Raw genomic sequence first — 69536 nt, 5'->3', positions numbered from 1 at the left:
ATATTGAATTTCTTGCTATCGAGGCGAGAAATTACCCTATTTTATGTTGCGGTATTTTCCGAAATAAAAAGACATTTCAATAAAAAAAATCACTATAGATCGTTTCAGCACACTTCTAAAATTGACCGGATACTATCCTTTTCCCTCTACAATAAACAAACAGCCATAAAACGAAGCCTAAATAACATACGGAAAAACAAGCCGTTTTCGACTATCGAAAGGAGTGGAGAATGTTCCTTCCGCATATGAATTTCTTGCAAATCTTACCATACGGTCAATTTTACGAGTTTCACGAATACGTTAAACGTTATAGCACATGTACAGAGCGAATAATAAAGAAATTTAACGCAACGCAAAATAGGTTGTCAACGTGTCACAAGACAGAATTCTCCATTGGAGAGAGTGAGAGGAGAGAGTTCTTATTTCTGCCGCGACGGTACGGCGCCACCGTCAACGCAGAGTTCTCGGCTCAGGGACCAGGAGCCTTTATTATTGAAATATGCTGGAATTATCTCTGATATGAGCGAAGAATAGCATTCATTACATTAATGACCTGCACACTTCTTTGCATAATTTCGTATTGATATTTTAGATAATATCGCGAATGCACGATCGATCGAGAATAGCAATTCTACCCGATGACAGACATCGTAACGATGCACCTATACCGTAAAAGAGATGCACGTGTTCAATTTATTTGCTTGTTTCTCGCAGGAACGGACTGACAATGAGTGAGGGTTGCGTTGAAATCGTAACGATATTTGCGTGACCCTATGCTACACATCGGGATAATTAAACTTATGTGTTCTAACAACGTCACATAAACATATTAGTGTACCTGGGAATAAAAAAATACATATATAATAAAAATATATATCTGAAAATTTTATAATCAAAATATTAAAACAATTTATATCCATATTCAAGGGAAAGTGGCATAAGATAAGAATTAGAGACACGTAACAATAAACTGTGCAATGTTCGAATATAAAGACTCGGTTCGCCTTTACGTATTGATATAATAAATATGTATATCAAATAAATACCGATAATATAATTATAATCAATAAAAAGAATTATAAACAATCGTCACACACGGTCTTTTGTTACATTTCACCCCTGGCCATCGCAGAATGGCACTTGAGACGAATACTCAACTAGTTTGTCTCGCTTTCGCGATCCCGAGTCTCCCGTATATCGAGGCGGAACGAACTCGTAGGGTGCTCGTTGAACGTGCAGTTTGTGCGCACTTCCTTGGTCGCATTACCGTTCATACGTGCGTCCCATTTCCGTGCTTTTCAACAAGCCCCGGCCGGCCTGCTCGGCTCGGTTCGGCTCGTCGTCGCCGTCGCCGTCGTCGTCGTCGTCGCCCTGTCCATTGATCTTCCGCGCGAACGAACGCAACAAAACGATCTCGCGATGACGATGACGCCACTCGAACCCTCGGCACACGGTAAAACGCGCGCAGGGCTTGTAATAGAAGTAGTAATGCACGGCCATCGCGCGCGCATACACGGGGGAAATGGGTTTTTTATCGATCACTAACCTACGACAACCATCTGGCCCCTGTCCTGCCAGGGATAGCCTGCCTGCCGGCGTTAGTGGCGTTACCATTGGCTACGTACATATAACGGCTCACCTCGATATCAAAGTCAACAGCCGCTCTGACGCCGACACGGCCGCGGCGCGGGCGCGGGCGCGGCGTACGTAGTACGTACGCATGAGGAGACAAAGGCCGCGCGTATTCTCGGCGCATATTTAGCATGGCACTAAACGTGTCCGCCCGCCTCCGATTCACGTCCCGTGTTGACATTCGACGCGCTCGCGGTATTAGTCATATACTCGTATAGCTTGACCAAATCGACCGAATGCTAAGTGGAAATGAAAATTTTATCTAAAGTTGTTTATTCCCGCTAACATATACTCGACCGACTCGACGTTAAATATACCATCATGATTTGCACCTTGTGTTGACAGTCTCTCTCTCTCTCTCTCTCTCTCTCTCTCTCTCTCTCTCTCTCTCTCTCTCTCTCTCTCTCTCTCTCTCTCTCTCTCTCTCTCTCTCTCTCTCTCTTCACTTAACGGTATTAAATAAAAAGAATATATACGCGAGTCAAAGAGAATGAAATGTCTCGTACGTCGGAAAAACCACCCTTTTAATAGATTTAATTGTGTTCGAATCATGCGAATCAGACTTGCAAATTTTTCGTAGGATTCGTTATTCGAAATCTTAATTAACGGTCGACCGTCGCTGACCTCGTCACGGCATAGACGAAAGTCTTTCGTTGCATCGCGATAACACGCCCCGGTTATACTTTGGAACCTACCCCAATCAAAAGCAAAGCTAAACGAACTTGTGCTCCCTGCTAGGGCAAAGGCATCGGTAATCGTTTTGAGTCACGCGACGAGAGAAGAAGGCAAGTCTGAAAAGCGCAAGGGAGCCTGTCGCGTGCGTTCCACCATTCACTTGGTAGCGGTTTTGGTAGACATTAGACAATGATGCCGTAGCGAAATCTTTAGACAGCAAGAAAATCTTTCGGCACGGTAATTGCGATATCGAACTGATATTATTTAATTTTCTCACACACACACTCATTTACCAAACGTACAGGGACGAAAGTCACGATTATTGAAGCGTTATTATTCGCAGACTTACTATCTAACAATCTAACTTCTTAAAACGAATGTTTTAGAAGACATTTAGTCTTGAAAATTAAAGTATTTTACCGAAATATTATGCCTTAAAAAAATACGAGTAAGAAATCTTTTTGATAAATTTTAGAATGTAATTTTATTTTAATAGATATTTTATTTGAGAATTTATTACAGTTTAATCCACAAATAAACTTGTTTCACGGAATGCTCTATTAGCATGAGATATGATTTTATTTTTTTATATTACAATTATAAGAGGATAACGCAGCTGTGTAAGACCAGTCACTAAATCTTCTGATGAGTCACAAACACCGAGAGACCGTTGTTAGAACAAGATCATCCCCATTCCCGTCCACCTGACCCGTCTCGCTAACGGGATTAGAGCTCCTTTAATACGCGAGACCATTAAATCACTTCGATCCCGTCGAATCGAGTCACTGTTTTCATGCATTTCACGAGGCTTGCAAACGATCCGCCTCATCCGCCTAACATCTTGCGTCCTACCGAGCGGAACAAATCGACGTATTATATCTCATAGATATTTCCTAACCACGATTAAAGCCATATGTTGAGCAAAAACTTTTCTCAATGAGTAGAATTTATTTTTAGAATACATTCATTGATCGTGGAATTGGATACAAATTGCATGAATAATTTGTTTGGACTGTCAATCTTCCAACCAATTCAAACTTTTGAAAAATCCTGATTACGTATTAAATTTAAAATATTCCGGAGATTATTCTATACAGGTATTTGATGAACATTATTGGATATAATGTTCAAACTATGTACCGTGAATAATTAAGTGATTTCATATTAAGGAATAATGCATTATGCAAGCGACTCTGTTATACAAAAGATTATATGATATTTAACGAGCAGGATTAGTTGACTGCTTCGTTGTAGATATAAAGCTAAGTCTTTGAATTTTTAAGTTTATGCTTATTATCAAGTATATATAACTAGCATACTATTAAATTACAATACTAGTATGATACTAATGGAAATGTGACTATGCTCGTGTGAGTCTACATATGTGTATATAAGCAATTATTCTACATAAGTCTCTTCGAACTAAGTTCTTTCCCAGTAAGCACCATACAATCTGTCAGTTCGGTGCTCCGTACAATGCTCTAGACTACTCTAGAGAGAATCGCGGATGCACTTAGAGCAAGTGCGGGAAAGAAAGCGGGTTTCGGCATCTCCATTCCATCGATGGGTTTTCAGCGAATATAGTTCGCGCGAGCTGTTCGGTGCGGTGCATCTGGCCGCCCAGTATATAATATAACGCCGCCGTACCGCGGGAACTATAGTCGCTGGCTAGACTGCACCCCCGCACCCCCGCACGACCGAGGAGAGAAGGTCGGCGCGGAGAGAGAGATTGTGGGTACCGAAGGGGGACGGTGGGGGGACGGTGGCGACGGCGACGGGTTAGGCAAAGTGGGTGGGCGGGTGGTTGGTCGGGTTGGTTGGTTGGTCGGTTGGGTTTCATGGGGCCCCACGAGAGAGAGAGCGAGGGGAAACGCGGGTACGAACGTGCTCGACGAAGACAGCGGGAGACGGGAGGGCGGGCGGCGAGGGGGAGGACAGGGTGACCGAGTGAGAGAGAGGGCTCAGCGGGGGCGAGAGCTCAGCCGGTTCGAGGTAGGGGGCGCTGGCTAGACACCGCTCAGACGGTCCAGGGGGTCGCAGGGGATAATTTCTACAATGGCGTCGACGCGCACCGGGATACACGAGACGCGTTCGACATTATTTCGATGGAAATCGACGTCGAGAAGCGACCTCCCGGAATCGTCGTCGCGCTCACACCTGCACCGACCTTCGCCAACGCACGTGTTCCGATTAGATATGCGAGGCACAAATGCGAGGCACGACCGGTGTGCATCGGTCGCCTGTCCAGGTGACTGCTGCGATACGTCCGTGGATACTCGTTCAGAGTTCGAAGTCTCGAACGACATTTATAAAATCGCGCGAAGCCTTAGCTGCGAATATTTTTTTACAAATGCATTTTTCCTCAATGCTTCGATCTTTCTATCGATATCGTTCATCGATACATCTGATATCTATATGATTTTAATATATATTATAATTAAATAATATATAATATTTGCAGATATACTAATACGATATAGGCCTCTTTTTAATGAATATTTGATGACAAATGTTGAGAACATGATAGAAAAAGCACACTGTTAAAGCAGATTAACTTTTTCACATTTATACGATGATTTCGCGTTAACTTGTTTTGATGCAATCGAAGTCTGTGGAGCATTACGCCAATGCATCGGCATAAACCGGGGATGCGGCGAACTGTTTTTTATCAAGTGACGATAGAGAGTTCGCACTTGGACCGAGCCGAGCTGGGTCGGCCCAGGTCGAGACGAAGATATTCTAGATGAGGAGACATCTGTCATTTCCATAGTTTTCTCATAAGAATGTCGCGCTGAGAATTCGCGTTTTTCCGCCGGCGGTGCTTCCGTAGAGAAAAATGCATTTTTGCTTTAAAATTATTTCAAATTATATCCTCTCGAGATATCAAATTATCTTTCAGCTAAAATATCGCGTATTTAGCAAATAATATTATAAGATTTAGTATCATCTGAATGGAAATGTATTTTTAAAAACGAGAGAAATTTTTTTTTTATTTTTAAAAGGGACAAGCGGCAAATATCATATATGCATCTTAAGTTAATTTTTAAAATCTTATTTATGTGTTGTTGTACAAGAATCGTATAAAATCATTAAGTATTTGTTTTGGTAACGAAAACGTTCTAATATCTAACGATCATTTCAAGAGAAAAATTTTTCTTCTATCGGATATTTATACACAGATTGTATTTCAGATCCAATAAAAGATATTTGAGAAAACTGATTCTTCTAAAAAAGCAAGATTATTTGCCATGAAAACAAATAAAAATGACTTCGACATCTTTTACTACAACTTCGTTCGCTCATCGCAGACGGCTGTCGCAGTTAGATTAATGTGCGTTGAATTAATGTTTAATAACATGCAAATCATATAGCGACGACTCGGCTGCCGCCGTCGCCTCGCCGGCGTGCGTTACAAAGTCAAAAGGAAGATATTGCTATTAAGGTAGGCGTATCTCGCTACGTGCTAGTCATGTGACTGTTTGTAGGTTTTTACGTTCAGAAATATATTTCAGGCAATTTTTGCTAAGGGAAAAATAATTTTATGACGTATGGTGTAAAATTTCATACGTGACAAAGTATGTTACTTTTTCCAAATTATGTGATTTTTTCATTTGACTCCGTTTTCATCAGCTGATCATGCGAGTCGTCGAGAAAGGTTACAAATGAGAAAAATACTTTTCGATTGAATTTTGACAATTACTGAGAAAAGGTTTCAAAACGCATGACAGGGGTGTCAATCACTATCCACGTCGGCTAAGAAAGACGAGCCCCATAATCTGCAACTACAGTGATTAGTCAGGCGGCGTTGCTAAGTCTTCCCAACCTCACCTCGACCAAAAAATGTCTACTCGATTACCGCATTTTCACTAAAATAAACTAAAAAATTAGTAGCGAAATCTCCGGTAAACTATATATTTTATGGTTGCATCGGATTCTTCGAAATCTAATGTACAAAAAGCAATGTTTTTTTTTCTCACTTCATCTAATCGAAAAATGCGAAAATATGTGATTGAAACCGTGATAGAGCCTTCTTTTTCTGGCCGTCTGTATGAAGTAACGCAAAATTTGTGATTTTCAAGATCGATTTTCTAGAGTAAATAGTCGGTAAACACTTTTTTTTTAAATGTTTCGTACTTAAATTACCGACAGTGAATGGGGCGACTCGTGCGTTTCAGTGGCTCCCGAAGGGCATTCCTAGGTGACACACCTTAGTGGTAGCGAACGTCAAACTGCTGATTTTTAGTATTATGTAAGTATTAAAACGTCATAATGGTTATATGAACATGTTCAGTACGAATCACATTATCGATTAGATAAGTAATAGTTTATCTGTATGTTAGTTTTTCCCTTAAATTCCCGATGCCAAGAAGTGCGTCACGTAATGAAGGTTATGTTTCACTTTTTGGCACAGAGTTTGTAATATGTTGCATCATCAATTTTGCTTTATTATTCTAGAAATTGAGATAGATTTATTGATACTTGCAACTCAAAAATTTATAATAAAAAATATAATTTATGAAAAAAATAATTCTAATGAATTTTTATGAAATTTGTTTGAAATTTATTAATTATTCAACACATTTTGACACTTTACGCTACAGATAAAGTTTGTTTTCTGTGTTTTATTTTCACCTATCTTATTTTTTGTATTTTAATGTAATATATAAAAAATCTGTTGTAACATAGTCGGTAAGAAGCCACAGAAAAAATCGACTGCAAAGCTGATCATATAATTTGATATAAAATCCGAAATCGAAAACTTTATCTAATACATGCCCTGACGAGACGACTACCTTAAGATCGCGCGTGTAGAAGATAAAAGCGCGGGATTTCCTGACGTTGCAAGTATTACTCATTCTCTTTGATGTGTAATTCGACTTTGCTGCGTCGCTCGCACGCACGATTTGAAAGAACACAGGGCTATCATGGCGACGAAGATCTCGCTCGCCGCCTACGTCTCCGATATCAGTACGCATGAATTCGTCTCGTGAGTGTTTCTGCTCCGTTATTCTGTTCCTTCGTTGGACCTATTCGCATTTCACGGACAAATCTAAATTACAGTTATGACAATCGTATATTACTTCGTAACGCGAGACTGCTCGTGATAATTGCCGTAATATTTCAAGTATTCGGCTTTAAGAGCAACCTGTTGCAATCGATTATTGTATCGATTGCCGATTTATATGGCGGATGTTCAGAAAATATAATCCAAAAAACAATATTCTTTGAAAGCGGTTCGTCGTGCGAATGGGGGGGGGAAGGGTAAGTTTCCTCTACATATATTATCATACCCACACATTTTACAATTTTACATAAGATTTATTTAGGAGTCGACATTATCTCCATCCTTTGTGTCGGGTACCCAGAGAAGACTTAGATATATTCCTCGACATTCGTAGGATGATTTCCGTTTGTCAATTAATTTGCCACACATTTATCATGTAAGTGTCTTGCTGTAGAAATAACGGACAAATTGCTAATTTATGTTTGTGTATTTATATTGTGTATTTGTTAGATGCTGAAGATGGTCTAAACTAGGACCGAAACATTCGAACAAACTATTGACTGAATAAAGAAAAAATTTTTTCGCATCAATATCGGCGAATGGCTCTTAATTAGCCCTGTTTCCTACTTGATTGGATTTCCAACGGAGCCTCTACTCAACAATATTCTTTGAGCTATATTGAACTAGAATTCTTTCGTCTGTTTGTCGATTTTTCGTTGAAAATGTTGGAACATATATCTATAGTTTTAGTAATTAATTAAGAGATCATATGTTTCAGTTAATTTCAAGTAGATTCTATTCCAATAGATTCTTAAATCGAAATTTAGGTAAAATATAAAAATAAAACAATGCGTAAAAAATTGAAAAAGCAATAAATAACCGACTTCAACGACATATCCCTGTTAGAAAAAGCTCGATTCCAAATTGATCAAAAAAAGCATATTTGCGCAATTAAAAAGACATTTGCTGGTTTTGAAATATCCTGTGTGCGCGCAAGCGACAATCATCGTCGCGAAAATAAACGGAGTCGGAATGACCGTGTCTCCGTGTGTCTCGCCGATGTTCTCCCGGAAGCGTGATCGTCGGCCTCCCGGAAGCGTGAACACGAGGTGGCGAACGGTCGGTCGTTGGAGCAGGATATGGCGGGGACAGGTGGCTGACCGACGTCCGCAAGTGGGCAGGAAGGAGGACATCAGGATCTCCTGATGCCCCGGAGGGACGACGGGGAGGTGGACGGGGACAGGAGTTACGGTTTCGTGGTCGTTCCGTGCGTGCGACGTAATTTCCCGCAGCGCCGCCGTCCGTCTGTCTGTCCGCGGCGATGCGACACGATGCGACGCGACGCGACGCGTCGCGACGTCCCTCCCTCCCCCGCATCGCATCGCACCGGGGCATACGTGCACATACCGTTTACCCCATTGTTCTGGCTCACCCTCGCCCTCCTGCCCTTCCTTTTCGCATACGAAATCGAACATTCCCGCGTTACCTCCGTCGGGATATAACGCGATCCTTGCTCAGACGAGACGGCATCTTCAAGTGGCACGCTCACTGGGGCGTCTAGACGCCTTACATCGCGACGTATAGCTTCGCGCTCGTCTCGTCCCGTCTCGTCTCGTCTTCTCCCTGTGAATCCTTCTCCGGTATCGGGAATCCCCGTGTTACGTCTCGACGGTATAGTTCGCTCGGGGATTGGAAAGTCACTTTCGGCGATGTTGAATGAGCCGACGATCGAAGACGTTCGAGAAATTTGGTGTAAATTATTCAGCTATCTTTCAATTTTGAGATACGGGAGATTCTTCCAATTAAGAGATTCTCCAAATGTAGATTGCAGGTACATTATTTCATATTTTCAATTGTTTGCGTATTATTACGTGTTAGAATGAATACTTTTAGTATTATTCATTTATTTGGAGTAGGTGGACTATATAATCTCTTACGATTTTATACTCTGCCATTCCCATGAATTATAAACGAACGCTTTTCTTCGAGACAGTCGCATCGATCCATTTTCGAGAACGAGGCACCTTGATGGCGACCTTGCAAGTCTTAGCGATGAATATACATACATATATATATATGTATATATCGCCGAATATATATGATGCGATTGCATCTACGAAAGGGAAACAGTATATGATATGTGTTAGATCGACTCCCTATCGTTCCCCAGGCCATCAGAGATAGTATCGTTTTTAGTATTTAGAAGTTAAAGAAAAGAAATTTCCTTTTTGTAAACCTTGCATATAACTATATAGGTAACAAAGAATTTTTAATTAAAACTTAAATGTTATTAAAGAATTAAACTATAGAAACAATTAACCTTGATCAATTAGGATTTTTTTTTAAACGATTAAATTAATTTTAATTTATTGTTTTTATAGAAATAATCTACTGTAAAATTTTACATGGGAAACTATTGTAATACATAAATCAAAAATAACTTTACAATATTTTAGTATCGATGAGACCATCGGGGCACTTTAAATATAACCTCGTCCGTTGTGTCAATTCCGCTGAGAAATACGCGAAAGTCATAATAATATTCAGAGAATTAAACGTTCATACTTAATAAGATAGAAACTTAATGGAGTACTTTCTCAATGACGTGGGAACAATGGTGGACTAAAGCATTAATTGAAGACCAAACAGGCTGTAAATAGACAGATAACCAGATGAACCGCGCGAAACGGAGCGAGAAAAGAAGGAAGAGAAAAGAGATCTCTCCGCGCGCGAGACAATGCGAGAATGTAGCAACGATGAAATGAGGGACAAAAACGTCAACGGTTATAACTGTTGTGGCTACGGCTGCGAGGACGTCTGATGTCTGGCGCGGGTGAATTGCACTAGGAGAACGGGAGGGAAAGGTGGTCGGGGGAGAGGGGGATGGCGAGGGGGGAGAAGGGACGGGTTATACGAGGGTACGAGGGGGCGTCGTACGGGGTGGCGGACGTGATACTCGGCGCGCAGGGCGATTTCGTAGGGTGGTTTCGAGGATTTCAGCTTTTATTCGAGTCGTTTCGTCTTCCTTTCGGCGATGGGTTCTCGCGTCTCGTGTCTGCGGCGGACAGCCCCCGCGCTGTTGCCTCCCTGTCGCTTTGATCTACCTTTTTTCGGAATTTCACCACGTACGCAAGGCGCCGTGCTCCGACGAATAGAATTAAAGTGCGATTTAAGCACTTCCGTCCGAAAATCGACGGCGAAACGGTCGTCCTATGTTGCATCTCGAAATCGCGAACTAAAAGATCTGTCTGTTCCCTTGCATTTTTGTACTAAATATCAATTCTTAATCCTTTTATCTGATTGAGGGACATCATGCTAAAGAAATTGAAATGTAAATATCTGAAATTAATTCAATGATAAACATCTTTATAAAGCGTTTCTTTTTCACGCTTTCTCATGCATGATAGTATACAATTTACATATCTACACTGAACATATATACTATACATATGTTACACTGAACAAAATTATGATCTTTTTGGCGTAAGAATTGTAATCGTTTTAAAAATTAATTAAAACAAAATAAAATTACAATCATATAAATTAAACCATCTTTGTAATTTTCATTTTTGGATGATTTTATTTTGTCGATAACAGTTATTTCGACGAGGTTTACCGCGATAATTAGTCTCAGTATGATTTGCACGTTGCACAAATGACACACGCAATCTTTCGTGTACAAGTCTGAAGATGCGACGAGTTCTCAAGAGCGCGGATGTCGTAATGCAAAGTCTAGGCATGCTTGAGCAATACGCTTGGCAAATAAAACATACGCTGTGTTATACCATGATGTCATCTTCTCTATCAAAGTCTCGTATGCATTTATCAATTAGATGTGTGCGTAAGATATACAAAGTCATAGCAAATCTCTGAGTCTACTTCCATCAGACACGCATGTGTGCAAAATACAGTAATAAAAAAAATCTAAGTATCTTCCGTTGAAATAAATTTCCGCTATTTTCTGCTATTTTAAGATCTCACGCGATTTCCTGTGGATTTTTATACGGACGGCAGTCCGTGTGACTCGGACGTCATACGCGAAAGCGTCGGGCGATAAAAGTCGCGCGTGATAAGGCGATGTTTTCGTCGAATTAAATACACGCGCGTCGAGAAAGGAGTGTGAATTATTTGCACACATCGCCTGATTTTGTTGTGTCTAATTGTCTTATCAGGCGTAAGTGCGCATGTTCCATAATGAGTCATTAAATTATCTCCTCTGCAACTCTCGGCTTTATTATACGAGTAATGTCAACCTTCTTTTTTATGTCGAGCAAAATAACGCGGGGGATTTACGTCAGAATAATAATTTTTTTAATTTTTTTAATTTTAAACAAATAACATAAAATATACACATTTTTCTTTATTTCTTAAAAGAATATTTATATAACTTTATAAATATATATACATATTTTTATAGATTAGATTAAATTAGATTACTATTATATTGTTACATTATATATTTGTATGAATATTTTATATTATTATAAATTACCAATTTTAGAAGCTTTAAGAGAATTTTTCTTTACATTGCGCTACTTTTAATATAAATTGTAAATTAATCGTTTAGTAGATTATCGCAATATTTTTAGTGCCAAGACAATGAAAATCTAGGATATTTCAGATATGTATTGGCTCACGCTTTACATAATTTTTGCCGACAAGAGTCGTTAGCACTGTCGTCTTTCTCGGAGCACCAGACGAGTGCATAAACGCAACCGGCAGAAGTCAAGATAAGATCTTGTCGCGTCCCTTAGACTAAGGCGGCTGTAAAGGGAGGAAAATGAGGGGCGGCGTTAACTTCTTGTTTCACGGCCGAGGCACGGAAATAGTGAGTCATTTCAACGCGGCGTCGCGCCGAGAAAACTGTCTGCCGGAGAACTATACCGGCGTTTTCGCGTAATTCGCGAAGAAGAGAGGGTGCCCACCGCGCCCCGGGGGCTCGCGACCTCGCGGACGGGAGAAGCGGAGAGTTGTAAAAAGTTCGCCGTGCACGCGGATGAGATTGGATCGCGCGGTTGCGAGAGCCGGCGACGCGGGCGAGTGCGACGGCGGCGGCAGTGCAGAGTGCAGACACCGCGTTGATTGTCGCGGTCGCTCGTTAAAGCGCGAAAAAGGCGAAGAAACCGCGACGGAAGGGCGAGAGGAAGGGATGTACTATGTAGCAACGGCTACGCGTCCTTGCGAGTTATGATTATTGCTGCACGGCTGCGGCTTTACAATCGGGCCGCGTTACTCCGAGAAAGCGACTCCGCCACGCTGCTTTCCACCCTCCGGAATATCCCCGAATTACATCTCCGTCGTTTCGCAACAGAAATAATCAAAGAGGATTTGTCATTAAGAGCGCGGGATGCGTCGCATCGTCGGTCTCGTGATTAACGGAGACCGACTCGGTCGAGGAACGGCACCGCGATGAGATTATCGTAGTCAACGACTCAAATCGTTCCTGACGATCGTTTAAGAATGAAGAACTGAGAAACAAATCACATCGCGGCACCGGAAACAATACGTTCCCCTTGTCTCCCCCGCCAACGAGAACGCGAGAGTTCGGGTCAGTTTGATTAACGAGTCGTATCCCTTTGGAATCTTTATTCGTCTTGGCGCCGAATGAACGCCAAGACCTACGTTGACAAAACGTAACGACGGTGGTGCCGGTATAAAATATTCGCCCAGGAGAAATCGATAGTAATTGGCGAGAGTTATCGTCACACTCCAGTGAGAATCCGACGTTCCAAATAATTGATTCCTGATAATCCCCGAAACTATTGTAACAAAAAATTTGTCGCGGTATAATTTTAATAATTATCTATTTCAGTCCAAATTATTTGCGTCAAGTAGCATGAAAAAGACGATAAGATGCTTATCGAAAAAGTTTTTAAAATATTTAATAATTTTTCTTTCTCATTTTAATCATATTTTAATACATTATAAAGAATTATTCTGTTTTATTTTATGTAATTTTCCTAACAGACTTTTCCCTACATTTTTTCCACGTAGTACTTATACATATAATTTGAAAAAGTAATTAGGATGATAGTTTTATCCCCGTTGTAGAAATCTTTAAAACATTTCGCCACTTCTCAACGCGTATAGCGCCGCCGTCGGGTTAACTCAGGGATGTTTTCTGTTTTGAGCGATTTACGAGGAGAGCAATGAAAGCGGCGGTCAGGACGGAGTCGCAAAGCACAGGCATTTGCCCGCGTTGGTCGCGCGAATGGGGCGAGCTAGCAAAGCGATACAATATTTCTCGGTGGCGCGTCGCGACATTGCGCGTCGTCGTCCGCGAATGACGTCGGCTGCTCCAGCGGTATCAATAAATACCGACTTTGCGAGAGCGGCGGCTTGCGTTCTCGGTTTCGCGGTGGTATCTCGAACGGCTTAATGGCGCTGTTAACTGCCGTATTATTTAACGTGGATTTATGTATCGGAGAGTCGGCCGATTAAAACGCCACCGCGGTTAGCGAAGGACGGTGGCTGGTGGCTGCCGCGCCGCGCCGCCGCGCTTTGGGAGATACAGATGAGAGGAGAGGATGCAGACGTTGGTCGCCGTATCTCGTGTTCTTAATCCCTCGTTATAGCCCGTTCTGATAAACAACCGCGTCCTCGGTGGCGGTGGCGCGAAGGACCACAGCGTGAAAAAAATACGGCGGAAAACGATTACGAAGGCGTTACCTTCGGCGACGTACGAGCTCCGCCGTGATCCAACTTAATGCGCCGGGCCCGTCTTCCTTTAATTCGGCAGTTACGCCACGATCGCAGTATTTCTGTGAGTTGTAAAAAGATCTGGGTTTTTTTTTCCGCGGAAAAAATACATCATACGAGAAACTTTACGTGACGTAAAATTGCACGCGATTGCGTTGTTGATGCGATATGGACGTCCCAAGTCGCAACGCTGTACTAGGAACTCAAGATCACGATGCTATCGCCATGATAAGTGTGTGCCTACGTGCCTATATCTTGCATAATTGACAGATCCCCGAAGAACGGGCTTTTATATAGAAGAAAAAAAAGAACAGTTCTGTACCGCAATATTATATAATGAAATCAGCATATGCTACTTTTAGAATTTCGATATAATTGACAGACTACTAACTCTTTCTCAAAGAATGCCTAATGATATCTCAGAAAAAGCAGAGATCCGAAAATATGAGATATTCACTTCAAGTAAATTCCGTTTTGTGAAACTTATTTTGTTACTAACAACTTTTTTATTTTTATCATCAGAGGATCGATTTGAGTCATAATACTTTTCGATATCGCACAAATTACAATATATATCGCTATTAGATTTTAAGCATAAAAATTAAAATATTTCTTTTAATATTGAAAAGCATTATTTTCTGGCAATAAACTTCGAAAGGTCCTCTTAATAAAAATCCGGACAATCCGGGACGTCTTGCAATGCGAGGGTTATGAGCGACGTCTAAGTTCCCTATTTTTCCGAGATTGCAGCTGTCGCAGTCAGCGCGGGAGTGTGCGGCAATCGCGTTCAAGGGTCGGGTGTTTTCTAGAACGCGACGAAGGAGAGAGAGATTCCTGGCACGCGGAGAAACGGAATAATTCTATGCGTTCGCGGTGCATACACGAGTGACTGTTGGCGGGGGTGAGAAATAGAGAGAAAGAGAGAGAGAGAGAGAGAGAGATGACGAGGCGATAGGAGAGGTTGGCAGTCGAGCGACGATCTCGTGCATCATCCACGTCACGATTGCTGCCAATGGGATCTTGGATATCAGGTGATGCTATTGGAGATTTGCATCTCCTGGCCGCGCCGAATGCATGAGAGAGGTGAGGAGGCCCTCTCGTCCTCCGTGAGCCGGCTGGCGCGACGAGAACGATGGGAAATCCGGTTGCGTTGCATATATAGGCGAGTAAGACGAGAACGCAGCCAGTGCGCATACATACAGGGTGCTTCCAAATTTAAACCATACCAATTTTTATAAGTGTATTCTTTACCTCGTAGTCGAGGCTTTCCTTTAATTTTGGTTAATTTAAAGTTTAGTTATTAAAAGATTTAATTCTCGACAAGATAAGACCTTTCAGATTCCATGGGAAACGTTGGACTTAAAACGATGTAAACTGATAATTAATATAAAAAATAGAAAAGCGTAAAAAATAATTTTATGCGAAGAAAATGATACGATTGTTTCCTTGCAAATATTGTCATTTTAATAATATTCTTTTTATAATTGAGATCATAGAAGGATTATTTCCGTATTAAAAAGAACAGAATTTATGTACCTGCTGAGGTTTGACGGTGAAACTTATCAATCGAATTTTCACCACGGAGAGATCGACTGCGAATTCGTTACAGAGTTCGCCGGGTAAATTAAAAGCTGTTTAATTTGAGACCACCGTGTAGATCGTGGCGGACGCGAGAAAGAGACGCGGATAGATAGCTAGATAGTGGAAACGGGAGAAACGAAGAGAAACGGAACATGGTCGATGTGTCTAGCGCAACCCGGCTGACTGGCTGGTTGGCTGGTTGGCTGGCGGGCTGGCTGGCTGGCTGGTTCGGGTAGTAGCTGGCTGGCTGGTTCGGCTGACTGGATCAACCGGGGACCGTCTAGCTTGTGTCTACCCTGCCGCACCAAGCCAACCCGGCATTATCTATACGTCTAGACACCCCTGCGCCACCGAGAGAAGACCATAGCGGTTTGGCGTTCCGCTTGTAATTTACAGCACACCCCGCCGTGTCTCTACACCCACGAACTCTCTCTCTCTCCCTCTCTCTCTCTCTCTCTCTCTCTCTCTCTCTCTCTCTCTCTCTCTCTCTCTCTCTCTCTCCCCCCCTCTTTCGCACTTTTGACGATGGCTAAGATCGCGCTTGCACCTCCTCTGCTCGAGTTTTTCCACGTACCCCCCTCGTTCCTCCTTCTTCACCCGTTCCCGCCTTGATGTTCCTTCATTTTTCTGCCATCCGATACCAGCTCGAGTGACTGGGATCGAAACTTCACCGACGTTATCGTAAATCTTACGTCTAAATCGCGAGATCGCTTTTTTTTAAATATAATTTTGAAACGCGATGGAGATAATTATGCATTCGACGATACGAGGCGTGAATATCGCATAAGTCTGTACGGTTATTTCATTGAAAATTCACGCTCACGCGTGTTGTTGCCGTTCATTAGAATGGGAAATTGTTGCCGAGAGATTGCTGGATGTTTGTAATTTCATGAAACAATGGCGTGGCAAGCTGCAGACGTTATCGCATTTATTAATACTGATGTGCGCAGATATATTTACGTCAAGGTCGGTGGTATGCATGCATGCAATCTCCCATTCGGTCATCCCTCCCACAGCCAGACTTTTATATGACTGTTCTATAGCAGTTAGAGAAAGCTCTGTTAATCCTGGCACTAGATAAAAACAAACCCCGTCCGAAGCACGAAATATGCGTCTGCGGCTGGAAAAGCAAAGCAAAATTTCCAATCGATTCCCGCTAAATAAGCGGCGCGGTAAACTTCAATTTAGAATCGTCGGTATCGTTCGCATTCTAATTCATTCTAGCAGTCGAAATAATCATTCATAGGCCACGTACTGTGTGTTGTTTTTCCAAGATTTTATCCGAGCAGATAAATTGACATAGGTTTATCGGTATTTTGACACGTCGCGCCCCCCTATGATTTTTGCGGATTTAAACAAACAAATAATAAATTGTGAAAAACGGATACGGTGTCTGGACACTCATACATGTATCATTACTTGTACAGGCGTATACCTTGTTCAAGAACATTTATATAATTGTATTATATAAAATCATATAATGTGTAAAAAGATGTTTGAAAGCTTAAAATTATTTAATTAGAATTTATTTAGGTATTTTTTTACAATGGCTATTATATAATGCATAGCTACGTTCTCTGAGCTTAGCGATCAATCCTGATTCCATATAAAAATTCGTTTTAGTGTTTTCCGGCAGCAAACTACTTAGACAACTACTGCGCTAAGCAAGCGGATGAACGCTAGCACGACGATGAACTTTCGAATTTCGGGACAGAGGAAGGAATAAAGGATGGCGCGATTTTCCCAGGAGTATAAATCGAATGGAGATGCAAGCTACGACGACGAAGGAAGACGGATGGCTAGACGGATAGATCGACATCGAAAGCCCGAAAGAAGGGGGGAGAGGGAGAGAATGGCGAGAGACGGCGATGAAGGCGCAGACTATGGCACCGAAGTCAGGGGTTGATGTTTTAAGCGATGTAAGTTACAGGCACTGCGAATAGCGGTCTCGGGCGCAGATTAGTCGTAATCTGGGTACATTGCACTCTGCAGTGTCTCCATTTTCTCTCTCTCTTCGTCTTTCTTCCTCTCTCTTTCTCTACCTCCTCTGTTAACAAACGCGTCTCTCTCTTCTTCTCTCTACCTCGATGTACGCTCTACACAGTATATCCTTCGGTCGTACGTTCTCATACACTCGAACATCGACTTGAGACGACCTCCGTCGATGCAGACGTACCCCAACTCGGATAGACAGACGCTATCGTCGTTCGCTTGATTATTTCCCGGCCACTTCGACAGAAGAAGATTCTCTAGTGTTCATCCCCCTATCTCTGCTGGCTTTGTAACCACGAGATTACCGCGATCGCGACAAATGTTATACCGAATAACGGATTTACGAGAGATCTTCACCAAAGCGGAATTCCCATCTATTTCGATTTTGATATTCTTCCGGAATAATCCGATATGGTGTTGGATATGGTAAAATTGGAAAATTTACGGCCCCCAGGAGTCGTATAAAAAGTCGCGCCGATATTTGATATAACTCGAAAATTCGAAATTGATCCCCTTAAAACGACACTTTTGACGCGCCCGTGCGGCACTTCATTCTTTTCTTCGCAAAGATTTCATTCGCGACATAATTCATAAAAGCCATGGGAAAGTTCCAAAGTTATTTCAGAAGATGCAGGTCGGGAATTTCAATATTACCGCGCGCGATAACTATAGCAACAATCCGAGGTATCGAACAAACCGCGCATACGCTTTGGTTGGATTCAATATCGAAGACATCGCTCCGCCGTGCGGAAAAAATATCCGTCCGAATGTCCGAAGAAAAGCAAGATAAAGAAAGTAAGAAGGTGGTTGACAGGGTAATTTCTCTGAAACGCGGTGATGTCTTTAAAAACAAAGTGGCCGCAGATAATATTCGGTAGTGCATACGCCATAGAAATAATAATAGTTTAATTGATATTCATAACAACGACGTAGATTCATTGTTATATACGAAACGATAATGATTATTTCGTTAATATTTCAGCAAGGAAACGAACTTCCTCGAAGGCCTGTCGCGACGGTCGTGGCCGCAAAAGTACGAGCACCTGACCGGGCAATTTTTCAGCCAGGTACTTTAAAAACTCTGTCGGTTGGCGAGCCACGCACGGCAGAAAAAAAAAAGAGAAAGAGTACACGAGAGAGTCTCAGACGAATTTCAATGTGGCCGTTGGTGTTACTGACCGTAGGTGCTGGCGGAGGAATGCAGAAAAGCGGGACTTCCGGCGAACACTTTCGAGCGTGACCCGCCGGAAGACGCGGCCGAACATTCGCCGATCCCTTTGAAAGCTTCACCAACCTTCCCTAGGACGACATCCGCCCAGATCGGCCATCGTTCATCTCGCACGGAATACAGCCTGGAATTCGTGGGCCGTCTCTATATCTCGCCAAGATGGACGATCGACCCTCCCGTGGAAGAATTGCGCGCGACGCAACAAAAATTTATTTTTCTAGGTTGAAAGAAATCTTGATCATCCTTGACACGGAAAGAACGGGGTTGTGCTGAAGTATTTAAAAATTTAACTAGATATACAGATTTGAAAATAATATTGTTGGACCATCAAAATAATTATGTAGAACACTCAAATTGATTGCTTAAAATGTCAACAATTTTTTACAGCGTTATCATCATATACTTCAGTGACCTACTATAATTATTTTGTTGATGCAACAATTTCAGATCCGCATCTATAGCTAAATTTTCATAGTTGCTACTTTATCAAAACCGTTCTTTCCGTGCAGAAATGGCGTATCAATATACATTTGAAATTGTGTATGGTTTTTTTTGTACCAGTTTTTTTAACGAGCAATTAAGAAGATAGAAAAATAATCTGCGTTATTATAATTTATTATTCTATTAATATGTAGTACCTAATATTTCAACACGCTTTCCGTGGTGCCGATATTCATTGCCATAATAATACTGAAAATCTATAATATAGTGTACGTGACGTAAACTATAGATTTTCAGTACTGCGGCAGTGAATATCAGAACGCAGCCAATATTTCAAACAGATATCCTTACATTTTCTATCTTTTCGTGTTAAATATTATTAGCAAAAATAGCTTTTGCGCGAAACTATTCTGAGATTGTATTAAAATAGTTTAAGATAAATCAATTATATCATCAACTTAATTATATCATTGATTTAATTGTACCATTATAAGTACTAAAACCGGTTGACCTTGCGTGAATTTTCAGTCATCAAGTGACCAAGACTAATTGAAGAATATTGACATTATCGACAGTCTTTAGTTCATAAAAATTTCATAGAAATATATAACATTAACATTATAAATATTAAAATTAGTACCTGCTACAAAATATAGACTAAATCTAAAACAGACTATCCGGATTTACGTATGAATAATGTATGAAAACTGTCGACAAAATATCAAGCGTACATGGAAAAAAAAAGATTAGCTACTGTAGCAAATTTAATGACACCTAACATTTTTCGCAGCGAGAGCTATAATTTAGCAATAGTAGCAAAACCTTTTGTTCTCGCTGCAAAAAATGTTAGCTGTCCCTATTTTACAATTTGCTACATAGTAGCTAATCTTTATTTCCCGTGGGTATGAGTGCGAAATTCTCGAAATATAGAAAATTATTGCGATTCTCAAAATACTGAGACCATTAACATAGACTTTTTATCGCAGCAGTTACTTAATAAAAAAAATTAAATTCGATAGCATTTTAGCAACTGCTAGAAATAGTCGAAATAATGAATTATGCGAAATAATCAGCTGATTTATAAACGCACATATTTGATAATATGCGATTCGTATTGGAGAAAGAATGTAATATACATGTGTGAAGATAATTTTAATCGACTGTAGCATACACTGTTAAATATTAAAGAATGAAAAAGTCAATTGGATTAAATATATAACAGTTATTTTTGTTTTACAAAACAATAGATATTATTTTAACTCTATCGCTTTAGTTAAATTAATGAAATATTGTGTAGAAGAGCACAGTGACGACTTATAAGAATGGTTAAAAATGACTCAAATTGAGTATAATTGGACACTACGAATTTAACAGTGTACAAATCGCTATAACAATGTACAATAACAATGTAGAGCGATAATTTCTCGCGCGCGAAATTCATTTTTAGATATAATAACCATTGCATTGCGGGAAATATCGAACGATTTGAACGTAAATCTGCGATCGTCGCGTTGCGTTCCAGCATTCGAAACGATCGCTGCGATTCTCGACGTATCGAAAAGTCGAAGCATCGACAAAATGGCCGCCGTTATACTTCGCGGAAAAGTAAAATTCAAAATATCTTCGGCGAACGTTTAGAAATGGCCGAAATAGCGAGTCATCGTGAGAAATATAATTGGCGCAGTTAATTATGGAACAAAAATGTGTGCACGTACCTTGCGCGATAATTGCGATGTTATGCGTGTCGATGAAATACGCGACGAGGGCATATGACCGATGGACTTCCACGTACGGCGAATCACCAACGTCGAAATGACATAATAACTAGACACACTCGTATACCGTTGCTCGACAGAAATTCGGATTTCACGTGAAGCACTCGCGATAATTATTGACGCACGAAATTCACTTTCACAGGCAACAAGAATCTCGCGGGGAAGTGCGGAGCGGATTCGAAAGCGCGGCTCGGCGATCGCCGCGTTTCTCAACCGACCGCGATTCGAGAACTATCGAGGAGCCATCTCGCGAATCTCTCGAAGTTAACGGGCGATCGAGGCAGCGACAAGCGACAAGATGGCCGTGCAACTACTTCGCGGAGAAATAAAATTACACATGTATCTCGGCGAACGCTTAAACGAATGGTCGGAAGGACGAATCGTTATACGAGAAAGATAAATCGGTCGCAATTAACGACAGGACGAAAATGTGCGCGCCACTCGTGGCGACGGTCGTGCGCCCGTTATTCTTTCGATGCGGTACACTTCGATGAAATGCGGGACGCGAGCACGCGGGATCGTCAACGACGTCGAAATCGTGCAACAGCAATGCAACGCTCGATACATCGCGGAAACCCGACTTCGCGAGAGGCACTCGCGATAACTGTGCGCGCGTGACATTCGCCGTTTTGGCGAATAAATGTGCGTAGCGGATTCGAACGCGATTCAGCGATCGCCGCGGCGCGTTTCTTAACTGACCGCCCGCGGCGCCCGCGCGCCGTTCGCGTTCGCGGCGACTGGCGAGCCACTGTCGAAGAGCCATCTCGCGAATCCCGGAGCAACCGAGTGACCAGTGACGGCAGTGACCGAAGCAGCGACGAGATGGCCGTGGCGTATAGTTATTTCTTATTTCACGTGGAAAAAAATTCGAAATATGGGCCGGTTTCATCAACGTCGATAAACTGCGACCATCGATTGAACTCACTCTTCGTTTTTTTTTTTTTTTTAAGGGGGACAGTTAGGAAAAAATAAGAGTGAGTTTAATCGAAGGTTCCAGTTGATCGATGTTGGTGAAACCGGCTCTATATCTTTTAACAAATATATCAGAAATGGATGAAGTAGCGAATCGCTATGAGAAATGTGATTAGCGCAGTTTAACTATATAAAATGAAAACTCGCACGCGCTTTGCAATAATTATCGCGTTTATTGCGATCCTAATATGTATGTATAGAATGTAATAGAAGCAGATCACTCTCTCTAGTTTAAAATCACAAAAACGCAGCTGAGGTAATTATCGTATACGAGGATATAATTTTTACAGAAAGTACTCGCGATAATTGTTCGCGCACGAGATTCGTTTTTAGACAATAAAAATTGCAGAAAATGTGGAACGGATTCGAATGCGACTCCGCGGTCGCCGTGGCGCGTTTCATGACTGTCCGAAGTGTCCGAATTGTCCGAAACGCCGAAGTTCGAGAACTATTGAAGAGCCATCTCCCTCGCGAATCTCGAAGTATCAAAAAGTCAAAACCGCGCGACTCCGCGAACCAATTATGATTAATGGCCTAGTTTACACCGATCACTTGATATACGCGTATTAAATAGTAAATAACTAGTAAATTAGTTTGATTATTGGCTGATCAGCTCAAATATACTATTTGATACGCGTATCGAGAGATCGGTGTAAACTAGACCAATCAAAATTACTGTTATAAATTAAATTATTATAAATAATATTAAATAACTAATTATATAATTTATTAGCAATTACTGCAATCGTGAGTTTGTTTTATGTAGAAACTAAATTCGAATTATTTTAATTATTATTAAGTGATGCAAGAAATAATGAATTATTACAAGAAATTTATGGCCTGGTTTACACCGATCTCTCGACACGCGTATCAAATAGTACATTTCAGCTGAGCAGCCAATAATCTAATTAATTTACTAGTTATTTACTATTCAATATCAAGTGATTGGTGTAAACTAGCCCAATCAGAACTATCGGATATGTTGGAAACAAGATCGAAATATCGAAATGGTACGTTCGAAATAGCGATTTCCAGTCGTAAAATTTAATATAAAAATAAAGTGAAAAATTTTTTATTATTATTATTATTAATAATAATATGTCATATTATTATACAATATTTACATGCCGAAGAATTTTTGTTTTAGTGTGGGCGGTAATTTCTCCAAGAGCGAAGTAGGATTTACTTCTACCGCAACCAATTCTTCGTCGTTCAACCAATTTAAGTAGACGAGATGCTGCAAATATTAAAATCACAATTCTTTCTTTTTCTCTTTCGCGCTATCAATTATTTAAAACAGATACTTAACAGTTCTAATTAACAACGTTACCTTATATTTCTTGGCAACTTGGAACGTATGTTGAGAGCTGTGCTGTGAGCTGGAAATTGAATTGCTATCGTCTGCGTTTTCTCCATTTTCACGCTTAGGAATCTTCGCTTCTTTATCCAATAATTCACTATTTTTATTGATAATATATACGCTCGAATCGTCCTGCATGATTATGATATTTTCGTTGCGCGGATCGAATATGACGTTCGTTATCGGGAACGGACGCGCTAGCCATTGCTTCGATAATCGATGTTGCAAATTGTTAGAAAACTCTGTGTAGGTCTTCGTAGGAATATTATATTCGACGATCTGAAAATCAATTATCGTTTGCATAATTATCAGTAACAAGACCATTTTAATATCTTGAAAAATTAAGAACATCAATTCTGTGCTCGTTCCAAGATATTAAGTTTAGAATTGCTGTTTCCAGTCTTTCACTTTAGATCATATGGATTTTTTTAACATGCCTCATTGTACGTCTTAAAATTTAATACTGCCCATATCAAAAGGTAATAAACTGTAGGACTTCATAAAGTCTGTACGAACAGATAATTCAATAACGAAATTATAGAGGCAATTACGTGTAACGTCGTCGCGTAAAAATAAAACCACAGTAGCAACGGTAAATTGCGAATTTTTACTGCCGCGAGTCATTAACGTTGTACAGTATTTTACGATGGTACATATTCGAAGTCGGTCGTTATTTTAATGTCGACGTATAATGCGCGATGCGCGTATTACTCATTTTAAATCGTTGTATATGTAGCGCGCTATATTTACCTTATGATCGGAATACACTGTGACCAGATTGAGTGTATTCTTCTGCACGGCGATTGCCGTCGGTGGACAACTGTACTTGGGCAATTGCCATGCCTTGAGCGATTCTGCCGTTACGCCGTCAGCGATAAAATACACGGCGATTCCGCGTTGTCGGTCCGCGCATACGAGATACCTGTTGTCTGGAGAGAAACAAACGAGACCAATATTTTTAACGGATTCCTTCGTCGTCTGGAACGACCCAATCAGACTCAAACTCTTTTTAGCCACTTTGAACAGCGTTACAGTGTTCTCACTGCCATCGTTATTAATAGCGACAAATAACTTGCCGTTTGGACTGAACAACATCTTTTGTATTCGGTTCATGGACAAATCGGTGTCGTTTCTAGACAGCTGAGCATCTCCTTCCACCACGTCAAAGTTGAACACTCTGACGTGAGTGTCCGTCGAGTACACAATTGTCTTAGAGTCCTTGTTAATAGCGCAAGAGATGATGCTTTCGTCACCCTTGGTCTGTAATTGTAGCAGTTTTATAGGTTCTTCGTCTAATTGATGCAGCATGGAGGTGCGCACTAATTCTGGAGGATCTTTAGTGGCCGAACCAAGTCTCCATAGCTCCAAATAGTTTGCGTATCGTAACAAAATACATCTAGATTTTCGACAAATTATGGCACAGGGCGGTTGCAACAGCGGAGGATATTTTACAAGATTCTTTGGTGGGTAACTGGACACAGCAAGGTACCCGTCTACTCCGGCCGAATAGAGTTTTCCGCTAGCTTCTACGAGTGCTCTGACGTCGTGAACGTGTAACCTTCTCTCGATTCCTTTCACCCATTGAGGCTTTCCACTTGATTTTAGAATAACTTTGCAGAAGCTTCTCACAACTGGGTCTACACCCGCGCAATATACCACATTCGTGTCATGCGACAAGGTAATAGATAATATATCCGCTGTATGGCTTTCGTGAGACTCTATTAGGACTCCCATTTGTGGATCCCAGAAGCATAAGAAGCCGTGAGAATCGCCGGATATTATTATATTGTCGTCGGTGACTGCGAGGCACCAAACTATCGTGGTTTTCTTGATATTGCTTCTGGAAGTTGTCATTTTATGTATCGCGTGTCCAGATATGGCACTCCATACCCTGATGGTGTCCGTGGAACCTGTATAAATCATCTCGCCCGTGTTATCCCACTTGATACACAAAATTCTGCCTTCCTGCTTATCAAATATTCTCTCATAAATCAGTTTATTTTTATACACGGTGAAAGTATTGATGTATCCGTCCTCCGTGCCAACAGCCAAGCGAGTCTTTTCTTGATTCACATCCATGCACCAAGCCGCTCCTCCTATCACCGTGGCTTGGTGCTCGATACTCAGCGTTTTTAAATCGTACTCGACTACCGCACCCTGTAGACCTGTCGAAAACAGTCTAGAATCGATCCAGAGGACGCTTTCCACCGAGTTCTCAGCATGACCGGCTATGGTACACTCAACAAATGGTGCGTTCTCTACATTCCAGATTTCTATAGAATTGTTGTTCCTTCAGAAAGGAAAAAGGAATTAGAAAGTATGCGCAAAAAATTCACGCGCGTGATAAAATCACGCGTTTACCACATAAATGTTAAATGTAAAGTCATAAATAAATGGGCTGTCTAACCTTGCCAGGGCTAACTTTTTCGTTTTTGATTCGTGACACAAGCAGGTCACCGATCTCGGCTCCAGGTTGTAAAATCTTATGTTGTGTATACGATACGAAGCCATAATTAGACGTTTATTCTTATAATTAAATCTAATTTCACATACAATCGAATATATTTGATGCGCTTATAGCAAACATAACCATAATTGTCACGCACGTGGATGGGGATGGAGCAACTTCATGAAAATATGGTAATGTCTCCATCGTCTCCATTGGGTAGAGCAGAGAGAAACCTGACCGGCACATGGTTCATATGTATATAGTCGAGATTGTGTCGGGGTCCTTGTCTAACTCATCTTTAATTTCCATATAGTTTAGGCCTGTTTAGGCTATATAGAAGTGTGAACTTTAATTTTAGGCAATGTAGCGGTTTGTATTTTAAACTTCTAAAATGTAAGGTGATCGACCTCAATGTCTCACGCCTCTTTAATTATCTAAGACTCCAGCCAAGAGCCGAGATGAGAGTCAGATGAGACGAATAGATGAGAGTTAGACCAAGTTAGACAAGGACCGACAATCATCTCGATTCTGAGTTTGGACATGAATCATAGCATGGACACAAACCACGTATGTATTATTACCGAGCGAAACGACGTTGATTTGCACTTTCTCAGATATATAGCGCATTGGAAAATGCATTTTCAGAAAGAACAATAAAGGGATGGCCGCTCTCAGGTTTCTCTCCGATGGTGGCAACATTCTCGATGAACTTTGTAATGTATTTCTCTCAACTTTTGTTTATTTCTTATCGAAATATATTTTCCTGACAACTTTGACGATTTTTATATTATATATATACATTATTTTGCACGTATATATATATATATATATATATATATATATATAATCTATAAAATTTGATTTTAAATTGTTTAGAGTAAGTTTACTAAACTTGAGATCAGTTTTCTCTGTTCTGATTGATTAAATTTCAATCCAATCTCAATCCCAATCCGTAGTCTGATACGGGCTCAACGAGTTTTTTAGGCCATATAAAGGGCAGTATTTATAGTTCAAATCTTATATTTACGATCGTCTTAAGTACGATCTCGAGGTGCTATCGCTGAAATGGCACTGAAACACGGGTCAGAGCGTTCCGAGAGTGATAGACACGTACGGTAATTTCATCCTCGTACTATTTAATTTCAGTTTACATCGCGATTCAGGGCCACTATATTTCCAACGTCCGTTAACTTCTAACCGACTGTTAACTTTCGAAATAGTCATAAGCTTATTGCAAGTTAGAAGTTTAACAGCTGATGTTGCAAATAGTTGCCCTCCGAGTTACTGTTTCTCGCATTCGCGTGAAAACGTTCTTCCTCGGTTCGCCGAAGAAAAATCCGGCCGGAAATAACGTACGGGGACTTTTCGTGCGAAAATGCAACGTGGACGAAGATGCGGGCAACACGCAAGCGCTCCGGCGCGGCGGCGCGGCAAGTCCCCAGACCTGCGGCTCACTTCGCGTCGCTCGGATATTCGGCGTTCGGCGGCGCACTTCAGTGACTTCGGTCGAAACGCGATAACCCGGAACCGAGGTTGGCTATCGGGATCGGGTATTTGTAGTTTGTGAGCGTTTGTGTCACGGCGCGTGAGGTCGTGGTGAGGTGCTGCGCTGCGATACGTGCGACTGCGTCGTCCGAGTTCCGAGTGAAATAGCGATCGTCCGGTCGCGCTACGCTACAGTTTTACGTTGTGCGCCCACAGCAGCTAAAAACCCGGGGGCACGGCGAGTAAAACGGGCGGTCCCGCGCGTGAAACGAGGTAAATACACTCATCATCCGCATCATCGTGTGGTATTCGGCAGGACGGCGATTATCGATTACGACTATTTCCGGATAGGACGACGGGTGACGCATCGACGCGTGTGTGACGTATTTACCCTCTCGCGTCGCCCCTTGTTGGAATACGGCCTCGCGCGAGTTCTCGCGTGCGTTCGGGTACAAGGAAACGCGCCGACCCGTAATACAGTGCCGGTCACCGTTGGCACTGTAATCACGGTGGATTGTATGTACCGCGGCTCGACGACACGCGTGACCTTGCCGTCGTGAAAAATCGATCTGGACGGGACGGCGCGGCGCGGCGTACCGTCGCGTCGTGTCGTTGCCGCGCGTTCGAAACGTTCGAACCTTCTCGAGACGTTCCTTTTTCTTCTTTTTCAAATAACATAATCGGGAGTCGTCGCGTCTACTTCATCGAGTATCGATGCTTATCTCACGGATGAATGATACTGAATACGCATGCATATGCAAACACGCGCAAACTCGCATGTATACATATTCGTCTATCCGTATATGTTAGGTACGCGCGCGCATCTGCCCGTGTCATTTTCCAGGAAAAGCGACAACGCGTGTTACGGATTGCGGATTACAGATCGTTGTTAAACCGCGATAAACGCGATTACCGCGATTACCGGGACGAGATATGTGTTGCGTGTTGTCTAGAAACGGCGTTTAGTCCTAAAATAGTGACGAGGAACGAGGAGAATACGCCCTGCGAACATATATTCGGTAAATTGCACGTTTGCTGTTTCGCTTCGCGGCTAAAATTATTGCGTTGTTACGAGTAACTATGCGAAATCTCTTTGCATCGTCGCCTTTGCATCACTGTCGTGTCGTAAACATTAAGCTCCGCCGCTTGCTACAAAGTGCCCCACATCTGAAAAGTGCGATAAATACCTACTGCTTATCAAATGTCTATGCTGTGTGTGCGTGCGTGTGCGTGAATCCTCTTCTTTTTATAGACCGAACAGTTGACAGCGAACGACGAACGTGTTAATGTTCATCTCGTATTTTCATGCCTGTTACTAAAACTGTGTGTAATCGAGATAATTAATTTGCTGGGTCCTTCGCCTTCGTTTCTAACATATCACTACCAATTGTTACGGTATAATAACGACACGCTCACACAAAATTAATTGGCGAATGTTTATCAATGAGTCATTGATTGACAAATTTTTCTGTCTGTTGTGATTGTGAGTAATTATATGTCAGTTTCACATCGTGTCACTCTTTATCTCTTTCCTTGATAAGAGAGATAAAATTATTCAGCACTGAAAGACAATGAAACTACAAGTACTGAAGTATAAATAAAATTGAGATGATCTAGATATACTTTTTATAGGTCACAGACTTATGTATGAGTCAGAGAATCTACGTTAAGAGTGGGGACAAGTATAGATTTTTTTTTCCAGATATTTGTCCATGACACTCCTTGAAAGCGTAAAACCTTAATATCTTTAATTCTGTTGGGTATTTAACATTGTGCTTCCATATTTTTTACTTTTTATGAGCACTTTTTGTATAAGAAAACAATAAAGAGTATAATGTAATTAATATAAACTAAAAGATACAAGATTTTAGATATGTAAATTATAGTAAAACTTTCTTCAGAAATAACAGGAATATATAACATTTCTTAATGAAAAAACTAATATGTTTATTATTGTTTTTATCTCGCGGCGATTTATTTGTTTTTTTTAAATACAAAATGTAAGTAAAATAGTATAATATTGATGTAAAGGTAAAGGATAAGTTTGCTTTTAATAATTCTATATGTTACACATTTTTAAGGGTGCCAATGCACATTTGTTGATCGGAGTTCCATTGATATTCTTTTTTTTTCCTCAAACAAGGCCTAGTTATAACAATAGGTTCTTTTTCAGCTAAAACAAAACCGAAAGATGACAACTTGGCAAGCACCTGGTGCGGGGTTCTATCCAGGACAAGGTTCTGATCTTTTTCCTTCCGTTTTTTAATATATTTCTTTCATTACTATATTTTTTATTATGTTAATTGTGTTATATTCGGGGTCCATATCAAAAGCCATTCGATCAGCAGCTAGTATAATCACTTGCTTAAAAGGATATATCATTCCACGCACATTCGAAAGCACACTGTTGATATAACGATTATATGTAGTCAACAATGTTTGAGAGTAAAGCAAATTACCAATTCTGCAGTAACACGTTGACATACCGATTGTCATCATTGACATGACTCTACAATTCATATACTCACGTAACGCATCGCAGCAAATTATGTCAAGCATAATCTGCAAGTGTCACGAAGAAGCCTACTTATACATAAAACACTCACTGTGTAAAAGTAGTGGCTGCTGTTATACCGCACAGAGTTCCTCAAATTGTTATTGCTTATCGAGGTTACATGCGCATTATATTGTAACGTCAATAATATTCAAGTTTCTCAAATTTGACTGTGCAGGTCCATATCCGTATCCTCAACAGAATCCTGGGTACCCGCCACCACAGGAAGGCTACCCATATCCTCAACAACCAGGATATCCACCGCCTTATTCCGGTGGAAATCCACCAGGTAGATATACATATAATTCAAGAATGTTATTTAAAACACCCTAAGGCTGCGTTCCGATATTCACTGCTGAAATACTAAAAATCTATAGTTTACGTAACGTACACTATAGATTTTTTAGTACTGGCAATGAATATCGGAACGCAGCCTAAATTAATGCAGTTATTTGCTCGTCGAGCTTACTATTTTTTTTTATAGGTCTAGGATTTATACCTCCACAGGGTCCACCGTACGGTGAAGCGCCGCCGCCGCCAGTTGGTCCAGAATTCGGAGGGATACCTCCGCAACATCCAGGGATGTACGGGTCCGGTGCTTATGCGGAAGATCCTATGCAGGATGAGATCAAAGGATTTGAGTTTAATGACAAAACTATCAGGAACGGTTTTATTAGGTAAATATCAGATATCATTTTTAAAAGAACTTGGCCCATTTTGGACTATCCGGGCCTAGTCATCGATCATATATAATTTTGTAAATAATAATAATAGTATTAAAGGAAAAATAGTTCTAGATTTTCAAACCTCCACCAGAAGCAGTTCTGACCTCCTAATGTCATTTCATTCGATGGCTCATCATCGAGAGCTGTCCGGTCAGAATTGCTTCCGGCAGGGATTTGAACGTCTAAAACTATTTTTTCTTTAATACTACCATTATTATCTACAAAATTATATATTATTGATAACTTGGCCTGATGGATAGCCCAAAACCCTTATGAAAATAGGCCAAGTTCTTTAATATACTTCAAAATATATGATGTGAGCATATACATAAATATATATTCTTTTTTTATAGGAAAGTATATAGCATTTTGATGTGTCAGTTGGTCATCACGCTTGGAATGATTAGCCTGTTCCTTTATCATAAACCGACACAGCAATGGGTTATGAGACACTCGGAAGTATTTTGGATCGCTTTCGCCATGACTATTGTTCTGATCATATGTATGGTTTGTTGTACCTCTGTGAGACGTAAAGCTCCGATGAACTATATATTCTTGTTCCTATTTACATTGGCGGAGGCTCTCCTGATGTCTGTAGCTGCATCAACGTACAAATCGGAAGAGGTAAGTTGTTACAATTTTAATTCCACTGTACAGATGTGTTCGAATAACTCTTGTACTACATTATTATGTAAGTTATAATATGTAACAAACGTGATGTCTCTACATAGAAATGCTTTTGCAGGTCATGCTGGCCGTTGGAATTACAGCAGCGGTTTGTCTAGGATTGACGTTATTTGCATTTCAGACGAAAATCGATTTTACCGGATTGCACACTGTCTTGTTCGTCGCTGTGCTCGTCTTAATTATTTTCGGTGTTGTCGCAGCGATCTGGCCCGGACGAATTATGACTTTGGTTTACGCCGCGCTCGGCGCACTAATATTCTCTATGTATCTGATTTACGATACGCAAATGATGATAGGCGGAAAACATAAATTTTCTATCTCACCGGAAGAGTATATCTTTGCCGCGTTGAGTTTGTATCTCGATGTCGTCAATATCTTCCTGTACGTTTTAGCTATTATTGGCGCTTCGCGAGACTAATTGATGTCAATTATGATGTTTTGACTTGTGTTACAATTGCTAAAGAATACACAGTTTTTACTTACCGCCGTCCTGCTCTGGCTCTCCACAGTTATTATCCTGAGAGCGCACTGTAGGCGAATAAACAATGAAGTACGAAGGGGCATGTATTGGCAAGACTTTAATTTCTACGAAGATAGCTTTTACAAATTTTCAAAGATCAATATACACGAATAGCACGCTTGTATTCCAAGTCTTTTGTCTAGGTCTATAAGGGATAACAAAGTATTTCCCATCGTTTTGGGGAGAAAACTAAATATAAATTCTTGTAACTGCTAATGTGTAGAATAGTATGTCATTATCATTATCATCATTATTATTATTATTATTATCATTATCATAAAGATGATTGATGTTGTTTCTTCGTCTGTATCATTTTGAGTAATCGTCACCAGAATCGTTTATTAAGAAGCAAATAGTCAAATTATAATTTATATGATTTTTTTATTCCTTTAAAGGACTTGGATTTTTTCAATGTAATCAATGAATGTACACATCTAATTAAAAGTACGTAAAACCGATTATTAATATAATTGTTATAAATATGTCATAGCGTGATGAAAATCCAGCATTAGTTATAGTATTATATTATCTGGACTTACTGTATAACTCCAGGCAACCTCAAGAGATGCACCTTGTTGCCTATACATACATATATATATATATACATATATAGGAAGTTGAGATTGTGTTTATTCTTTGTTCATATTTGAATAATAAAACAAACGATTACTTCTCTCGTATTTATAACCTTTTTTTTTATTCCAGATAACAGTGTAGTACGTTGCGATTTGCGATTCTTTGTCGACAAACATGTTGACACTGTTACTCATGATAAGACAATTTCCATATAATGTTACCTACCGTGACAATTCTATATATAACGTCATATTTGATGCGACTTAAAAGAAATAATTAGATGGAATAATCGTTATCAATACTTTCTACTTTAATAACATTTTAAAAAAAATTAGAAAATTATTTTAAATCATATACATAGTATATATTTCTGCCTTTAATGCTCACATAAAAAAATGTCTACATATATATAATTTATTTTTTATTTACTTGTCTGCAATTTTACGTCTACAAAGCTGTAGATTCATTCTACGTAGAGTGTATATATGTGCGCGCGCGCATGTGTGTGTGTGTGTGTGTAAGAAATAAAAACGACAAATTCGAAATTGCGAATATTTATATTTATAGTAAATCGGCCGTACACAAAACGGTAGAAGCTTTTGGTTTTAAATTCTCCCTAACTTAACGTACAAATAAGCATGGTGTGGTGCGATTATTCACGTAGGAAAGCGTCCAATGTCCAAAAAGATTATCAAGATTTAAAAGCCGACAACACTCATACTCACACCACTCAACTTGGTAACAAATTGCAGCCTCGTAACAAACAACTTTTTTGTCCGTGCAACGATGCAACGTTTTACATGAAGCATGAAGGATTTCACCAGTGAAATCTGTGTTTCTCTTACCATCCACACAAACTTCCGTAAAGAAATTTTGTTTATATATCACACGTACAGTTATAGGTACAGTTACATGTATCCGTAAAACTGCGCGCGTACTTTTATAGCTATTGACATTTATATAGGTATAATTAAAAAACCTAACTTTTTAAATTATTGGATCAGCCAACAATTTTTTGTTAGCAATATCTGTTTCGATCGCAGCATTAAAAAAATTGTATTTTCATCAGATCAAAGGTGAGATTGGATTATACCTGATCAGGCAGTGTCGCGAAGTGTTTCTGTTATCATGCTTTAAATTACGCTCTAAATCTATATCGAGGGATCTATCCCAAGTGGCACGAGCTGATATATAGTTCGTTATGCGCCGTTAAAATAAATAATATATAAAATTAGCAGCACCGATTCGAACTTCTCTCTACCCTTCGATCGACCGTCACTCTGTCGGGCGCGTCTTGTGGTTCCTTGCCGTGAGTCTTGTCCAATATTGCTTCCGCTAGTTCGCTAAATGCTCGATCGATATTAATATTCGCCTTCGCCGACGTTTCCATAAATCTAATGCCATGTTCTCTCGCTATCTATAAGCAAGAAAAAGATTTTGTTTGAAGAAACCATTTGCTTGAAGGGACAAAAGGTTTTATCGCGTTGCCCGTAAAATACACTAAAAGTTATATATAAAATATATTTACCGCTTCTCCCTTTTCCGTACTGACAACGCGTTTTTCTTCCATATCGCTCTTATTTCCTAATATCATTTTCTCCACATCTTCATTTGCATGCTACAAGCATTTATGGAAATTATTGTTACGCGTTTGTTTCAATAAATGTACAAATAAATTTGCGAATATACGGAGTTAAACTATACTTACTTCATCGATATTCCTCAACCACTTGACAATATTTTCAAACGTCTTTTCGTTAGTGATATCGTACACAAGCATAATCCCCATAGCCCCTCTGTAATATGACGTGGTAATAGTGTGGAATCTCTCTTGCCCAGCTGTGTCCCTGCAGATAAAGAAGCTCATAAATAACACAGGTAAGTTGAAACGCACACCTGACGACTCACCATATCTGTAGTTTGATTTTTTTTCCTCTTAATTCCACTGTCTTGATTTTAAAATCGATACCTAAGGGAGAAAAAAAAACACAGTTTTACTCTCATATTCCATTAAACAAAAAAATAAAATATTTTTAAATATCTAGAAACTACATATGTATATTTTATGCATAATTATTATCACTATGAAAATAAAAATTCGACACATTAATGTGGAAAATTTATAGTTTTTACTTTTTATTCCCAAAAAATCGAGCAAAAAGTCATCCTTTGTGTAGATATATATATATATAGAAAGAGAGAGAGAGAGAGAGAGAGAGAGAGAGAGAGAGAGAGAACAACTTGTATATTATTTATAAAGTTAGTTACATCCTTTTTGCAACTTATGCAACGATGATATTTATGCTCCGAACGGATGTGTGACCCCGCTAAAACAAAGTGCACCGATTGCTTTTTGCTCTCAAAGAAAAAACACGCTGGTATATTACATCCCGATCGCCGCGCGTACGTATGTACCGAGATGTACGTACGCCGCGTGCACGCACGTGTGTGACTGTGTGACTGTCGCACACGGAAACGAGGCAGGCTCGGCGATCGGCTCGATTGCCGTCGATTGGGTCGGGATTTTATGGAACGAGGCGCGACGGCCGTCCGTAATTCGCACAATCGAGGCGTCGCATTCTAACCTGATCGCCGGGCAATAAGGAAAACGCGAGTCAGGCTCGCGTCGTCGACGAGAGAAGCCTCCGCGACTTTGCCGGCCTCTTCGATCTCGTATTCTCGTATTCCCACTTTTTCCCTCGCTCTCTCTCTCTCTCTCTCTCTCGTTTTCTCACCTATCGTGGAAATGAACGTGGTGGAGAAGGCATCGTCCGAGAAACGGAAGAGTATGCAGGTCTTGCCGACGCCGGAGTCGCCGATGAGGAGCAGCTTGAACAGGAGATCGTAGGTTTTCTTCGCCATTTCGTCGCCGAGGCTGGCCCGCGTCGGGAAGTAGGCGCCGCGGCGGAGCGGAGGAAGTAAACAGAGTAAAAGGAGCACACGCACACGGGGGCACGAGCTTGGTCGCGGCGGTTGGAGCTTGGAGCTGCGGTGGCTCGCGGTCGGCGGTCGGCGCGGCTGGTTGTCGCGATTCGCGATTCCGCGATCAGCAGTCAGCGACAGCGACGATGCTCCGAACGTTATACGCACCGGTTATAGTCGCTCAAGGTCGAACGAGGGCGCGTCTCCCGACTCTCCCGACGAGCTGCGACGCGTACATACAAGTATATATATACGTGTGTGGACGCCGCGGACGTATCGTGCGGTATCATACGGGCGAACCGGTCGCGGTTCGCGGTGAGGCGAGGCGGCGGACTATTAAAAGACGGCGCGACGTCACGCGACGCGGGCGGCGGAGTCGGCGGAGTCAACACGACGCAGAAGCCATCGGGGGCGGGTAGACGCGGACGCGGGGTGACTTTCGGCTCGGCACTCGGCACTCGGCGCGCTCGCGCTCGCTCGATTTCTCCTTCTCTTTCTCTTTCTCGCTCGCTCCCTTTCTTTCTCTCTACACGGCGCGTTCGCTATACTTCGGACTTCGGAGCTCGGCCGACCGACAACGTGGAGATCGAGCGACGAGCCGGTGTTACCGGCTGAATGAGAGTGCGACTCGCCGCGGCGTCGTTGGGCGCCGTCGGCCGTCGGCGGTAGAGACCCTCGAATCTCGAATCAGGCCTGAACAGGACGATGTTTAAGGCATTGTCTTTGATGACGCACAATACACCGTCTTATGTCTCAAAGTGTCTCTTAAACACCAACGTTTGTAAGTTTAAATTGAGACACAAGACGGTATTGCGCGTTATTAAAAACAAAGATTTTTAAAGCATAAAACGTCTTAAAATTATAAGTCAGTCAGTCATATAATATATATATAAGTATCCTTCTCTCTCTTGCAGAATTTTAATTGACAAAATCGCCTTATGGTCAGACTCTAATTCGAGGGTCTCTAGTCGGCGGTCTCTGAAGACATGTATAATGTATCCTTTCGACGGGATCTCGCTATCGCGAGGGATCACTTATCTACGCCGATTGTGCGCGTCAGCGAGGGGAAAGCTTGAGCGTTCACGCGTAATCTACATCTTATACGTGTGTACAATGCAATGTCAACTATGTTTAACGTGTCATCTACTTAAATAATAAGTAATATATAGAGAGGATCATGGAAGAGAGAGAGAGAGACAGAGATTTATATATTTCGTTAAAAATATTGGAAATTTATATATCGGTATTTTGTTTGCAATTTTTGTTTCAGCGCTATTGTTTTAAAAATTAAAAACTTAACAAAGATTTTGATTTTGATTCCCGCACAAAAAGAAAGTAAACGTTTATACATTGTGTGTATTGCAACTGTGGACAATTGTATATACAAACAATTAGAATCAAAAGCCATGCGATCCAAGCTTAGGTCTTTGAAAGCCTTATATTAGTTTCTGTATACATATATAGACATATAGACATATGATACATATAGACATATAGATATATAGACATATATGTATACAGAAACTAATATAAGGCTTTCAAAGACCTAAGCTTGGATCGCATGGCTTTTGATTCTAATTGTTTGTATATCGTTACGATCCTATTTCTCTTATTATTGTATATACTGCTTTTTGTCGTTTAAAAAGCTTATAAAAATTAGCGTAAATAATATTATATTAATATTATGCGTTTTTATATCACTGCATTGTTGATAAATAAATTAAAATTGAAATGCATTTAATCTAATTTAGTTTGAAACTACGTTTTCTTTTTGTAGGACCGTTTGCAAAAATACAGTTTGAAGAAATCAATTTTAATAAATCGATCATTAAATTTATAATAATTAACATTGTTTGTATTTTCTACGTGAAAAAGGTGCTTTTCGAATAGCTATTATTTTGATGTCCGATAACAAAAAATTATATTATGTGACGTTACCATAATAATGTTTTCTCATTAGGATCTACCTGGGATATTTTCGGCTTAAGTTTTATACCGTGAGACACACGTTTCTGTCTATGATAAATCATATATTTTCAGGATTTATAAATTTGTGCGTGAACATTTATTTATATTTTCAATATTAAAAATTAAAAGCGGTTTTTTTTTATAAATATTATGTAGGCATTATATACGGTAATAATATCAAAAATAATTCGGGAAATACTGAAAAACTGATATACGACATATCTCTTGTTTTCGATGAAGATTAAATTTATATATGTTGCTCTTGTATGCTTTAGGTATCCGTATCGGTATGATGTAATGAGAATCTCATTCTCGAATTTCCAATACATATCAAATTGCTTCCCGCTATATCGTACATTAAATAGTTATTATTCCGCGATTATATTATAGGTTATATACCTACATAACAGGATTAATATTTTATTTTGACGCATGCGTTTTTTACGCTTCGATACGTGTTCAATTTCGTGTATTAATTTATTCCGTGTATATTATACAAAACACGCGCATTTATGCCTATTTTTATCAATGTAAATTAATATAACTTTAATTTAATTGTTCTATCAATGCAGTTTCTAGTTCTAATACTCTTATAGAACTAGAAAAAGATAAAAAATAAGTTAAACCAAGATTTAAAAAATAGAAATGGATATTAATCAATCAAATTTCCAAATTTTATTTAATACAAATTGTATTTATAGTTTCAGCGCATACGAGCGTGCCTTCTTGTGTATTCTCGTTAATTGCCGCCGTTAGTTGCTGTTACAATTATATATGACATCTACGTAAGCGTAGACTTATGACGTCGGTTACTCGATTTCCATGTTTCTTATCAGTTCCGTCGAACAGTATAAAGTCATACAACTCATACATATTTAATTGCGGTTCAGACGTGAAAACTGGCACATATATTTGTCATTTCTCGTTGCAATACGCAGCTATATGATATTCGAAGCGTGCCTGAGCGTTGGTCTCGCTCCTGATGCTCTTTCGCAAACATACGTACCAAAGATAGAGCTAACTTGGCCCACGTGGGCGGGAGAGCTTCCTCCGTCCCCCCTTTCGCCGCTGCCTCTGCTCCACGATATACATATTTATTGTCGTCGCACGTCTACGGTATGGTATATACGCCTGCTCAAGTATCGAAGATAAAAGAGACAAGGAATAAGAAATCTTATATGAAAGAACTTAGCCGCTAAAGTCTCGCAAGAACTGTATAGTTGGACAGTTCTTGAAAAGAAAAAGAGATCAAAGAAAAACGACATTGCTTTTCAGCATTTCTAAATTTACAACATATTTTTTGGGCAACGCAGTAGCTTAATAATGCAAATAAAAATAACGTAATATTATATAAGAATGCGTAATTCAAGATCGATTTTGTAGGGCTGAAGTAGCCGTACCCCAAGGCTGGCCGAGCGCGGCCGCGGCGGCCAGAATATCTTCCCCAGCTGGCCAGTTCGGACACGAACCATTAGCACGGACGCAAACCATGTGCGGTTACCGAGCGAAACGACGTAGTTGAGTTGCACTTTCTCAGGCGGCGCGTCGGAAAATGCAACACACGAAAATTGACGAAAAAGGCCGGGATGGCCTCTGCCTGCCTGTTCACGTTCACAGTTCGCAGTGAGTGCTCGCTGTGGCCAGCTGTGGCTCGCTGCTGTGCGCCAATTCGCCCAACGTACGCGGACCAGTTCGGACGTGTTTCGCGTGAAGAGTGTGAAGACACGGACGACACGTTCAAACGTGTTCGGACGTGTTCCACCCGAACGAGAAACCTTTTTTGAAGTACTGCGACTGATACTGTCCGCATAGCAATTGCCAATTGGACCTCGCCACTCAACATTATACCAGACTTAGTAATCAAACAGGGGAAAAAGCTGGCCGTATTGCCCGCTGAAAAGCGGCAGGAGCCAATTTAGTAGAAGAAGAAGAAGAAGCTGCTGTGCGCCACGACGACGTGCGCTGTGTAGCGTGTACGTATGTCGAGGTCGTTTACGTACGACATAGCGGATCGTAGGTGACTCGGGTGACCGTCAGCGACGCGCACGTTGTCGGTCGGTGTCGCGACGAGCTCGGGATCGGCGGAGTCGACGGAACCATGGCAGCTAAGATGCAGCTCCCGTTCGAGCCACCGAGCTCGGCGAGTTCCGAGAGGTATGCGAGAGGACAGTCTTTTCCGTACAATTATTGCAGCATATTTTTTTTCCTGTCAACGTTTATCGGAAATCAATGAGTATTCCGTTGTATGCTCGTTGAATTTTTCAGTGAGGACGGTGACGTGTGCCTGGACGACCGCGAGATTTTTCTTGCCGACGAGTTGTGCGAGGATGTCGAGCATTACAGGCACTCCGACGTCGGCACGCCGCAATCTCCGAGGCCACCGTCCACAGGTAAATCCCATTTATTGCGGGCTCTCTCGCGAGGCTTCTCAACCTGATGTTTCTGAAGAACGACTTTATATCACATGCACGAGAGAGAGAGAGAGAGAGAGAGAGAGAGAGAGAGAGAGAGAGAGAGAGAGAAAGAGAGAGAGAGAGAGTTCAGTTTAATTTCACATGTGGGTAGCGATTCATTTTATTTGCTAGCAAAACCTGTCAGTGAACCTGTTGGTAGATATCCTCTTATATTGGTGTACCTGATGATAAATTTCTTACATATGTGCAAGTGCATAATTCAGTTTATTTATACATAGCTGATAAGGAAATGGTCTGTAACAGCTTAAGTCAGTTACCCACTGACAATCAATTATCTTAATATAGATTGCATCGGGAATAAAAATATCTTATCAGTGAACGAAATAATTGTAACGAGATGAAACATGAGCTTATGCTTTTATGAGTAACGTATATGAATAAGTAACGTATAGTTTAACACATCCTATATTTAAGTCCTATATAGATGCACTGTTTACAGAATCAATACTCCCATGAAGCTGTACCTGTAAAAGGAAAATCAAACAATCCAATGCCTTAAGTTCCTTAATGAACTCGTAGAGGACAGCCAATACAAAATATATAGAAGGTTCTCTTCTTACCTTTAATCCTATCCCCATTCCTTTTATTAATTAAATCCTTTTGCAGATCATATAAAAAAGAAATTATGTATGCATAACGGATAAAAATAAGTATTGATTATTACATAGAAATAACAAAGAAAAGTATATTAATATAATTATAACAGGTTCTCAAAAATCACCACGATCACGCAGGCAGCGCACTACTAGCATGTCGCAATCAAGTAAGAAGACGTCCGCGGAATCTATTCTCAGGAGCAAAACGCGAACCATTTATACAGCTGGTAGACCGCCTTGGTATAATTCGGCTGGTCAACAAGTAGAACCTTTTGTAATTGGTTAGTAGTATTTATTATTAATTTAATTAAAATTGCTATTTAATTTATAACTCGATACTTGATTTAAATTTTCTATATGAAATAAATGTAAACTTTTATTACTGGGGAATATATTTGCGATAGGTATCTGTGGAGGCAGCGCTTCTGGGAAAACAACAGTGGCAACTAAAATTATAGAATCTCTGGACGTACCGTGGGTGACCCTTCTTAGTATGGATTCCTTTTATAAAGTGCGTAAATATTCTGATCAATAGAGTTTACTAGAAATATCTTCTTTTACAGTTTAACAAATTTGTCATTAGCAGGATGGAAAATGATATGGCTGTAGACATTATACTGAATATTTGTCTTATAGGTATTAAACGAGAAGCAGCACGAGATGGCTGCACACAACGAGTACAACTTTGATCATCCTGACGCTTTCGATTTCGAACTTCTCAAGACTACATTGCAGCGTTTGAAGGAAGGACGCATGGTAGAAGTTCCTATTTATAATTTTGTAACGCATCGTAGAGAAAGTAGAACGGTAAGTTGATTGGTTGCGGTTTTTACTTATCGTGTAAGAAATTAATATGTACAAGTTCTATTTTTTTCTTTGCTTGGAAGAAAACCATGTATGGCGCCAATGTCATTATCTTCGAGGGAATACTTACGTTTTACAATACGGACGTCTTGAAGGTAAATCGGTAAAAAAGATAATTTTAAAGGTTGGCAAAAATGTCGAAAGAGAGTAACAAAATAGATAAACGTTTCATCAAGCTGTGCGACATGAAAGTTTTCGTCGATACTGATGCGGACGTCAGACTGGCCAGGCGTTTACGAAGGGATATTTCACAAAGAGGTAGAGACTTGGAGGGTGTATTAAAACAGTACAGTAAGCACGTGCAGCCGGCTTTTTATTATTACATAGCGCCTCTTATGGTTCATGCGGATATCATTGTGCCGCGTGGAGGAGAAAACGAAGTGGCGATTGAACTAATCGTGCAACACGTTCATACTCAACTTCAGTTGGTGAATTTCTAACTTTTATTTTGCACTTTATTACATAATTATTACCGGTTTTAACGATCTCTATGCCACTTTCAGAGAGGCTTCAAGTTAAGGGAGAAATTGGCGCACTCGTATATCGGTCAGCCGTTGCCTTCGTCTTTGTACTTACTTCCGGACACGCCACAGATAAAGGGTCTTCACACGTTTATACGAAATAAGGAGACCTATAGAGATGAATTTATTTTTTATTCTAAGCGCTTGATTCGTCTAGTCATCGAATATGCGTTGTCTCTACTACCTTTTGAGGTAAATACAAACGTACAGGAATATTGTTCAGTGCTATTTGTTCGTTTGTTTATCGATTTCTCGTTTTACCAGTCCTTTTAAATTGATTTCATTATAATTATTGCAATTTTTATGGATAAGAGTTGTAGGCCAAGCACTTAATTTCTGGGTATGTTATAATATATCATTTTTATACGAAGGATGTAACTGTCGAAACACCGCAAGGGGTGTTGTACGGTGGCAAGCGAGGTGCAACGGACAAGATATGCGGCGTGTCGATATTGCGCGCCGGCGAGACTATGGAGCAGGCTGTTCGGGACGTGTGCAAGGATATACGCATAGGAAAAATTCTTATCCAGACTAATCAGCAGACTGGCGAGCCTGAAGTAAGTACTTGAAAATTTTTCCTTCACAAGTATACTCTTGGTCGCGGAACGATAATTCATTTAATTTCTTGTATCTAGTTGTATTATCTCCGATTACCAAAGGACATTAAAGACTACAGAGTAATATTGATGGATGCCACTGTTGCGACTGGTGCTGCTGCTATTATGGCAATTAGGGTGCTCTTGGATCACGACGTTGCTGAGGAAAATGTGCTGCTGGCGTCATTGCTGATGGCCGAATCCGGCGTACATTCGATTGCATACGCTTTCCCGCGAGTGAAAATCGTTACCTCCGCGTTGGATCCCGAGATAAATGAGAAGTTCTATGTACTGCCCGGTATCGGCAATTTTGGCGACAGGTACTTCGGCACTGAGCCATCTGATGATTAAGGTGATTCATAGATCTCTATTTAAAGTTCTTATATTCGCTACGTTGTGTAAATTGTGATACAAATGCAGATATCAATAATCTATCACATCTTTAGAAAAAATTGCGTTATTTTATCACTTTTATATATGTGCCTCATCCTTATTAGTTTTATCTTACATCTATGACATTCAAATCAAGACTAGCTTTTCTACTGCTATTTTCATATGCGATGTTGGCTTTAAATGTCAACTTATGCTTAAAGAGGCGTTGTGCCAACGCCACCGGTTTCCGCGATATCGGCAGCAGTGCCACGCAATTGTCTGTAGCCTCGTGAACTAGCTCGATGAGAGCGTCTCCACGAATCCAGATTGCTACCACCGGGATTGCTTGGCGGGCTCAGAAGATACGTTATTAAACGGTCCAATGCGGCCAAGTCTTCGCTTGTATTGCCAGAATTTGCTAAGTTTTTGTGCGACCGTAAATCTCCACTTATCATTTCCTCGACGTTTCCATTATCTTTTATGTTGCCTCTGCCCGCGGTTCCGCGACCATGAAGACCAAACCGAGAGCCAATCTATAATTGTTTTAAAAAACTGTTAAAGAGAGAGAGAGAGAAGGCTATTAAAGAATATAAATATATACTAATTTATATATTACAAAATTTATAATAATTATATAATAATAATTAAATAATTAGATATTATTAGAAAATATTCAAATTGGTGTGATATTAATACCTCTTCCGGTCCATGTTGCCCATAACTAAGTCTTTGTACTTTTCTGAAAGTTTCGTCATTTATCGCTTCTCTGACTGCTTCGTTTAGCGTACGTTCCAACGCTCGTTGTTTAGTTTTGCTCAGTCCATCGTAGAAACTAATTCGAATGAGTATTTTAATGGGGAAAATCATTACATTTTTAAATGAATTATAATATATATATATAACGTAATTAACTATATACATTAGAATCATAATATATATATAGGCTGCATTCCGATATTCACTGTCAGCAGCTGTCAGTACTGAAAATCTATAATATACGTGACGAATGCAGCCATTGTTTTACGTTATTATACTTTATGATATTCTACCTATACTCATAGGTAGAATAAGATATAGTGTAATGTCATAATTTTGAATGTTTACACTTGCAGTTATCTTTTTACCTTGAATCCAAGGAACTGTTATCTCCAGAGATATTCTTATCGCGAACCAGTCGGATGTCGTGCTCCCAGAACCGACGCAGTTCCGGTGTGGACGTGTACGGTGCGGCCACCTCTTTAATCTGCGGTCGCAAGCAAGTGATTACGATGAAAATAAAAATAACGTATGTGCGATAAGAGCGGATTACACATATTATTTATCACAATCGGCGAATTTGTCGTATCGCGATGTAATTTGCGTAAGCCGATGGTGAAGTTGTAATTAACGACGCCACGTGTATGTCGTGTTAGTGACGTAATAATACGAACGATGCAAATTACAGCCGCAATTTGCGATTGTTCTCGGCCATTAACGAGCTATGTCGCGTGCTAACTTTAATTACCTTCAAGACGATTATCGCCGTAATAAAGATGCACATTACGTTGATGAACGTCAGACACGCGCTGATAATGCCGTTGCAGAAGAACTCGACGGGCAAGTAATCACTGTAGATATATGTATAGGAACTATTAAAGTTTGTGTAAGATTCGCCTTTGATATGGGGCATTTTTATAGGCCGATATATGAGCCATATGCATCCCAGAGCCCAAAATAAGCCCTGCGAAAAAATAAAAACGAGCTTTCAGTTCGATCAATGTAATTACACTAATCCATTGACGACTGCCTGAACAAAGAAGAGAGAAAAATAGATATCTTTAAACAACATATGTCTAATTATTATTATATAGGCTTTACTTTTTACTACGATATATATGCATATTGTTTTCTTACGCAATTAACGACTGGCGGTAGTAATGAAGCTGATATGGCGACGCCAATTAACGGTCCATTGCTGCCTTGCAGTAAAGCGACTGCGACACCTGTGCCAGACGGAAGGGCCCAAAGAACACCCATCCAGAGCGATCTATAGTTGCCTCTACAGGAATTGTCACTTTCAGATAAAATTTATAATTATATTCGATTTTATATAATTAAAAGCTGCATGCAATCTACTGCGTTATTGTTAACAGTGGCACGTCTGGTCTGATTTTTCTGTGATATATCCACCTGCCCTTCATTTCATCGGTCGGCCAATCATTATAACCCCATGGCATTTCGGTTGTTCCGAGGATGAGGCCAAATATGAAGCCGAAGAGTATTGATACGAAGATACCGAGCATCAAGCTCTTCAGCCCGACCAGTTGCAGGTCTCTGTCGGCTATGATCGTCCCGAAAGTCAGAGACATCACAGGTCCCTTTGATCAACGAGACGATCAAAAGTGTGAGGTGACGCGCGAACATTGTTTGACGACTAGCAAAGTTGCATTAAATTTTACCATGAGGGGAGAAACCAGCATGGCTGCGACTACATTGGTTGCGCTGTTCTCGACGAGACCAAGTGCAGCGAGGCAGCTGTAAGATCGTAATTTTCACATAGTTGACTATTGTTAACACATCTTACTTATTGCGGCAAAACGTCATAAAGTCCTATGTTTTATGTTCGATATTCTACAATGCCTTCAATCCGAAAAAATATGGCAAAATAAAAATCGTCAAATGAGTGACAAAGAGGAATTTTAAAAATAATATTAGAGGACTGTTCTCTCGTGGTCACGGACGAACTTACCGGAAATCTGTTTTGATTACTTATTTTATCTAGAGATAATGTATATAAGGGTAATAGGGGTAGTTTGGCTTCTTACTCCGCGGTTAATACCAGACTTATGTAATCGAAAGTAAGATCACCGCCACTGCGAACGCCATCGACCACCTGTTTCACCGTCAATTTCGATCTGATGGATCCCACGAAATCGTTCCAAGCGTTCTTACGATCCTCCGATTCTTTCCGTCTGATTGGCAGGAAACACGTGTCAGATAATATCTCACAAATGTATATCCGCTCTTAAATCTCATTAGCAAAAGTCAATTAGAGAAACCTGCGAGCAACGTCGTCCTTGACAGCCAGCGATCCCGCACCGTTCACACCGCTATACGTACATTGCGTCGGGATTACGCTAAAAATAAAAAATCAATAGCCAAAGTCATGACTCCGAGCGCATTGGAGTTCGCTCGTGCGATTCTTCTTTTAGCTCAGCGTAAAAATCACCTTACTATCGAGTTCATTTTAACGCCGATACCCATCTCGGTGAGGCAATGTATGCAATTTTCGCAGGGTTCTCCGGCCGGTACCGGAAATATCACCTTTCACCAAAAAGCCAGTTTGCATTGACGTTTGGAAATATACATAGATAAAAATGTATCCGCAACTCTTATATACCGTACCTCGTAATACAGGTCTTCCTTGTCCTTGCACCACACGACATGCTCTACTCTCAGTTTTTTCAGAAGCTCTTCCAGTACCTGCGAAAGTTGAGCAAACCACATAAATACATAATTTGATAAGTATGAATCTCGATCTGAAATTGAATTGTAGAAATATTTTCGAAAAGGATCCTGATTTTTTTAGAAGTTAAAAAGTTAGTAAAAAAATTAATCTTGAAATTAAAAGGGTCAAAGAGAAATATGAAATCTATAATTACAACGAATATGTAACTGCTTAGCAGCATATCCCTAATGAAAAAAATTCTGAGAAATTTTGTAAGAATTGAGACTGATGAAAAATTGTGAGACATTTTTCCACCAGGGTTTATTTTATTTATTCATAATTTTGATGGTTTACCCTGATGAAAATATTTCATAAAAAATATAATACAATTTTACTGAAATGTATTTAAAATTCTCTTTCTCAGTTTCAATATTTCAGTAAAAATTCAGTTTTTAATTAAATTCAGTAAATTTTATGACATCTAATATCTCAAAAAATTTGTTATTACTTTTCAATAGTGTAATTTAACTTTCTTTATATTTCACAGTATTATATATTACATTTTATAAGAAAATTATGATTTATTTTGAAATATATTAAGTAATTTTTCAATAACTTTCATTTTACTTGTCATTTATACTTGATTTCATAGTACTCTTAGCAAAATATATTTCCATCAAGGTATTATAATTATCTTTTGTATCTTGTTCATACTGCGTAATATCTACATCTTTTATAATATATCCTCTATACTGTTACCGTTTCCATCGACACGAAAACCGGCGTTTTCGATCGCGAGGGGTATCCGCGAGAACGTTTCCTAGGTTCAACGCCGACGTCGATACCGACGTCGTCGTCGTCGTCATCGTCGTCACCGTTTTCGATCGTGAGTAATTGCGCGCGGGTTTTCGCCTCCTTCAGACGAAGGTCCACCTTCGGCGCCGCGATCTTATTCTCGCTCTTCTCGATCTTCTTCGAGCACTTCAGCGGCACGCCGAACACAAGTTCGTGCTCGTGGCTCAGAGTGGGAATGCAGACCAAGAATACAACACCTCCGGGCATGTTTGTTCCGCGTCGACAACTTTATTGCACGAGAATCACTCACGCGATCTGCCTCGTGCGATCGCCAGGGCTGTTCTGCCTCGATTTCGCCGAGCGATCTTTCGGAAGATCGAAGGCGCAATTCATTCATCGGCCAACGATAATTGCTTTATTGCCTGGCTCGTAATTGCCCCGTGAGCGAAGATGACTTTACGATGCTGTTTTCGGACGGTCGTGACATTAGAAATATTCGATACGGCGCGAGCGATTGGAAATATTCTTGGTTGGAAGTACTCAAATTAAAAATTACATAGTTACAGAAACATTTACAGTTCTTGTTATTTTTCTTTTTAAGAAGCAAGATGTTAACGATGAAGAACGAGAAAGTGATAATAAAAGGTTCCCATCGATCCATCAGCACTCGAGTGTCATCGTTGGCGAGAATGATCCGTTTAAAGAATCGGCAGAGATAAAGAGGTAAGAAGAACATGCGAAATAAAAATATCAAATGTAATAGTCTTTTAAGAAATAAACATTTATTTCCTTTTAACAAATCAACAGCGTAGAGACTAGCACCTAGAGACTAGTCCGACGTTTTTTTCATCCGGTCTAAGTAACTAAAGGCCGCGAGGAATATTCCATACGAGGGGAACTTCCAAATCCGTTGCGAAATCAGTTTTGTTTATCGTCGCAGAAAGCTTCCCGTGTGTTTTTCTCTGATTTCTTTTTTTAAATAGAGCGAACTTATACCCTGTCACCCTTTCATGTAGATACAAAAATGGTTCGGTATCAGAGAACGCGTACGCTAAAATTAAGTACTCCGCAATATGCGATGCATTTATAAGGAAGTATAAAAATCGCAGGGTCCCCAAGAGCCATGAGGTAATTGTCAAAAAGTTAAAGGTCCAGGAGTCTATTGAAAATCTAAGCTCTAATTATGACGTTAATAAAATTAATATTAATCGCTATGGGCGATGCGAAAACAATACACAATTAAGAAAGATCGCAATTTCTGCAATACGCAACAGAAGTATTCGGGATGGTCGATGACAAGGTTTCACTATTGGAGGTGCGATCCCATTTTGTAAACTGCATTCTCTCTCTCCTCTCTCTCTCTCTCTCTCTCTCTCTCTCTCTCTTCTCGATTCGTATTTTGAACAAATCAAAATAAGTCACCGACTATCGAAAGACTCTGGTTGACAAAAGTTCCCCTCGAAACTAGCAAGAGCTCGACGCTTCCGCTTTCCGCCTGCCGCGCCGAGCGATGGCTATAATTGCATTATTAGTTATTAGTAGTAGAACTAGTATAGTCACATACTAGCGATAGTAACAAGTGGTAACAATAATAACTAGAGTACCGAATGGTCTAAGTGGTCGCGCTCCGCCTCTCGCTTTCTTTTTCTCTTTTCTCTTTTTCCGTCCGCGAAATAATACTAGACGTTAACAAAAATAGTGAGGATGAGGATGCTTTTGAGGATGACAACGATGAGGATGCCGACAATTTGCTAGCGTATCTTCTCTAAGAAAAACCGTATGTACATATGCTGCTGGCGGCTTTTCGCTAAATATATTGACCAAGCGGTGCCGTGGCCGCGCGATATTAACGCAATGTATTGTAACAGTGTGTATTTACCATACACCAGGCACCGTTTACTCACGAGTATCCGCTTGCCGGAAAGTTTTGTTCTTTTAAGGCCATACTCGAAGGGAGAGCGGCGCGCCTATGTATACCGCATCTCTCTCGTCTGGTTCTACACGAATCGCACATCGTCGACCGAACGTCGTGGAACCGTTCGCTTGAAAGGAGGTTCTCCTAAATTCAGCTGGGGATGCGTCGCTACGGGATGTTGTCTACGTACACCGTACACCGCGACGTGCTGCGTTGCACGCGTGCGTACACGCGTCAGAACCGCGATAGCGGAACCGCTAACGATATAACGCACCTAATGTTGGACTAGCGTCGTCCGCGAAGCTGCGGCCAGACTAGCGACTTAGCGAATAAAAGCCGTAACTTCAATCAAATAACTAAAAATGCATCACTTTTTATCATGACGCAATCATCCTTTGTCTTTGTATTTCCAAAAATGTATGATACATCTAAATCGGTATCTATCTATAATTGACAGTTTGATCAGTGCAATAAGCGTTTTTAAAAAACGCTCTCTGATCGTTAAGAAAAATAAAAATATTTCCTATCAAGCGACGATGGAGATCAAAGTTGAACTTTCTCTATAGAAAATTATACGTCGTAAAATAATTCGGAGATAATGTAAGTTAATCATATTATCGAAAAATAGACATTTATTTTTACCGGAAATAACATTGTTAGGCGTAAGTTTTGTTCGTATTATGCTACTGGCAGGATTGTTTTCAAAATTTAGCAAATTGCGGCAGCAACTTAAGTTTTTAACTCGACTCCGCGCGTATAACTTTCTACTAAGTCGATTAGTCTGATCGTAGTCTAATCGCGAAGTATACAGCAGCGATGATCGCCGGAATCATCGAATCCACCCCCGAGAGAAGGGTACTCGTGGTAAAATCTTGGGACAAGCTGGCGGGGCGCGTTTCGCGACCCCGCACAACAAGACTTTTAATCGATAGCACCGACAAGTTTTTATTTTTTGCGCCAATGACGACGACGACGGCAGCAAATCGTACAAATCGTCGGCGTTCAAGCACTTCTACAGTTCCTTAAGGCCACAATTCCAAGACGTCTTAGAGACGGATTTAGAAATAAGCCCTTGCTCTTGACAAGCGCCTTCACCCTCACGTTCACGCGGCGTGCAGAAAAAAATAACAGTGATTCCATCAAATTTCAACGTCGTATACGCGTCGTTCCTCGCGCTTCCTTCCGAATCGGCGAGCGATCTCGCGAATGCCGAAAACTCGAATAGAGGATCATTCACTTCAAAGAGATTCGCCGCACTTTGTCGCATTACTGCATGGGGAAACTCATCATTAACTTTTGGTAGAAAAGAATATCTTTTCTTTTCTTATCTCTTTCGTAATTCATCTAATTTATTAGATAATTATCTAATAAATTTTTATCAAAGTTATCTTATTAGCACGAAATTCCTGCGTTTTCCTAGATATTTCTTCTCGTACAAATTCAATTTAAAATCGCAATCTCTCTCTTTCCCTCTCTCCCTCTCTCCGCACTATCATTTCATCGCAACGTCTTGTTGCGCACATTTGCGAGGCGTATCAACAAGATTCAGGCCGAGATTCAGATTCGTGAGATGCCTCCTGCAAAAGGCGGCTCATCAAGAGCAGGTCTTCTCAAACGGGGGCGCTCGGTCGTCGCAGGAGCGAGGTGAGCAACGAGTGTCTCGGTGGTCGCCGAAAGGGTCGACGCTGTCGACGCTCGACGTCCGCGAAGTCGGACGATCGCTCCTCGGCGACGGTCCCCAAGGGTCAAGCCTTCTCCTCCTTCTCGTCATCCTCGTCCTCCGACGATTCCGACGTGGAGGAGGTGAGCAGGGCGGTCGACAGGCTCGGCATATGGGGTAAGCAGGCGAGGGAGTTAAGGCGTGCTCTCTGAACATTCCAGCAGTCCGGCAAGGAGTGGGACCCGTCGTCCGCTGCCCTGTCCCCCGAGCGAGCTCGGTCGGCGAAGCCGAGCTCCATCATTGACACCCTCCTCGCGGGCACCCTCCTCGGGTTGCCTGGAAGAGAAAAGAGGCCAACGTTTCGTTTATTCGAGAAAATCGCAAGCCTTGGCCGATTATCGGTATCCCTTAACTACTCTGAAATGTATATCTTGAACTCCGATAAAAAATGTTCTTATTGTTCACAAATAATGTTCTCTTTCCACCTATGACCGATGTCTTATTGTTAGATTAGAAAATAGTTTGTTTGAAAAATTTCAATACACATACATGCGACATTTGATAAGTGTAAAATGGGATAATAAAATTGATACATGTCAGAAATTTAATATCTCGAAACCCAAGTAGACATTAAGTACATTTATCGAAGGACACCGGTTTCCCCGCCGCGGCGTTATCGCAAATATCGCAGCGAATATACCAATGCCTGAATGATAAAAGTATAAGAAGTAAAAAGCGATTAGTACAACAGTAAATAAAAAAGTGAAAAATTAAATAACACGACATGACATTGATAAACAAAATAAATTGGTATGGATTTGTAACAAAGGTATTAGATTGTCTTGGAACAGAGATTGTACATTTAACATGCAATCCGTTCTCGAAACAATATTTCTATAACGAAACAACGGTTAGCATGTTGCGGGCACTCGCGTGTCGATGCTCATTTTGCAATTGCTCGCAAAAATAGCCACGGACGTGCAACGCAACGCGAGTGACGTCCGTCACAACGCATTAAAAAATAGCGTATGTCAGTGTTTCTCAACGTTTTGCGTCTTTCGCGCGTCACTTTAAACATTTCTCACTTAAACTCACTAATTTATTAGTCATTATATGTCATCGACGTCTGAGATATTGTTTGAAAACTTTGAAACGTGCGATTTTTTTTTTTAATACATTGGCGATATAAATCTTGGTAAATATTTAAGAGTACTCTCTGCGCATTAGAAAGTTTGGAAGGGGTTGTAGAATGGAAACAACAATTTGCCACGGTATGCACAGAAAAGAGAGAAAGGGAAGGGGGAGAGAGAAAAGGAACAAAAAAATAAAAATGAACCTCACGTACCCTCCTTCCGCTTTGCGTCACGTACCCTTGGTTTTCGCCGGGGAATCCACTTTCGCAGGGGTGTACTCGTCCGTCTCGTCCGCCTCGTCGACGGTCTCCTGGCAATCGATACTGTCGGGCGTGCACACGCTCTCGCGTCGAAATAGGCCAATCACGGATTGGACTTTCGGCTGTTCGATCCCACCTGAAAAGCGGAAAGACACAACACGGGTGTGTAAAAGTACCGCCGGGAATAAATATATAGGCAGTGAGCGATTCTCTCCTGCGCGAGCTGAAAGTTTTCAGAGTTAATCTTCTTAAAGGTAAACTGACTTTACGCTTGTCGTATAACGGTCTATCAGTTTTCATACTCGTTACTCTTTTGTGAGAAAAAAATCGACGAAACTTTAACGGTAGATTAATATTTAACAGCTAAACTGATTTATCGCCGTTTTCCTCTCTGTCTCTCTTTTTTTTCTCTTTACCTAAGAAAGTGGCGGAGGGCGAGCTGTAGGCGAGGTATTCTTTATTGGAGCACCAGGCTGGAAATTCGTGCTGCTTGATCGGATGACCCGACTCGTAATCGTCCTCACGTTTCCACGGTAACATAGTTTCCGTGGCCGTAGGGGTGGTTACTCTGTAGCTACCTTCCGCGCCTATAGGTCAAACACCGCAAAACAATAGTAACAGGAGTACGAAATGGAAATTGAAATCGCTATGATTTCGGCGGATTCGCAATTTTCGGTGCCGGGAGACCCGAAAAGCCCCCGTCGTGCCCATCGAAATTATATCGATTCCAAACCCTGGCGAAACAAACGAAAAAAAAAAATAAATAAATGATCAGCAATATGAAAAAGGTGCAAAGAGAGAAACATGGTTCACTGTTATAGTATACTGGATCAGCGACTGCTTTCGATAAATGCTGAACAATATAAAAAAAATACGCTGAAAGAAAAGAAACGATTCACGCAAAGCCAACGCTCGAGAGAGATCTTTCTCTTTTCTAAAAAACGTACCGTCGCGTCCTATTTTCAAGTCTCCTTCGTCCGTATTTATTGTATCCATCGACGTAGTAGCGGTGGTAGCGTGTTGATTGTCCGCGTTTACATTCGGCGAATCTTTCGTTTAAAGATTTTAAACTTTATTAATCATGACTCTTTTTTAAGAAGATAATTAAGTAACTATATTGTACACAAATTGTGAGAAATGTAATCTTTGCTATAGAAAAAAAAAAAAAAAAAAAAACCGAGATATCCCGATCGTTTCCCCATCGCCGCCTCGTTCAATATATTTCGTCGATATATTTTTACCTTCAATCTCATTTTTTACAGTTCAATTCGATTTAGTAAGTTGAAGAAAAGTCTTCTTACCAGATGTTCGTGCGGTGAACGTGATCGCCGAATCCCAATCCTCTTTGCTCGAGGGCTTCGAGGTTTCTCCGTCTTCCAACTCGTACAGCACGCCATTGATGTAATCTGTGCACGATAATCCGTGAAAAAAAAAGGGGGAGAAAAAATTACGAAACCTTGAGGTACAATTAATTATCCGCGACGTTTTGCACGTACCTTGCGTAAATAATTTTGTCGAGCCGTTCTGCTGTTGAAATTCTGGGAAACTAACGTGATTCTGTTTGCCGTCCTATAGAATCGAAATCGATAAATGGTGAAAATCGAATAAAAAGTAAAAGACGTCGAAATTAAATACGACAAACGATCGAGACGTGGATCGATTCCTTACTTTGAGCAACTTTTTGCTGCGTTTGTGGCGATGCTTGTGCTCCCCCATCATTCGTCGAATATTCATGTGCATTTTGTAATTGACTTGTGTCGAGAGATCGCGATCGTTCACCGCGTGTCGGCTGTAGCTCAAACGTCGATGCTGCATGGATTAACATAATGTTTGTACAAAATTCTTAGACGCGATACGATTTTAAAATACGATAAAATATTTTGCTACTAACATGTTTTATAGACGAGCTCTGATAAATTTCCAGAGCAGCAAATGAATAATAAAATTAAAAAGATGTCAAGATATTTCAGTAAATATTAGAGAATTGCAAACAATTACATTTCCGCCTGAGCTAAATTGACTTAAAAAATTTTTTAAGACATGGCTAAAAAATTTGACCAGTAGAAAAGGGATTACCAACTTCATTACACGTAATATATTATATTATGTGATAGATCATATATCACGAGCAGATTTGGAGTGGATTTGAAGAAAATCTAGACTCGACCGTAATCTCTTACCCTTTTGTACGGTTTACAAAGCTCTTCGGCGAGCAGATGGTGAATTCTCGCGTCCGTCAGGTCTTTTTTGGAAGGATTGTACTCCAGTTCCTGCAGATCGATATTCCATCCCGATTCGAGCTGGCTGCAGCTGGGACTGGAGAGAGGAAAGGAATACGATTAGAGACTGCGCTTTTATTTTTATCAACGACAATTGTCAGAGGAGGCGTACAACGGCGAATTCCGCACCTTCCATTGAACTGTCCGGTATTGCTGTAATTACGGAATATCGCCGACATACTTTCGGTGCCGCTAATGTTGCCGATAGTGGAGGCGTTCCTTCTTATGTAATCCAGCGCATCCTTCATCGCCAGCTTCGAGTAAGTTTCCAGAATCTTCGGCTCGGCGCCGCAATAATCTCTCACGAGATAAGGTCGAATGAATTTATTGTCGAATCGCTTGAACCTACAGCAAACCAAGTTTTCAGATAATATTTTTATCAGAGAGAGAGAGAGAGAGAGAGGGAAAAATGCAGAAAAAATATTCCGGCAACAAACGAGAAAAAATACAAAAAAAATATTCCGGCAACAAACAAATAATTCATCTGTATCATATTTGAGAGAAATACTTTTCATCTTAATAAAAATTGTACTTCTATTTAGATACATGAAAGATATAGACCCTTTAAATGCGCAACTTTCGCATTCTGAGTATTTTTTAAAATAAATAATGGCTGCTTAAAGAATCTTTTTTTAAAAAAAGGGCCATTATATATATATATATATATATATATATATATATATAAAATATATATATAGTGCGAAGCCGCGCGTTTCCAGTTCAAACATCGTACAAGGGGGAGTACACGGAGCATCGAAAAGTCGTGGCATATATGCAAAGGTGCGCACTTAAGGGTAAATCTAATCTCGCTTCTGTTTATTATTTTACGCTAATAACTCATAGATTCTGGTTTGATTGCTCGCAAACATGGCCGAGTTGAGTAAACACGAAGTTACGACTAAGCGTCTTACTTATCCCGGACGTGGTGGTTGCCGTGTTTCCCCACAATGTCCTCGATACCCGCCATCGTATGATCCATTATCTAAGAATTGAGAGACAGACGTTATTTACCTTTCAATTCGATTCAGGCGTCACGACGAATCCGCCGGGATTTAAGCTACGTATATACGCGGGCAAACGCAGACGCAAGCAGAAATTATGTATCAAAGTCCCGGGGTAAAAATTGCCGCTATATACACATTCTGTAATGCGATTCGACAATGACTAACGTTGTCCTATTTCACAATTCGACCCTATTCTTCATATCGGTCGTATAGCTCTGTCATTCCCGTTAAAGATGAGTTATATGCCGTAACCGGGATTCGAGGTAATAGGTCGCCGTTCCGTTATCGTCACAGTTTGGCGATAACGATCGAACGATCTTGTCGAATTTTTGACATAATCTACGTCGATTTGTTTCCCCGACAATGACAACGAATTACAGCGACAGCAAACGCGACAACCGAAATAAATTTCGTCGTGCAACGTACCCTCTCGTGGATCCTCTCGTTCATCGTCGGCTTCCTCTTCTCGGCCCTTTTGACATTGAGAATTTTGACGAGGGGCTTGATGGTGATTCCCTGAAAATAAGAGCGCGTTACACATGGGCGTCATCGCGAGCCGGACGCGCCCGCTCCCGACGCGGATTTTATCGGTCGGCGTCGAGCGAAGAGAGAGAGAGAGAGAGAGAAGCAACGCGCGGCTGATAAAACGCGTTTGACGCGAAAGTGTATGCTCACGTATGTGCCGGCATAGAGATATTAGGTTTCCGATCGATCGCGCAACACAAAGCACACGTGCAAAGCCGAGCTGTTTTTTTTGTTGCGGCTAGCATCTTTGTATCACCGCTCATTAATTGATTAAACGGATCATCCGTCCGTTTAATGGCGATCACTTTCCTCTTCCTCGCCGTTCTCTCCGTTCCGATAAAATAGTTCTCTCTCTCTCTCTCTCTCTCTCTCTCTCTCTCTCTCTCTCTCTCTCTCTCTCTCTCTCTCTCTCTCTCGGAACGCGTGCCACCTTTGGCCGTGTCTCGAAATACGCTCGAGTCATCGATTCCGTGAAAAAGACGCCGCTGACTGAGTCGGCCCGGTTTACTAATGCACAAGATCTGCAATCTTGCACTCCTTGAAAGAACACGCGCAAACACCCGTCGTTATGCAACGCTCACGCGTATGTGTTTGATGTTTTCGCATGAAACTCGTCATGGATCGATCGCGATCATGCATGTCGTGCGATCCTACCTGGATGAACACGGTGAAGTAGATAACGGCGATAGTGGTGGTGACGAACATGGGCTGCAGGGGCACGTGTTTGGGATCTATCAGAAGCACCAGGGCGAACGCCACGGCGCCGCGTAAACCACCGTAGGACATGACGAATTTCTCAACCTTGTCCAATTTGTGCAGCCGGAACTGGTTCGCCAGCGCTGACAGCACTATCACGCCTGGAACACAAGCGTGATTTTATAAAAGTCTATTATAATATCTATTACAATCCCGGTCGATTTATTTAATTACGAGCGATCGTCAATTGCCTATTACAAAGCGTGAAACGTTGAGTGTACCGATGGTAATACTTCTAATAGAACGCGCGGCATCTCAGGCTTTGCCTTTATCTTTCCACACTTTCCACACGGTCAAGTGACAAATTGTCCGGTTAGAACAAGAAGCCATAAGCGAAGCGCGTCGCTCACGCGTGACGCAAGATACTCGTGTAAGTAGGAGTCAATTGTCTTAAGTCCTATTATGATTTCATCGTTTAACCATATCGTTTTACACGCCATTCCGGCTCGCCGCGATAGCCGGGGTTCAAAGCGACGCCCTTAACGCCCGGCCCGTCCAGCTGGCCCGGTCAAGGCCCGCGCGATCGTGTAAGAATTCTTTGACACGATTTCGCCATTGTCACGCTACTTTTTCTCGTTTCCCTCTTATTGCAATATTCCTCGAAACTTTTTCCACGCCAACAGTTGTGCGTGCCAATTTTCTTTTTATTAGCCGATTTGGAAAATTACACGATTTGTACTTTTACAAGTCGAGTCTAAAAACACGCACGTAGAATTGTACTGTAAAAATGTTTAGGAGCTTTAGAAACTATCGTTGCAGATATATGCAACTCTTATTAAAGAACAAATTGCAAGAAGTAATCCCTCGTATATCACGTAACAGCTATTCAAAGGTGGGTATAGGCCAAATGTAGGTAGGAAGAATTCTTCCCTCTGACCCCATCCCCCTCAATCGAATCAAATTAGAAAATCTGGCTTTTACTTACCCAGAACCCGATAGACGGAGCAGAAGACTATCGTCATGACGACGAACCACGTGTTCCAGTTGTGAGCATTGTTCACCGTGGCGACACCGAGGAACATGAATATGATGGTCTCCGAGCTACTCGACAGCATCTTCATCGTGTACTTGACGGTCGTGTGAGACTTGTGCGATATATTGGCCTCGACGTAATTCTTCATGGTAATGCCGCAGAAGGTTATTCTGGAATAAAGGGATCGCGAATTACGGGAACGAGCGGCTCGGCAAATCCGCGTTGTTTCGACAAAGTTGAACCTCGCGAGCCGAGAATCTTGTCTGTAAACGCGAGTAATTATATACAACGGACGCAACTACCGGGAATTAAGCTATATACTGTTTAGAACTCTATTTCGGCATTGATCCAGCTAATATTTCCTTCGCGATAGTTTCTTGGCGTTTATTTCAGTTCCGTATAATTTCTGCAGAGTCGTGCCAAGGATCAATGCAACAAGTTGTTGTAACTTATTCTTGTAATTGATACCGCCATTTATCGATAGGTATACTTATTTAATATTCAAGATTATAATAGTTCCGATAGTGTTCGTTACGTTCGCAACAGAGAGATGAATTTGATCTCGCGATTGAGCGATTATATCTGTTGAAACGCGTTATTGGAACGCGACGCGAAACTGGAAGATGCCAACGCGACATGTCGAAAAAGCCGATGATTAACTTACGCCAATATGCCGGACAAGTGGAAGATCTCCGCGCTGAGGTATGCCAAGTACGCCATCACGAATATGAAGATCGGCTCTATCACGCGCACCTGATGAGTAAACCTGGTCACGAAGCCAGTGATGAAGCCCCAAACTACACCTATGACCGTGCCACCGATCGCCACCACGAAAAACGAGGCTAGGCCAGTTAGCACGTCCGTGTAGATGATCCTGGAAGGGCCCATCTCGCTGTACGCCTCGAACATGTGATAGAGCACCTGCGTATTCGTATTAAATGGCCTTTTACTTCAGTCGTCGCCAGTAACCCCTGACACTGTCCTTCCTTCGCCTCGCCCCGCAACGGCACGAAACTAATAGGCGGCGGATCGTTAACGGCTGGCTCAACCTTCCTCGCACTACCATTCTTAGCTAGCACGACCCAATTTTTCCGGCAAAGCGGAACACTTTTTTCGGACGACTAACGCGGTCGACTATAAACGACATTGCAAATATAATACTAGAAACTGTAGATACGGCACAGAGATGTACCGATCTATTTGTAGGGGCATTCAGTCTCGCTACGTAACAGATAAAATTGGAACGGAATGAATGAATTTCTAAGAAACCGTCTAGTCGTATTTTGCGACGCTACATTCTTCTCGCTTTAAACGACACACAGACATTTTTTTTTTTTAGAGTTAATTGTGCACGAATGATGTCGAGGCGCCAGTGTAGGCGACACGTTTATTAAAATCGTCGCGACGACCATGTTTGTAAAAACGCGTTTACATAATATCGTTTTGTTTTATTCAAGCGGAACATTACAGATCACAGACATAAAGTGCGCCAGCGAATACGATATTAACTTTTAAGCGAGGCGAAGGTATTCGGTACCTACTTGACTCGCGCTTATGTACAACGTGATCAATGTTACATCGATCGGTCGCCCGACGAGTGCTTGTCATTTGGGGCGGTGTCAAGCTTTGCTATATTCTGTCTCCGTTTATTTATCAGACATTTTAAAATGGAATGTGCGAGGATATTAATCTACGTCAACTTCAGGGTCAATGTGGGAGAATGTGAAAAGAGCAAGAATTCGATATCATAGATAAATAAATTGCACGGTAGTTATTGTTATCTTTAAATTAAATATCTTAAATATATTATCTTTAAAAGATAATATAATTGAGAAAATTAATTCTTAAAAAAAATGTCTGTTTTTTTTAAAGAATCAAGAAAAAACAAATCTTAACATCAAATCAATCACATATCATTGCTTTAAAAAGAATTGACTCCGCATCCAACAACGGTTTTAATTTCTCCTTAGCTCCTTCTTCTAATTACTTCTTTTTACATTAGGCTTTATTACCCGATAACTTTACATTTTCCTTGAATTTTGATTCTGAGCGAGCCTCTCTTTGTCATACTTTACTCTTTCAAACCTGTTTTTATCTTTGGTCCATTTATTTATTTGGACCTTAACTCTTTAAAAAATTCTAATATTCTCTCATCAAAGAGATACTTATAATTTTCTATTACGATTATTTAAACTCATTTGATGTGTTTTTATGCATTTGTCACGATTATTTCGAAAAAGAAGATATATTCCGTACTCTCCGTTTTTTCTTCTTATGCCTATATTTATCATATGTGTGCGGAAATCTCGTATTCGCAGACCGAACGACTGATCAGCTTTAATAATCTTTGTCTAAATGTCGAAGACCTTCATTTTGCAATAAAAAGACAAAGATTTCTACGTGCGTAGCGTAGTACTACCTGCGCAACAAAGTCCTTGACGTGCACAGCAGGATCACGTAATGTAAATAATGTAATACTCACGACAGTGACCGCGTCGTTCAATAAACTCTCTCCGAACACGACGATGTAGAGTATCTCGTTGACGTGGATCTCCTCGAAGACGGCCAGCACGGCCACGGGATCAACAGCGCTGATTAACGCCGAGAAGAGAAGCATATCGAGGATAGGCGTCTCGTAACCGAACATACCGCTTTTTCCCAACAGCCATAACGACACACCTAAAAGTGCAAATAGCGTTTTAATCGTGCACGTCCAAAATATCTGATATCGTAATTTTTCCCGCGTCCGTAATCTTAATTATTACGAATATCGCGTCGCGTTAATCCGCTTTAAATATATCTGAATAAATTGTCAATTTATCGGGATTATTATTATCCCATCGATCCGCAAAGTCATTGAACGTTGAATCACGATAAGAGGGAGGGAGAGGGAGAGAGAGAGAGAGAGAAAAAGAGAGATTAACGTCGCCAAAGATAGAAATTTGCATTATCGAATACCGACGCCCCGCCCACGTGTTATATTCAAACCTATCAAGTACTCGCAATATTTCTCCCTTTTGGGAGAAACCCTCTTGGTATTAAGCTGTCCGTATAGGTTTTCGACAATAAAATATAGTTTTTAATCTACTCCAATCATAATTAATTAATTAATAATCGTAATTTCATGTTATCGATCGTTGTTGTATTTACCGTGTTGTTTTTTATTTGGAACTTACGCGCGGCACGATTCTATTTCCGTCGCGAGTTCTTACAGATTAATTCAGTTAATCGGATATCTCGTTGGATTTTATCCCGATAATTACTGCAAACATCATTAGGAATAATTAAATTTTTATGTAACGTTATCACGCGGACGCTTCCCACACTTTTATTTTATCTCCCGTCGTCTTCGAAAAGCGTCGTCGCGATTTATTCGCAAAAACATTTGCGTTTCTTGAAGAACTTTAGATCTGCGTACTTTTCCACGTGTTTGTTTCTGCGGTGTTTATTAAAATTTTATCAAATTACGATTTTGATATTCGGCAGAATTCTGATGCCGAATGAAAATTGTAAATAATTACAGCCGTATTGTTCCACGTTTCCTCTCGAAACGCAATTAAATAAGTGTTGAAAAATTTGTGTCCAAATTTGAATCGGAATATTAAAAAATTCAATATAAAACAGGTCACAAGAGACAGATGTTAAAGTTTCAGAAAAGAGACAGTATATTTATAACATTCTATTTATTTAAATATAAGAAGAATATATCAGAACGTACTTTTCTACATTTATTTTGTATCTCATAAATGTTTATACATGGCATCTATGAAACATTTTACAGGGCTATTGCCCTTGGCACATAGTCTTGGCATCTCTCGCGATAAGGAGTAACTGTCCGAAAATATGGCACTAATAGTCTTTTTACATAAAGTCAATTCTAATCGATAATCGCGTCTGTCGTTTACTCTCAACGTGCGTCTATCTTATCCCATCATGGTTTCTTAACGTGATTTTATCGAGCATTAAATAACTCGGACTTAAATGTCGCGTCGATCTATTTTTTCCGCTCTCTCTTTTTTTCCTTTTGGTCACAGCGACAATTTCGCTCGAAATCTGTGGTTATCGGAATCACAATCGAAATTACGCGTTATCATTGCGATGATAGCGACTATCGTCGCGATGACGACTGCCGCACATGCTCTACATGCTGTCATCATCGTCGTCGTCGTCGTCGTCGCTTGCCTCGCGCGTCGTCCCAACGTCCGCTTCGACGCGTTGCGCTATTTTCGTTCTCAAGCCGCGCGTTTTCTCCGCATTTTTAAGACGAACATCTGCGTTCACGCTAGACCGCGAGCAGACCGTGAGCAAAAGTGAAGAATGGAAATTTCACCATCCGTGGGATGGCCGGGCTGTTTTCTTTATGTATGCTTCTCTTTATACATATGTATAACGCACACAGCCAACTTGCTCAAAGTTTTATTAGACTTTCAAATTTTTAATTAATCTTTTTAGGGATTGTTCTTATCCACGTGCACTAGAATTGTTTAACAGATTGCTAATTTGATTCATCCGGAAGTCTACTTTTCTCCTTTGCGGCAACTTATTTGTCGGAAGTTTTAAAATTTAAAAATAAAAAAATATATATTATAGCTAAAAATATAGTTTTACAGTTAAAAATATGGAAATTATGGAAAAAATTATATTTAGAGTTTTGTAAAATCAAAGGGATTGCTACGCGAATAAATAATCTGAAAGTTCGATGTCTTGTACAGCTTCACTTTTTGATACGGTGCCCAACAGATGTTAGCAGTTTATGTGCAGCTGTAGTAGGCATATTAAGAGGAATCTTTTAGACTTTAGACTGTGTAGTCGTTTTATTTATCTCTTTAAATAATACTGTCTTAAAAAAAAAAATGGTTTCCAATTATTGCTAAAGACGAGATACTTGACATTTTATCTTAAATCGCAATAATGATAGTAATATCACAATTCAAGTTGTTTCCTGATTTTTTCTGACGCAGATTGTCATAACGTTACGACCACATTTGCCTTCGTAACGTTTTATGCTTGGAATCATTCTGAGAGTCCTATGGCGCCCAGTGCCTCCTGGGAGCCCGTGGGTGGATAAACATTCGCGTTTCTAGTTTCTACATATGCAAAATCGGTTTGCGTGGGCAAGACGGGGATAAAGCCCGAGTCGGGACGACGAGGAAAAAAGAAATAATATTTCCGAGTCGAAAATTTTGTCCGACGCCGCGTCCGGTCGACCCGCGACCGCGCCAGGCGCGGGTATTGTCGCGTCACGTTGTCGCTGCACTTAACCAACCTATCGACATCGTATTAAATATAGTCCCAAGGACGGCGAACAGGAGTATCGTCCAGAGATGGTCGAAGAACAGCCGATTGGGCATGAAGTAGCCGGCGTCGAGGATGATGGGCGGCAGCATGTACAAGAAGAACGTGTCGGGCGTCAGCGGTGATATGTGGACGCTGCTCGCCTGGAACAACAGCAGGCCGACGATCACGCCGACGGCGATCAGCAAGCAGGACTCCGGGAAGATTTTGTTGAGCTTCGGCGTCATGTGGAAGCCTGGACCCCGATCACGGGTATTAAATCATTAATCGTCAGCTTCAATAACGAATCGAGAAGAGAGACCGAGACCGTTCTAATCTCTATAATTCTGACCAGGGGGGGGGGGGTTCAGATCCCAAGTCGCAGAGAGACGTGAGAACTATTCGCGCGGTCTGCAGCGTCGAAAATCAGAATCACCGAAATTACATCGGCCTCGATCGGGGAGTTAACCGTGACGGAACACACGTGGCGTGCTGCGCGAGCGAAGATTCCAACGGAGCGGTGCAACGGCAGGTGCAACGTGTCGCGTGTGCCCCGCATTTCTTCACGCTCGGCACGTGGTGGCCCCCTCTCGGCGCGTGTCGTGCTATGTCGCGTACGACGTATCCGTTCGAGAACGTGCCGGATATTCGGTGCATCTTGCACGACAGCATTCTCCGTGGAATCTTCGCCTCGATTGCGGGTAAGGGCAAAAGCACATAACATGGCGACCACATAGCGTAGCGATGTACGACGGTCGTAGTCCCCGACCTGACAGATCGGGATACGCCAAAGCTTGTGCGTCACTTACGTCCACTCTCTAAATCTGAATCAGTGATTAGTACTGTGAATCAGTGAATAGTCACTGGTATCAGTGTAAAGTATGCCACTGATTCATGAAAAGTTCACTGATTTAGATTTAGAGAGGCACGACTACGATTGTCATATGTGCTTTGACCCTAACTCGTAATGCGCGACGAATGAGCCGCATCGAACGTGGGTACGAGTCACGATGTGGCTTATCGTCGACTTGGAAAACGGAATTCGTGACGTTATTAAAAAAATCAGCTGTTTTATTTACTTACAGTAACATTTTTTATGATTCTACACAAAGCGCAAAAGTTTAGCCCTGCCGAGATATTCGCGCGACTGGTGCGCGAACTTTATAGAGGCAGGTGTATTTTATTCTTGCCCGTTTCTTTCGCTCTCGTGACTTTTACCACCGCTCCGTCAAACGAACAGAAATACCAGCGGCACAGTTTTTTTTTTCTTTTTTCATCACCTACCACGTCTCGCCGCGTGCTTGCGTATCCACGCGTGCGTGCAATGCGAGTGAAATTGCACGGAGAGAGAAAATAGAAAAAGATGCGCGTTCATTCGGGTTTCGATCATTTATATTGCTTGAACGGGTCTATCCGCGGTAAATGGAACGCCCATGTTCGAGTTCATTTGGCGCTCATCGTGCGCCGCGCCGCGCGCACAAAAATGAGTCCCTACGTGCATCGTAAGATACCGCACTCTCTTGAGTCTTCGAGTGCCGCAGCATCTTCATGCATCTCGAAATGCAAAATCGTCGACTTTCTGCCGCGCGGGCAATTTTCAAGAACTTGCACACTTGTACGAAATAATATACGAGTCCACAAATTGTTAAGGTACTTTTTACTCGATATTTTCGACACGATACTAGCCTTTTGTCCACATTCCCCTGCGCATTATTCATTCGAAATAAATAATTAAAAAAAAATTTCATTGCAACGAAAGAGGGTAACGAGCCTTGCATAACGTAACGAATATTGCAGCGTGCTTTCAAATGACATTTGCCAGGTTTTGTTATGTAAGCAAATGGAAAAATGGGGCGCGCTAATATATTCATCGAAAAGCGTCACTATGAAAATTCATGCAGCCTGATATGCGCTCGGCGGATAACAAAATTGTGACAGATGTTTTCGGTTATGACAATAGACGCAAAGTGTGTTTATACAGCATGACAATTTTCATACAACACGTCTATCGTAATGTTTGAAATTATCATATTACGTATACGTGGTATTGTTTGACTGTTTCCAATTTTGTCGCGCATATTATCGCAAATAAACAGTTAATTATACATATAGATATGTGTCATTAGGGGATATAATCAGAATGTTTATTTTCTAAAAAGAACCTCATTATTTTCCATTGAGAGATGAAACTAAGGCTGCGGTCCACTTGACGCTACGAATGCTTTGGAGAGCGCGTTCTTCTTCTCCTTATTTCTTCATTGAAAGAAAAGAGAAGAGGAATGCTTCGAAGCATTTGTAGCGTCAAGTGGACCGCAGCCTAAATTTATATCGAGAGAAATGTTGCTTTTATTTGGCTTGTTGAATTTTTGATGCTTTACGTTCCTGCGAAGTAGATAATGAGTCTTCGAAAGGTACGACTCTTAAGTACACCAGCAAATACTAATTTGCCGTATTATCGACGCAAATATCTCGGAAGGAAAAAACATAGCTGCGAGATATTAGCTTCTCGGACGAATATCGTTTCATTCAAGAGTACACTTGATTTATTGCAAATGTTTACCGCAAATGTCACATCTGCCTGTCGTTTCCTACAACGCGTTCGTTCTTAAACGCTGAAAAGTCTTGTTGTTTACATTAAGCGATATGTTCCAGAGAGGCCAACACTTGACGGCTACGCGCGTCGGCACTTACCGATTTTCGCGATGCTGGCGAACAAGATCCAAATCCCGATGAGGAAGGGCGTCTCGACGCGCGTGAACTCGACGCTGACGATGTGGTACTCCGGTTTCGGCGACTGTCGGTCGCCGGTCACGGCGGTGTCGTCGCCGGAGCGCGGCGAGGCGAGCTGCGATTCCTTAGGGAGACGTTGCTCGGCATCGTCGCCGCTGGCCGAGGAGAGGCTGCGCAGGGTGGCGTCGTTCGGCAGGGCCGAGCGGACCACCGGGCCCATGGGCCCGAAGTTCATGCCCGGGTAAGCGCGGTGAGGATCGCCGAGGAAGTCGTCGGTGTTGTCGATCTGCGGCCCGTGCGACGACGCGGGATGCTTCTCCGCCGGGATGATCCGCTCCGCGGATCCGACCTCGTGGAAGGGCGCGAGATCGGCGCGGCCGCATCCCGGACAGCCGAGGAGGACGACGGCGACGAGGGGGAGGAGCGCGGGGATGATCATCGGGGCGAGACGCGGGCCCATGGCGCGGGGCGACGACGACGACGTCGACGACGGTGCTTCTGCCGTGGACGATCCGCGCCGTCGTCCGCGCTCGTCCGTCGCCGGTGAGTCACTACTCCCACTCGTTGTACCATCAGAAGGGAACCGCCACGACGACGAGCACGCTCGCACGTGCTGCGGGGGCTCCCCGCGATTGACTCCCCTATAATCCCCGTATAGCAGCGACAGGGACGGTTTACCCGACGAGGCCTCCGCTACCCTCCTACGCAGCACCCCGATCCGCTCGTACGCGACGAAGAACGATCTCTCTGTCTTCTTCCGTTAAGGAAAATTCGCGTCTTCGCGCGGAGTCCGCTCGTGCGAAGAGATTTTCACGGCGATAAACAATTCTCCAATCTTCCTTTCGCGACGTATTCGAGAGTTAAAGCGGCGAAGCTTCAACATTCATCTTGGTAATGACAGCGTACAAGATGTAACATCTTAGGAGGAAAAACAAAGTCAAACTGCTTCGCCGTTTGGATTCGCCGACCGGTTCGGCGCGAGGCGATTGGACGCGAATCCGGTTCCGGGCGGTATCGCTTAAACGGCTTAAACCACAATCCGAAATGAAGGATGACAAGTGTGTCGCGGCCGTAAATCGGCTAAAACGTCAAACCCAATAATTAAGCGTGACTCATACCGCTTCGGCGCCGAGACGTCGCGCGTTATGACAGCTGCTGCTGGCCAGGTCCATGTCCCTCGAGTAAGATCGCATCGCAAGACGTTGGCCAGATTCGTCACCGTTATAGGAATGCTCGCACTTGATTAGGGAACCGAATAAGATCTCTCGGCTGGCGATCGTATCCTCGGATAGAAACTATACGGGCAGCCGTTTTCCGGTTCGGAGCAGGGAATTGGACTCTCCCCTCCCCACCCCCCGCGCAAACGGAAAACCTGTGCGTTAACGCTGCACGAGAGAGCAACTTTCGACTTTACTTGGCGCGACACGAGGAGGATAAGACGGGACGACGCCGCGACGGGAACGGATGCGTCGCTCGTCGCTCGTCGCTCGCGAATACCGCGACGCGACGCTCCTCAAGTCTTTACTCCGGAGTCGCCCGCGGCGGCGGCCCGTGGACGACGACGTGGTGGAGGGACAGGAAGCGCGACGATGATAACGGGCGCGCCGTATTATAAAATATAGGCGGGCGATTCATCGAAGTGGACGTTACGTCGCACCTTCATCGCCGGCGTGCCTCTATCGACCGACCGACCGCGAACGGAACGACGGAACGACGACGGGATACGGCAGCACTGCACGGCCGCGCGCGGTAGTACTGACGCGCACTATCGTCGCCGTCGTCCGACGAGCGCGGTGGCGGCCTAGAGGCGACGACGCCGATGTAAACCGCAACCGAGCAACGGGGAAGCGCTGCCGGAAACGCGCGTAGGCGCCGTCGGCACTGCCCTCGTCGTCGGCGACGATATAGGGATGAATAGATGTCACACACGTTAGACCGCGGCGGGCGCGGGCGTCCCCTTTATTCCTCTCTCGTCCTCTCATCCATCTCCGTCATCCCTCGCCGCCTACCCTCTCGCTTCCACCACCGCCGGAGCACGGAGCTTTCCAGCCAGCTGATCGTCGATGAAACCCGCGCAAGCGTCGCGACGCCCAGATATAGCTATACCCTCGACCGCGCTGCCAGCGGCGGATGCGCCGTGCCTGAGAGAGAGAGAGAGAGAGAGAGAGAGAGAGAGAGAGAGAGAGAGAGAGAGAGAGAGAGAGAGAGAGAGAGAGAGAGAGAGAGAGAGAGAGAGAGAGAGAGAGGTTCTCCCGCCAGAAATACTCTCGCCCGACGTTATTAACGCGGCTTGATTGCGGTCAGGCTTTACGGGTCGCGCTGCCGCACGCCGCCTCGAGGGTTCTCGGCGCGGCGTCGTCGAGCTCCGCGCCCGCTCGAGGAAACGCTCGTGCACAGCAGCGAGGCATATTTCGCCGGTAGTGGTTTCCTCGCGCAAACAAGCACCCACGGGACCTTACCCTTTCGCGCAACCGACGCGCAAAGTGCTCCACTTTTCACGGGGCGGGAGGGAGGGGGGAGCGTCGCGATGCCGGCGTCTCGACGTCTCAGTGACGGCCGCGCGAAGCCCTGACTGACGATCTTAAACCCGAGGAGACTCGTTGCGTCGCACTCGCCGGGTCTCGGGGAGGCCTTGACCTTGCGCAAGCAGCCGCGGCGGATACGCCGGCAATCGCTCGTCGGATATTTCGGCGTATGCGCGAGAGATCTTTCTGGCGCGCGGTGCGCGCGGCGGCGCGACGGCGACGGTGATGTGTATATGTACGGCATGTCTCAATCGTCACCGAGCATTATCGCGGCGACTCGACGTAGACAGCGAAGATCCCGTTTTCCTCCTCCGTAATCGTCGCGACGCGCCGTCCCGACGACGACGAATCGCCGATCGGCGTCGCGCGCTTCTTGCGCAACAACAACGGCGCGGCGGCGCGCGGCGGTAATTCGTGCGACGAGCGCGGCGGAAAATGCGGTTAGATAAGGATTTATTGCGGCCTACTTGCACAATAAAAAATTATCAGGACGTCGAGTAGCTTCTGCCTTGACAAATGAACCCCTCGCAAGGCGACGGGCTCCGCTGTTTTGCGGAACGATAGAGAGGCGCGCGCGCGGTCGCCCTCGCCACTTTTAACTCCCGCGCGCGCGCTTATCTTCCGTACGTACCTCTCGACAACCGCCCTGTGTTTTATCAAGATCTAGGCGGCTTTGCGGAAAACCCCCTCGGCGTCGTACGTTGCGCGGTGTGTGGCGGGCGCAAATCCACCCGGACGTAAAAATCGTTGATCCCGAGCGCTGCGTTTCGAGAGAGCGCCGCGAGGGCTGCTTCTCGTCTCTAGTTTCTTCTCATAGCGGCACACGATTAATTAATCGACCCCGTCTTAAAATTCATACACTCGATTGCTCTGCGCGTCGTCGCGCGTCGACGAATCTGCCGCTTCGCTGGATCAATAAAAGGAGTCATTCGACCGGAAAACCGGGATCTATTTGGTTACGCTCGCTATTTGTATACGCCAGCATACGGGGAATCGCTTGTTTGCACAACGATAAAGCACGATTAGCGCGGCGAAACGATAAGAAACGATCCCGCGCGCTCGTCCTCGTGGAATTTCGTGCGCGCGATGAAGTAGTCCGCGGCGCGGCGCGGCGCGGCGCATACAGTTTGATTTAGGGCATCGCATTATCGTCGCTATATCCGACAGGGCAATCGCGACGAGAGACGATAAACGCGATGCGAATCGCACGAAAAAGAATTGCCCCCCATCTCTCCGTTCTGACGAACCACGTCCCGGTCGCCGTCGCCATTAATGACGAATGAAAGAATAGCTCGAATTTCTACTTTATAAATATTCCATGCCATTTCGCGCGAGGCCATTATCTCCCGCGAATGTCCACCGGTCAAATCTCTTTATACCCACTCGGCGTTAATTGGAGACGAGATTTCATATTTTATTTTTCAAAACGTCGTTATAATTTCGCGTGTGCCGCGATTTGACCGCCCCATCAAATTTTCATTAAAAGATTATTTTCAATCGATCAATATTGAAGTCTGAACTTGGCTCTCCGCAGTAGTCTACTAATATTTTTTCCAACCTTAAACTGCGCGCCGACTAACTTGTCACGATTTACAAGTTATGAAAAAAATA

General features: G+C 42.0%; 6 protein-coding genes and 1 pseudogene across 18 annotated transcripts; 3 read left to right on the top strand and 4 right to left on the bottom strand.

Moving 5' to 3' along the window:
• Positions 1-11823: 11823 nt before the first annotated feature.
• On the top strand, positions 11824-18956 carry LOC143903367 (uncharacterized; annotated as a pseudogene). The gene is made up of 4 exons (XR_013258698.1): positions 11824-14075; positions 17216-17511; positions 18567-18651; positions 18769-18956. The product of XR_013258698.1 is annotated as an uncharacterized LOC143903367 (transcript).
• A 4100-nt stretch (positions 18957-23056) lies between these two features.
• L(3)72dn (UTP4 small subunit processome component l(3)72Dn) lies at positions 23057-26384 on the bottom strand. Its single transcript, XM_077416893.1, has 4 exons — positions 25768-26384; positions 24111-25650; positions 23331-23639; positions 23057-23237 (listed from the first exon to the last, which is right to left on the bottom strand). The coding sequence occupies exons 1-4, from the start codon at positions 25869-25871 to the stop codon at positions 23121-23123; spliced, it is 2070 nt and encodes a 689-aa protein (XP_077273019.1). The 5' UTR covers positions 25872-26384; the 3' UTR covers positions 23057-23120.
• Positions 26385-27215: 831 nt separating this feature from the next.
• Lfg (Glutamate NMDA receptor-associated protein 1 lifeguard) lies at positions 27216-32460 on the top strand. Of its 2 annotated transcripts, XM_077416905.1 has the most exons (7): positions 27216-27567; positions 28139-28313; positions 29468-29531; positions 30027-30137; positions 30333-30525; positions 30927-31197; positions 31319-32460. In XM_077416905.1, the coding sequence occupies exons 3-7, from the start codon at positions 29486-29488 to the stop codon at positions 31676-31678; spliced, it is 981 nt and encodes a 326-aa protein (XP_077273031.1). In that variant the 5' UTR covers positions 27216-27567; positions 28139-28313; positions 29468-29485; the 3' UTR covers positions 31679-32460. The 2 variants fall into 2 exon arrangements, with proteins under 2 accessions (XP_077273031.1, XP_077273030.1); XM_077416904.1 differs by lacking the exon at positions 28139-28313 and having other exon boundaries at positions 27217-27567.
• A 434-nt stretch (positions 32461-32894) lies between these two features.
• Rab10 (RAS oncogene family member Rab10) lies at positions 32895-35843 on the bottom strand. Its single transcript, XM_077416910.1, has 5 exons — positions 35092-35843; positions 34265-34325; positions 34065-34203; positions 33885-33974; positions 32895-33773 (listed from the first exon to the last, which is right to left on the bottom strand). Exons 1-5 carry the CDS (start codon positions 35216-35218, stop codon positions 33588-33590), a joined length of 603 nt encoding a protein of 200 aa, XP_077273036.1. The 5' UTR covers positions 35219-35843; the 3' UTR covers positions 32895-33587.
• Positions 35844-38633: 2790 nt separating this feature from the next.
• LOC143903359 (uridine-cytidine kinase-like 1) lies at positions 38634-44494 on the top strand. 5 transcript variants are annotated; one of them, XR_013258697.1, is made up of 12 exons: positions 38674-39400; positions 39512-39636; positions 40427-40597; positions 40721-40827; positions 40953-41123; positions 41204-41275; positions 41357-41608; positions 41684-41893; positions 42073-42258; positions 42337-42649; positions 43782-44265; positions 44347-44494. XR_013258697.1 is itself a non-coding variant. In XM_077416897.1 (11 exons), the coding sequence occupies exons 1-10, from the start codon at positions 39345-39347 to the stop codon at positions 42646-42648; spliced, it is 1662 nt and encodes a 553-aa protein (XP_077273023.1). In that variant the 5' UTR covers positions 38674-39344; the 3' UTR covers position 42649; positions 43782-44494. The 5 variants fall into 5 exon arrangements, 4 of the variants coding, with proteins under 4 accessions (XP_077273022.1, XP_077273023.1, XP_077273024.1 ...); XM_077416897.1 differs by having other exon boundaries at positions 43782-44494; XM_077416898.1 differs by lacking the exons at positions 43782-44265; positions 44347-44494 and adding an exon at positions 42891-43341.
• LOC143903357 (uncharacterized) lies at positions 42821-47611 on the bottom strand. Its single transcript, XM_077416894.1, has 12 exons — positions 46856-47611; positions 46054-46131; positions 45878-45972; positions 45708-45785; positions 45474-45620; positions 45108-45183; positions 44839-45026; positions 44563-44707; positions 44174-44389; positions 43794-43912; positions 43366-43501; positions 42821-43202 (listed from the first exon to the last, which is right to left on the bottom strand). Exons 1-12 carry the CDS (start codon positions 47156-47158, stop codon positions 42885-42887), a joined length of 1899 nt encoding a protein of 632 aa, XP_077273020.1. The 5' UTR covers positions 47159-47611; the 3' UTR covers positions 42821-42884.
• Positions 47612-47651: 40 nt separating this feature from the next.
• Nhe2 (Na[+]/H[+] hydrogen exchanger 2) lies at positions 47652-67962 on the bottom strand. Of its 7 annotated transcripts, none has more exons than XM_077416886.1 (19): positions 67860-67962; positions 65362-66785; positions 62663-62926; positions 59879-60075; positions 58061-58317; positions 57349-57566; positions 56322-56524; positions 55569-55658; positions 55050-55120; positions 54268-54483; positions 54040-54175; positions 53751-53768; positions 53528-53668; positions 53356-53428; positions 53161-53265; positions 52807-52908; positions 52276-52446; positions 51837-51995; positions 47652-50802 (listed from the first exon to the last, which is right to left on the bottom strand). In XM_077416886.1, exons 2-19 carry the CDS (start codon positions 65858-65860, stop codon positions 50552-50554), a joined length of 3171 nt encoding a protein of 1056 aa, XP_077273012.1. In that variant the 5' UTR covers positions 65861-66785; positions 67860-67962; the 3' UTR covers positions 47652-50551. The 7 variants fall into 7 exon arrangements, with proteins under 7 accessions (XP_077273012.1, XP_077273013.1, XP_077273014.1 ...); XM_077416887.1 differs by lacking the exon at positions 67860-67962 and having other exon boundaries at positions 65362-66426; positions 66519-67574; XM_077416888.1 differs by lacking the exon at positions 67860-67962 and having other exon boundaries at positions 65362-66318; positions 66519-67574.
• Positions 67963-69536: the final 1574 nt, after the last annotated feature.

Source organism: Temnothorax americanus, unplaced genomic scaffold, assembly GCF_048541705.1.
Source record: "Temnothorax americanus isolate GAGA-0224 unplaced genomic scaffold, ASM4854170v1 Scaffold46, whole genome shotgun sequence".
Classification (NCBI taxonomy): Eukaryota; Metazoa; Arthropoda; class Insecta; order Hymenoptera; family Formicidae; genus Temnothorax; species Temnothorax americanus.
This window is presented reverse-complemented; position numbering and strand designations above follow the sequence as displayed.

Excerpts from the sequence above, each read along its gene's own strand:
- Lfg (XM_077416905.1), top strand. The coding sequence starts at position 29,486 with ATGACAACTTGGCAAGCACCTGGTGCGGGGTTCTATCCAGGACAAG. Across the intron at positions 30,526-30,926 it reads ATCAGGAACGGTTTTATTAG|GAAAGTATATAGCATTTTGA; the intron begins GTAAATATCAGA and ends CTTTTTTTATAG. Across the intron at positions 31,198-31,318 it reads CAACGTACAAATCGGAAGAG|GTCATGCTGGCCGTTGGAAT; the intron begins GTAAGTTGTTAC and ends ATGCTTTTGCAG.
- Rab10 (XM_077416910.1), bottom strand. The coding sequence starts at position 35,218 with ATGGCGAAGAAAACCTACGATCTCCTGTTCAAGCTGCTCCTCATCGGC. Across the intron at positions 34,204-34,264 it reads AAAATCAAACTACAGATATG|GGACACAGCTGGGCAAGAGA; the intron begins GTGAGTCGTCAG and ends CTTTATCTGCAG. Across the intron at positions 33,774-33,884 it reads GTACGGAAAAGGGAGAAGCG|ATAGCGAGAGAACATGGCAT; the intron begins GTAAATATATTT and ends TCTTGCTTATAG.
- LOC143903359 (XM_077416897.1), top strand. The coding sequence starts at position 39,345 with ATGGCAGCTAAGATGCAGCTCCCGTTCGAGCCACCGAGCTCGGCGAGT. Across the intron at positions 39,401-39,511 it reads AGCTCGGCGAGTTCCGAGAG|TGAGGACGGTGACGTGTGCC; the intron begins GTATGCGAGAGG and ends TGAATTTTTCAG. Across the intron at positions 41,124-41,203 it reads ATCGTAGAGAAAGTAGAACG|AAAACCATGTATGGCGCCAA; the intron begins GTAAGTTGATTG and ends TTTGCTTGGAAG.
- LOC143903357 (XM_077416894.1), bottom strand. The coding sequence starts at position 47,158 with ATGCCCGGAGGTGTTGTATTCTTGGTCTGCATTCCCACTCTGAGCCAC. Across the intron at positions 44,708-44,838 it reads ACCGATGAAATGAAGGGCAG|AGGCAACTATAGATCGCTCT; the intron begins GTGGATATATCA and ends CAATTCCTGTAG. Across the intron at positions 44,390-44,562 it reads TACCGCCAGTCGTTAATTGC|GGCTTATTTTGGGCTCTGGG; the intron begins GTAAGAAAACAA and ends ATTTTTTCGCAG.
- Nhe2 (XM_077416886.1), bottom strand. The coding sequence starts at position 65,860 with ATGGGCCCGCGTCTCGCCCCGATGATCATCCCCGCGCTCCTCCCCCTC. Across the intron at positions 58,318-59,878 it reads TGAACGACGCGGTCACTGTC|GTGCTCTATCACATGTTCGA; the intron begins GTGAGTATTACA and ends ACGAATACGCAG. Across the intron at positions 51,996-52,275 it reads GCCCTCCGCCACTTTCTTAG|GTGGGATCGAACAGCCGAAA; the intron begins GTAAAGAGAAAA and ends TCCGCTTTTCAG.